Raw genomic sequence first — 72,089 nt, 5'->3', positions numbered from 1 at the left:
GGTAGTTTAACATTTATAATTTAGTGATTCATCACTTACATATAATATTTAGTGTTTATCACAAGAAGTGACATCCTTAATATCCATCACCCACTTAGCCCAACTCCCCCACACTCCAGCAGCCTGCAGTTTCTTCATTGCAGTTAAGAGTCTCTTACAGTTTGCCTTTTTCTCTGTTTTTATCTTATTTTAATTTTACTACTATTCCCTGATATTCTTTTTTTCTTTTTTTTGCCAAATTCCACATATGAGTAAAGTCATACGGTATTTGTCTTTCTCTGACTTATTTCACTTAGCATAATATATTCTGGTTCCATCCATGTTGTCACAAAAGGCAAGATTTCATTCTTCTGGATGGCTGAGTAATATTTCATTGTATATCAATACCACATGTTCTTCATGAATTTATCAGTCGATGGGCATTTGGGCTTATTCTATAATTTCACTAGTGTTGATAGTGAAGCTATAAACATCGGGTGCATGTGCCTCTTTGAATAATTTTTTTATCCCTTGACTAAATGCCTAGTAGTGCAATTGCTGGGTAATTGGGTAGTTTATTTATAACTTTTTGAGAAAACTTCATAGTGTTAAGAATGGCTGCACCAGTTTGCATTCTCACCAACAGTGTAAGAAAGTTCCCTTTCTCCACATCTTCACCAAAATCTGTTGTTTCATGAGTTGTCAATTTTAGCCAGTTTTAGAGGTGTAAGGTTGTATCTCATTGTGGTTTTGATTTGTATTTCCATGATGATGAGTAATGTTGAGTATATTTTCATGTTTCTGTTAGCCATTTGTATGTCCTCTTTGGAGAAATGTCTGTTTATATCTTAATCCTCTTACTTAACTGGATTATTTACTTTTGGGTGTTGAGTTTGATATGTTGTTTATAATTTTGGATACTAGTCCTTTATCTGACATTGTCATTTGCAAATATCTGCTCGCATTCTGTAGGTTGTCTTTTAATTTTGTTGATTGTTTCCTTCACTTTGCAGAATCTTTTTAACTTGCTAATGTCCCAATAGTTAATTTTTGGTTTTGTTTCCCTTGACTTTGGAGACATGTCTAGTAAGAAGTTGCTGCAGCTGAAATCAAAGAGGCAGCTGCCTGTGTTCTCCTCAAGGATTTTGATAGTTTCTTGCTCACATTTAGGTCATTCATCCATTTTGAATTCATTTTTGTAAATGGTGTAAGAAAGTGGCCCAGTTTCATTCTTCTGCATGTTTCAGTCCATTTTCTGCAACACTATTTGTTGAATAGACTGTATTTTTTCCCATTGAGTATTCTTTCCTCCTTTGTTGAATATTAGTTGACCACATAGTTGTGAGTCCACTTCTGAGTTTTCTATTTTGTTCTCCTGATTTACGTGTCTGTTTTTGTGCTAGTAAAATACTGTTGATAATTATAGCTTTGTAATACACACTGGAGTCAGGAACTATGATGCCTCCTGCATTGATTTTATTTTTATTTTATTTTATTTTTTTAATGTTTATTTTTGAGAGAAAGGGAGAGACAGAGCGTGAGCGGGGGAGGAGCAGAGAAAGAAGGAGACACAGAATCTGAAGTAGGCTCCAGGTTCTGAGCTGTCAGCACAGTGCCTGACATGGGGCTTGAAATCACAGACTGTGAGATCATGACCTGAGCTGAAGTCAGACTCTTAACCAACTGAGCCACTCAGGTGCCCCGTTGCTCATCTTTTTAAATATTATTTTTCAGGATCTTTTCTGGTTCCTTACAAATTTTAGGATGGCTTGCTATACTTCTGCAGAAAATGTTGATGTTATTTTGGTAGGAATTGCTTTGGGTAATTGAGATATTTTAACAATATTTGCTCTTCTAATTTGCTCTTCTAATTTGGTTAGGTTTAATCCAAATGATCTTATGGTTTCTGGTGCAATTGTAAATGGAAATGATTCCTTGATTTCTCTTTCCTTTTCTTCATTATATGTGTGTAGAAATGCAATTGTTTTCTGTACGTTGATTTTATATACTGTCGCTTTACTGCATTCATGTATCAATTCTAGCAATATTTTGTGGAGTCTTTTGGTTTTCTACATGGAGCATCATGTCATCTACAAATAACAGAAGTTTGAGTTCTTCCTTGTTTATCTGGATGTCTTTTAGTTCTTTTTGTTGTCTGATTGTTGAGGCTAAATCTTTCAGAACTATTTTAGGTAGTAATGGTGAGCATGGGCCTTCTTGTTTTGGTCCTGACCATAGGGGAAAGGCTCAGTTTTCCCCCGTTGAAGATGCTATTACATGTGGGTCTTTCATATATGGCCTTTATGATGGAGGCATGTTCCCTTTATCCCTGCTTTGTTGCGAGTTTGTATCAAGAATGGATGCTGTATTTTGTCAAATGCTTTTTCTGCATCTATTGACAGGATCACATGGTACTTATCCTTTTTTTAAATGAATGTGGTGTATCACATTGATTGTTGGCAGGTATTGAACCACCCCAACCCAGGAGTAAATACTACTTGATTGTGAATGAATAATAATTTTAGTGTACTGTTGAATTCGGTTTGCAAATCCTATTGAGAATTTTTGCATCCAGGTTCATAATTGCTATTGGTTTATAATTCTCCTTTTTAGTGGGGTCTGTGTCACAGTTTTGATTCAAGGAAAGTCTGGCCTCATAGAAGAGTTTGGAAGTTTTCCATCCATGTCTATTTTTTGTAACAGTTTGGAAATAGGCATTAGATCTTCTTTAAATATCTGGTAGAAATTTGTCCATTTCTTCCAGATTGTCCAGTTTGTTGGCATATAATTGTTCATAGTAGTCTCTTATAATTGTTTATATTTCTGTGGTGTTCATTGTGGTCTCTCCTCTTTTATTCATTATTTTATCTATTTGGGTCTTATTTATTTATTTATTTATTTATTTATTATTTATTTATTTATGAAGTCTGGCTAGGGGTTTATCAATATTGTCTATTGTTTCAAACAAAAAACTCTTAGTTTCTTTTTTTTAATTTTTTTAACGTTTATTTATTTTTGAGACAGAGAGAGACAGAGCATGAACGGGGGAGGGTCAGAGAGAGGGAGACACAGAATCTGAAACAGGCTCCAGGCTCTGAGCCGTCAACACAGAGCCTGATGCGGGGCTCGAACTCACGGACTGCGAGATCATGACCTGAACCAAAGTCGGCCGCTCAACCGGCTGAGCCACCCAGGCACCCCAAAAAACTCTTAGTTTCATTGATCTGTTTTTTTTTTTTATTCTATATTGTTTATTTTTGCTCAAGTCTTTATCATTTCCCTTCTTATGCTGGCTTTGGGCTTTATTTGCTGCACCTTTTCTAGCTCTTTTAGGTGTATAGTTAGGCTGTGTATTTGGGAACTTTCTTACTTCTTGAGATAGGCCTGAATTAAAATGCATTTTCTTTTTTTTTTTTTTTAACATTTATTTATTTTTGAGACAGAGAGAGAGAGCATGAATGGGGGAGGGTCAGAGAGAGAGGGAGACACAGAATCCGAAACAGGCTCCAGGCTCTGAGCGGTCAGCACAGAGCCTGACGCGGGGCTCGAACTCACAGACCGCGAGATCATGACCTGAGCCGAAGTCGGCCGCTTAACCGACTGAGCCACCCAGGCGCCCCTGCATTTTCTTTTTATGACTCCCTTTGCTGCATCCCAATGAAATTGGACTGCAACGTTTTAATTTTCATTTGTTTCAATTTGTTTATTTATTTTTAAATTTCTTCTTTAATTTCCTGGTTAGCCAAGCCTATGGATTTTCTTTATCTTCAATGTATTTGAGGACTTTCCATTTTTTTCTTGTGGCTCATTTCAAATTTCACAGCATTGTGATCTGAAAATATGCATGATATGATATCAATCAGCACTTATTAAGTGCTGATTTATGAACCAATATGCGATCTATTCTGGAGAACATTTTATGTGCACTTGAGAAGATGTGTATTCTGCTACTTTAGGATGATATGTTCTGAATGTATCTGCTAAGTCCATCTGGTCCAGTGTGACATTTAGAGCCCTTGTTTCCTTGTTGATTATCTGCTTAGATGATCTGTCCATTGTTATACATGGAGAATTAAAGTCTTCTACAATATTATTATCAATTAGTTTGTTCATATTTGTGATTAATTGATTTATATATTTGGGTGGTCTCACATTGAGGTCATAAATATTTACAATTGTTATCCCTTTTTGATTGATAGACCCCTTATATTATGATATAATTTCATTCAGAGTTGTTTCAATGTTCATGAGCTGCATTAATTTCTGCTAGTCTTAGGAAATCTTTATCACTCCTTCTGTTCTGAATGACAGCCTTTCTGGATAAAGTATTCTTTGCTGCATATTTGTCTCATTTAGCAAGTTGAATATATGATGCCACTCCCTTCTTCCCTGACACATGTCTGTAGACAAGTCTGCTGCCAAACTTAAACATCTGTCCTTGAAGGTTAAGGAGATTTTGCCCCTAGCTGTTTTCAGAATTCTCTCTCTCTCTTTCTTTCTTACAAGTTTCACTATGATATGTCTTTGTGTTGACCTGTTTCTGTGAGTATCCTGTTTCAGGGAGTTCTCTGTCCTAGTGGACTTGAAAACCTCTTTTCCCCCATGATTAGGGAGGTTTTCAGCTATAATTTGTTCAGGTAAACATTCCTATTCTTTTTCCTGCTCTTCTATTTCTGGTACTCATGAAATGGACATTATTGGGCTTTATGGAATTACTGAGTTCCCTAAATTTATATTAGTGAATTAATAGTCTTATTTTCTTTTCTTACAACTTCTTTGTTTTCCATAATTTTATCTTCTATATCACTTATTCATTCCTGTCCTTTTTCCATCCTCATTGTGAATACATTCAATTAGTTTTGCTTCTCAGTTATAGTAATTTTTATTTTGGCCTGACTAGTATTTCAGTCTTTCATGTTTGCAGCAAGGGTTTCTCTGTTGTCTTCTATGGTTCTTTCAATCTCAGCTAGTATTCTTAGGACTATTGTCCTAAATTATTTTTCAGATATATTGGTGATATATATTTGAATAATTCATTGGCTGTGATTTTTTTCTTGATCTTTATTTTGGGGGAAAATTCCTCTGTCTTGTCATTTTTTCTAGGTTTTGTCTTTTGCATGTTATGAAAGCTTATGTTTCCTGATGGTAAGTGTAATGCCATATTGATAAGGGGTCATAAACTATCAAGGGCCTGGCACTTATGGAAGTGTTTATGGTGTATGCTGTGTGAACTCTGCTGTTGTGTTTTGGCTGCTCTTCCCAGAGGTCATGGATTTATGGAGTTAATCCTTGCTTTAAGTCTGGAGTGGGAGGACCTTTAACAAGGTGTGCTTTGATTTTTTTTTTTTTTGTAATAAGCTTAATTAAGAAAAAACTAAAACTTTTATCAGAAAGAAAGAAAGAAAGAAAGAAAGAGAGAGAGAAAAGTAAAGGAACAGGAGCAAAAAAACAAAAACAAACAAACAAATAAAAAAAAAACCCTCAACCAACCAAATAAAAAAACTATATATAAGTCTCATTACAAAGATAAAGAGGAAAAAAAAGGAATTTGTAAAAAAGAAGGTTGAGGTCAGATTACTTGGAACATCCCAGAAATAATCTGTGGAGTGGCAGAAGACTCTCCACAGTTGGAGGAAGACAGCTTTGCAAGTGCAAGGTGCATGGGTGTAAATTGGGGAGAGAAAAACAGTGGCACTAGGGAAGGGAGGGAACACTTTCCATGGAGAGAAAAAAGGGAGAGAAACACAAAGGTGTTGAGATAAGGCAGCACTAAATTAGCACAAGAAGAAAGCCTATCTGGACCACGGACGGGAGCAAGCCTTACTGAGTATCTCAGTTATTTTCTTTTTCAAACAGCTTTTGGAAATCAAACTCTGAGGTCTTGGCAGCATACGACTTTCTCTAGAGTTGAGCTGTTGTGCGTGCTCTTGGGGAGGGAGGTCCTGTCCTTGGCATGCATAACATGGTGTAGAGATCTCTGAGAATAGTACTCCCTTCCTGGAGTACTTTTGCAGGAGACTATATTGTCTCGCTAAAGACAAAAAAAAAAAAAAAAAATCTGCAGTTGCCACCCAAAGTCCTTTCATCAACTGGGGAGATGCTTTACTCTGGACAAAGGGAGTGAGTGTACGCTGTGGTGAGTCTTTTAAGACTTTGGATTCTAAGGGTTGCCTGTGTGGCTCAGTCAGTTAAGCATCTGACTTTGGTTCATGTCATGATCTCTCAATTTGTGAGTTCAAGCCCCACGTTGGGCTGTGTGCTGACAGCTCAGAATCTGGAGCCTACTTTGCATTCTGTGTCTCCCTCTCTCTCTACCCCTCTCCTTCTCATATTCTGTCTCTCCCTGTCTCTCAAAAATTAAAAGTTAAAAAAGAATAAGACTTTGTATTTTGAATCCTGGCCATGCACCAAAGAATAAATGCAGGAGAATTTTGGTGCAGAGTGAGCTGACTGCCCTTGCTATTCTGAGGGCTGCCTGGACAGCAGGAGTTAAGCTTCCCAACTTGGGGATGGGAGATTGGGTTTGTGCCATTTTGCCTTCAACACTAAAAGGGTAGGATTTCAGAGAGCTGCACAGCGGCCCCCAGTGGAGGCAAGACCTCCTTACACCAAACCCTGCTTGACAACTGCTTAATACTGGGGTGTTAGACAGAATGGGGTGATGAGGCTTCTTCCCCTCCAAACCAACACAACAACCATCCCCCAGTCACCAACAGAGATTTTTTTTTTCTTTTTTACTACTCCTTTTATTTTTTTGGAATTAGGCTCATGGTTTCTTACCTGTTTTTATTTGTTTGTTTTTCCTTTCTCCCTCTGCCTCTTTTGGAATCAGGATTTTTTATTTCTTTCTTTTTCCTTCTTTTCTATTTTCTTCTACTTTCTTCCCTATTTCTTCCTTTATTTTTCTTTGGAGGAGTTTTTTGATTCTCAGTTCTTTGTTTATTTTTTTCCCTTTCCTTTTCAATTATTTTAGGATCAGAGTCCCCTTCCTTTTTTTCTGAAGGGTTACTTCAACAAACAAATCAAAGCACACATATTTAAAGATCCAAACACCCACTACTGCAAGCAAAGAGAAGCTCTGCAGAGGTCTGACCACTGGAAAACAGCAGCCAAACACACAGCAGTGTGCACACAACAACACCAGAAGCACTTCCTAAGGTGGTAGACACTGGGTAGTGTATGACCCATTTTTAATATTGTATTACACTCAGGTGCAGGACACATAATACACCTTTAAAACATGAAAAAGAGAAAAAAAAATAGACAAATGACAAGATGAAGGATTTCTCCCCAAAAATTTCAAGAAGAAATCACAACCAGGACTTGCTCAAAGCAGATATAAGCAGTATATCTGAACAATAAATTCGAACAAGTATCATAATTCTAATAGCTGGGCCTGACACCAGCTGAAAGGACACCAGAAACCCTTGCTGTAGAATCAGAGACCTAAAATTTAGTCATGATTAATTTAAAAATGCTATAGCTGAGATGCAAAGTAAACTAGATAGTGACAGTGAAGACCATAGAAGCAGAGGAGAGAATAGGTTATATAGAAGATAAAATTATAAAAAATAATGAAGCTGAACAAAAAAGAGGGAAAGGAAATTACTAGGTCATAAGGGTACAATTAGACAGCTAAGTGATTCCATGAAACAAAACAATATCCATATAATCAGAGTTTTGGAAGAAGAAGAGTGGGGGAAAAAAGCAGAAGGTTTATTTGAATATATAGCTGAGAACTTCCCTAATCTGAGGAAGGAAAACAGGCATCCAAGTGCAAGAAACACAAAGAACTCCCCTCACAATTAGCAGAAACATGTCAACAACATGGTATATCATAGTGAAACTTACAATTTACAAAGAAAAAGAGAGTACTGAAAGCAGCTAGGGACATAAGGTCCTTAACATATAAGGGTAGACACATAAGTTTAGCAGCAGACCTTTCCACTGAAACTTGACAGGCCAAAAGGGAGTGGCAGGAATTATTCAATATGTTGAATAGAAATATGAAGCCAAGAATCCTTTAATCAGTAAGTCTGTCGTTTAAAATAAGAGAGATAAAGACTTTCCCAGAAAACAAAAACTAAAGGAGTTTGTGACAACTAAACCAGCCCGGCAAGAAAATTGAAGGGGTATGTTCTGAGAAAAATGAAAGAAAGAAAAAAAGAAAAGAAAAGAAAAGAAAAGAAAAGAAAAGAAAAGAAGAAAGACTGAAGCAACGAATACTACAAATGACCAGAGAACATCACCAGAATCACCAACTCTATAGGTAACATAATGATACTAAACTTGTATCTTTCATTCTTTTGTTCTTCCTTTCTTTCATTTTTAATCAAAGGCTTTTATTTATTTTTGAGACAGAGAGAGATAGAACATGAGTGGGGGAGGGACACAGAGAGAGGGAGACATAGAATCTGAAGAAGGCTCCAAGCTCTGAGCTGTCAGCACAGAGCCTAATGTGGGGCTTGAACCCATGAACTGTGAGATCATGATCTGAGCCAAAGTCAGACACTTAACCAACTGAGCAACCCAGGTGCTCCTAAACTCATATCTTTCAATAATCACTTTAAATATAAAGGGAATACGTGTCCCAATAAAAAGACATAGAATATCAGAATGGATAAAAAATCCAAGATCTATCTATATCCCACTTATAAGAGACTAATTTTAGACCTAAAGACACCTTCAGTTTGAAAGTGAGGAGATGGAGAACCATCTGTCATGATAATTGAGGTCAAAAGAAAGCCAGAGTTGTTTTAGTTCTACCAGAAAAATATTTATTTTATTTTATTTTATTTTATTTTAATTTTTTTTATTTTATTTTATTCATTTATTTAAAAATAATGTTTATTACTGAGAGAGAAAGGAAGAGAGAGAGAGAGAGAGAGAGAGAGACAAAGTACATGAGCAGGGGAGGGGCAGAGAGAGAGGGAGACAGAATCCCAAGCAGACTCCATACTATCAGCATGGAGTCTGATGCAGGCTCGAACTCACAAACCATGATATCATGACCTGAGCTGAAACCAGGAATCAGAAGCTTAACCGACTGAGCTACCCAGGCACCCCAAACTAGATTTTAAAACAAAGATTGTAACAAGAGCTAAAGAAGGGCATTATATTAAAATTAAGGGTGTTGGGGCACCTGGGTGGCTTAGTGGGTTAAAGGATCAACTTACCCTCTTTCTCCCTCTCTCTCAAATATAAATAAATATTTTTTAAAATGTTAAAATAATTAAGGGGTCTGTAGATCAAGAATCTCTAACAATCATAAATATTTATTTTTCTAACTAGAAAGAACCCAAATTCATCATAAACATAAACAAACTCATTGAACATATCATTACTGTAGGATACTTTCTTTAATTTTTTTTTATGTTTATTTATTTTTGAGACAGAGACAGAGCATGAACGGGGGAGGGTCAGAGAGAGAGGGAGACACCGAATCTGAAGCAGGCTCCAGGCTCTGAGCTGTCAGCACAGAGCCCGACGCAGGGCTCAAACCCACGGACCAGGAGATCATGACCTGAGCCGAAGTCAGATGCTCAACAGACTGAGCCACCCAGGAACCCCAACTGTAGGATACTTTAATACTGCAATTATAATGGACAGAACACCTCAGCATAAAATCAACAAGGAATCGATGGTTTTAAATGACACACTGGACCAAATGGATTTAAAAGATATTTTCATAACATTTCAGCTTAAAGCAGCATAATATACATTCGTTTTAAAAGCACATGGACCATTCTCCAGAATAGATCACATGCTTTACATAAATAGCCCTCAACAGGTACCAAAATATCAAGAACATACCATGCATATTTTCAAATCAAAATTCTATGAAACTTGAAATCAACCACAAGAAAAAAAATTGAATGCCTTCAAATAAATGGAGGTAAGGAGCATTCTACTGAAGGATAAATAGGTTAACCAGGAAATTTAAAAAGAAATATTAAAATACATGTAAACTATAGAAAATTTATAAAATAAATCGAAGAATACAGAAAAAAAATGTAAAAAACATTCCATGCTCATGAACTGGAACAGGAACTGGAATAACAGATGTTGCTAAATGTCAATACTACCTAAAGCAATCTGTACATTCAATGCAATCCATATCAAAATAGCAGCAGCATTCTTCAAAGAGCTGGGACACACAATTCTAAAATTTGTATGAAACCACAAAACACTCGAATAGCTAATGTTGAAAAACAAAGCCAAAGTTTGAGTCATCACAATTCTGGCTTCAAGTTATAGTATAAAGTTGTAATTATCAAGACAGTATGATACTGGCACAGAAACAGACACATAATTCAGTGGAGCTGAATAGAGAACCCACAAGTGGACTCACAAATATATGGCCAAATAATATTTGACAATGCAGGGAAGAATATCAAATGGAAAAAAAGACAGTATCTTTAGCAAATGCTGCTGGGATAACTGGACAGGGACATGCAGATGAATGAAGTTGGACCACTTTCCTACACCGTAGAAAAAAATAAAAATGGAAGAAAAACCTTAATGTAAAGCATGAGACGTTTAATCCTAGAGGAGAAAATAGGCAACAACCTCTCTGACTTCAGCCATAAGACCTTACTAGACATGTCTCTGGAGGCTAGGGAAACAAAAGAAAACATTAAAAATTAGGACCCCATCAATTAAAAAAAAAAACAAAAAACCTTCTACATGGTAAAGGAAACAATCAACAAAACCAAAAGGCAAATGACAGAATGGTAGAAGATATTTGCAAATGGCATATCAGATAAAGGGTTAGTATCCAAAATCTATCTGGACCTTATCAAATTCAACACCCAAACAAACAAACTACAAACAAAAATCTAGGGAAGAAATTAGCAAAAGACATAAACAGGCACTTTTCCAAAGAAGACATCCAGATGGCTAACAGACACATGAAAAATGCTCATCATCACATATCATCAGAGAAATACAAATCAAAATAACAATAAGATAGCACATGACACTGGTCAGAGTGCCTAAAATTAACAACTCAAGAATTAGTTTTTAGTGAGGATGCAGAGAAAGGGGAACACTTCTTTCACTGCTGGTGGGAATGCAAGCTAGTACAGTACTTTTGGAAAATAATATGGAGGTTGCTCAAAAAAAATTAAAAAATACCCTATGATCAGCAATTGCCCTACTAGGTGTTTATCCAAAGGATACAAAAATGCTGATTTGAAACTGTACTTAAATGCTGATATTTATAGAATCACTAGCAACAATAGCCAAATTATTTATTTTATTTTTAAAAATAATTTTTAATGTTGATTTTATTTATTTTTGAGAGAGAAAAGAGAGGGAGAGAGAGAGAGAGTGAACAAAGAAGGGACAGAATCTGAAGTAGGTTCCAGGTTCTGAACTATAAGCATAGACCCTGATGTGTGTCTCAAAATCATTAATTGTGAGATCATGCCCTGAGCTGAAGTCAAACGTTTAACCAATTGCACCACCTGGGTGCCCCAACATTAGCCAAAGTATTCAAAAAACCCCAATGTCCATCAACTGATGAATGGATAAGGATGTGGTATCTCCCCCAAACAATACAATGGAATGTTACTTGGTGATAAAAAATAATAAAATCTTGCCAGTACAAAAAATGTGGATGGAACTACAGTATATTTTACTAAATGAAGTAAGTCAGTGGAAGGAAGTAACTATCATTTGATTTCAGTCGTATGTGAAATTTAAGAAACAAAACAGATGAAGATAGAGGAAGGGAATTAAAAATAAAAACAGAAGGAGGAAAACAATAAGAAACTCTTCCATACAAAAAAGAAACTGAAGGTTTCTGGAGGGGTGTCAGGTGGGGGGAATGGGATAAATGGGTGATGGACATTAAAGAAGACACTTGTTGGTATGAGTAGTGCATGTTTAATGGGAGTGATAAATCACTAAATTCTACTCTAGAAACCATTGTTACACTATATGTTAACTTACTTGGAATTAAATAAAAGAACTAAAAATACATGGAATCCATGGAAATGAAAACACAACAGTCCAAACCCTTTGGGATGCACCAAAGACAACCCTAAGAGTAAAGTACATTGCAATTCAGGCCTATCTCAAGAAGCGAGAAAGATCCCAAATATGTAATCTAACCTTACACCTAAAGAGGCTAGAAAATGAACAACAAATAAAGGCCAAAGCCAGCAGAAGAAAGGAAATAAGGAAGATTAGATCAGAAATAAATGGTGTAGAAACAAAAAATACAGTAGAATAGATCAATGAAATAAAAAAAAAACTGTTTTTTTAAAGAATAAACAAAATTGATAAAACCCTAGTCAGTTTTATCAAAAAGAAAAGGACCCAAATAGATAAAATAATGAATAAAAGAGGAGAGATCACAACCAACACCACAGAAATACAATTATAAGCGAATACTATGAAAAATTATATGCCTACAAACAAAACAATATGGAAGAATGCACAATTTCCTAGACACTTAGACACTACCAAAACTCAAACAGGAACAAGTAGAAAATTTGAACAAACCTATAACCAGTGAAAAAATGGAACCATTTATCAAAAATGTCCCCCCAAGTAAGAGTCCTAAGCCAGATGGCTTCCCAGGGGAATTCTATCATTTTTATGAAGCCACTGTTACCTTGATTCCAAAACCAGACAAAGACCCCACTAAAAAGGTGAATTACAGATCAATATCCCTAATGATCCTAGATGCAAAAATTCTCAACTAGATACTAGCAAGCCGAATTCAACAGTACATTAAAAGAATTATTCACTGTGATCAAGTGGGGTTTATTTCTGGGCTGTAGGGCTTGTTCAATATTCCCAAATCAATCATTGCAATACACCATAAAAGAAAGGGCAAGAATCATATGACCCTTTCAATGGATGCATAAAAAGGATTTGACAAAATACAGCATCGTTCCACCAAAAAAAGAAAAAAAAAACTTAAGAAAGTAGGGATAGAAGGAACATACCTCAACATCATAAAAGCCATATATGAAAGGCCCACACCTAATATCCTCAATGGTGGAAAAACTTAAATTTTTCCCCTTAAGATAAGGAACACAGCAGGGATGTCCAGTCTCTTTACTGTTGTTCAACATAGTACTGGAAGTCTTAGACTCAGCAATCACCAACAAAAAGAAAGAAAAGGCATTCAAATTAGCAAGAAAGAAGTCAAACTTTCACTTTTCACAGATGTTATGATACCCTACATGGAAAACCTGAAAGATTCCACGAAGAGAATCCTAGAATTGATACATGAATTCACTAAAGTTTCAGGAAATAAAATCAATGTACAGACATTGGTTGAATTTCTATATGCCAATAATTAAGCAGCAGAAAGGGAAATCAAGGAATTGTCATTTATGATGGCACAAAAACTATAAGATACCCAGGAATAACCTAACTTAAGAGATAAAAGATAGGTACACTGAAAACTATAGAAAGGTTATGAAAGAAATAGAAGAAGACACAAAGAAATGGAAAAAAAAATTCCATGTTCATAGATTAGAAGAAAATATATAATGAAAATATCTACATTTCCCAAAGCAATCTACACATTCAATGCAATACCTGTCAAAATAACACAAGCATTCTTCACAGAGCAAGAACAAACAATAATAAAATTTCTGTGGAAGCAGAAAAGACCCTGAACAGCCAAAGTAACATTGAAAAAGAAAACCGAAGCTGGAGGTATCACAATTCTGGAGTGTAAGCTGTTTCACCAAGGTGTAATCATCAAGACAATATGGTACTGCCATAAAAGCAGACACACAGAACAATGGAACAGAATAGAGAACCCAGAAATGTACCCTCAGATGCATGTCCAACCAATCTTTGACAAAGCAGGAGACAATGGAAAAAAGACAGTCTTTTCATCAAATGGTCCTGGGAAAAGTGGACAGCAACATGCAGATGAACAGAGCTAGACCACTTTCTTACACCATACACAAAAAAATAAATTAAAAATGGATGAAAGACCTAAATGTGAGACAAGAAACCATTAAAATCCTACAGAAGAAAACAGGTAGCAATCTCTTTGACCTTGGCCACAGGAAATTCTTACTAGACATATCACCAGAGGCAAAGGAAACAAGCAAAAATGAGCTATTGGGACCTCATCAAGATAAAAAGTGTAATCACAGCAAAGAAAATAATCAATAAAACTAAAAGGCAACTGATAGAATGGGAGAAGGTATTTGCAAAAAACAGATTGAATAAGGGGTTAGTATCCAAAATATATAAAGAACTTACCAAACTCAACAGCCAGACAATAAATGATCCAGTGAAGAAATGCACAGAAGACAGAAATAGACATTTTTTTCCCAGAAAAGACATCCAGATGGGTAACAGACACATGAAAACATGCTCAACATCACCTATCATCATAGAAATACAAATCAAAATGGCAATAAGATACCACCTCACACGTGTCAGAATGGTTAAAATGAAACAACAGATGTTGGCCAGGCTGTGGCAAAAGAGTAACCCTTTTGCACTAGTGGTGGGAATGCAAACTGGTGCAGTCACTCTGGAAAACAGTATGGAGATTCCTCAAAAAATTACAAATAGAGCCACTCTATGACCCAAGAATTGTCCTACTATGTACTTATCCAAAGGTTCCAAAAATGCTGATTCGAAGGGGTACATGCACCCCAATGTTTATAGCAGTACTATGAAAAATAGCCAAATTATGGAAAAAGCCCAAATGTCCATCAACTGATGAGTGGATAAGAAGATGTGGTGCACACAGTGGGATACTACTCAGTGTTGAAAAAAAATGAAATCTTGCATTTGCAGCAATGTGGATGGAACTAGAGGGTATTATGCTAAGTTAAATAAGTCATTAAGAGAAAGACAGATATCATATGATGTCACTTGTATGTGGAATTTCAGAAACTCAACAAATGAATACAGAGGAAGGTAAGAAAAAATAGAGTAAAAACAGAGAGGGAAGCAAGCCATAAGAGTCTCTTAAATACAGAGAATAAACTGAGGGCTGCTAGAAGGGAGGTGGGTTGGGGGTTGGGTTAACTGGGTGATGGGTGTTAAGGAGGGCACTTTTGGGGATGAGCACTGGTTTCATATGTAAAAGAAGAAAAGAAGAATCACTGGATTCTACTCCTGAAGCCAAGACCACACTGTATGTTAAATAACTTGAAAATAAATAAAAAAACAAAATTAATAAATTGCAAGATGAAAAGAAGATGTTATATATATATATATATATATATATATATATATATATATATGAAATGGAGTATTGGTATATATATATATATATATGCAATGGAGTATATATATATGCAATGGAGTATATATATATATATATATATGCGCAATGGAGTATTACTCGGCAATCAAAAAGAATGAAATCTTGCCATTTGCAACTACACGGATGGAACTGGAGGGTAGTATGCTAAGTGAAATTAGTCAGTCAGAGAAAGACAAAAATCATATTATTTCACTCATATGAGGACTTTAAGAGACAAAACAGATGAACATAAGGGAAAGGAAACAAAAATAATATAAAAACAGGGAGGGGGACAAAATAGACGAGACTCATAAGTATGGAGAACAAGCTGAGGGTTGCTGGAGGGGTTGTGGGAGGGGGTATGGGCTAAATGGGTAAGGGGCATTAAGATATCTACTCCTGAAATCATTGTTTCACTATATGCTAACTAATGTTTTGTTTTGTTTTTCATCGGTTGAGGGGGATCATAGAATTTTTATCCTTTCTTTTGTTGATGTGAAGGATCACATTGATTTGTGAATGTTGAATCATGCCTGCATGCCTGGTATTAATCCCACCTGATTGTTGTGAATATTCTTTTGAAATGTATTCTTGATTGTATTTTGCTACTATTTTGTTGATAACTTTTGCCTCTATGTTCATCATAAGTATATTCAGTAGTTTCCTTCCTCCCCCCCATTTTTTTGTAATGTCTTTCCTTTTTGTTTGTATCAGACAATATCTGTCCTTACAGAATAAATTTGGAATTTTCCTTCTGATTTTGTTTTTTGAAATTGTGTAAAAAAGTAGATATTTACTATATATTCAATGTTTGGTAGAATTCACCAAGAAGCCATCTGGTCTTCAACTTTGGCTTATTGGGATTACTTAATTGGTTCATTCAAATATTCTATATTTTCCTGGTTTAGATTTGGAAGATTGTATGTTCTCAGACATTTATACATTTCAGCTGGGTTGTGTAATTTCTCGATACACACTTTTCCTTTTTTCTTTTTTAAAGTTTTGTCTTTTATTTTTTAAATTTTAATTCCAGTATAATTAACATGCAGTGTTGTATTAGTTTCAAGTGTACAATGTAGTGATTCAACTATTCTATCCATCACTCAGTGTTCATGATTATAAGTATACTCTTAATCCCCTTCACCTATCTCACCCATCCTGGCATAAATTTTTTCTTAATATTGTCCTTTAACCCTTTATGTTTCTGTGGTGTTTGTTATTTCTCCTCTTTCATTTCTGGTTTTATTTAAGTGCTGTTATTTTTCCTAATGAGTCTGGCTAAATGTTTATTACTTTTGTTGATCTTTTCAAGTGCAGCTTTTAGTTCCATTGTCTTTCTATTTTTTTTCTTTCAGTTTCTATTTTATTTATTTCTGCTGTAATAATATTTTTTTTTCCTTCTATTAGCTGAGGTTTGGTTGTTATTCTTTTTTTCTAGCTCTTTTAAATATAGTTAGGTTGTATATTTGATAACTTGCTTGTTTCTTGAGGTAAACCTGTAGCACTATAAACTTCCTTCTTGGGGCGCCTGGGTGGCGCAGTCTGTTAAGCGTCCGACTTCAGCCAGGTCACGATCTCGCGGTCTGTGAGTTCGAGCCCCGCGTCAGGCTCTGGGCTGATGGCTCGGAGCCTGGAGCGTGTTTCTGATTCTGTGTCTCCCTCTCTCTCTGCCCCTCCCCCGTTCATGCTCTGTCTCTCTCTGTCCCAAAAATAAATAAAAAACGTTGAAAAAAAAAATTAAAACAAAACAAAAAAAAACTTCCTTCTTAGACCTGCTTTTGCAGCATCCCAAAGATTTTGGATTCTTTTTTTTTTTTCTTTTTTTTTTGTCTCCATGTATTTTTTAAAATGTCTCTTTGATTTGTTAGTTGATCCATTCTTGATTTGGTAGCATATTGTTTTGTTTTTTGTTTGTGTGTTTTTTTCAGATTTATTTTGTTATTGATTTCTAGTTTCTTCCTGTTTTAGTTGGAAAAGATGCTTGATGATGTTTTAAATTCTCTTATATGTTGAGATTTCTATTGTGACCTTACATGTTATCTATCCTGGAGAATGTTCCATGTGTTATTGAAAAGAATGTGTAAATGCTGGTTTGGGATGGAATTTCTGCATATATCTGTTGAGTTAATTTGGTCTAATATGTCATTCAAGGCTAGTGTTCCTTGCTGATTTTCTATTTGATGTATATATTAATGTAAATGAGGTACTAGTGTCCCTTTCTCCTATTGTATTAATGTTAATTTCTCCTTTTATGTTTGTTAATATTTGCTATATGCTTATATTCAGTGCACAGATATTTACAATTTTTATATCCTCTTGTTGAATTGATCTCCTTATATTATGTAATGTCATTCTTTGTATCTTGACAGCATCTGTTTTAAAGTATATTTGTCCAATTAATGCTACCCCCAGCTTCTTTTCAGTTGGATGGTATGTTTTTCCACTTTTTCACTTTTAGTCTGTTTGCCAGACAGCATATAAATGGGTCCTTTAAATTTTTATTTAGTCAGTCACCCTATGTCTTTTGATTGGAACTTTTAGTGTTTTACATGTAAGGTAATTCTTTTTTTTTTCAATTTTTTTTAACTTTTTTTTTTTTTTTTTTTTTTGAGACAGAGAGAGACAAAGCATGAACGGGGGAGGGTCAGAGAGAGGGAGACACAGAATATGAAACAGGCTTCAGGCTCTGAGCTGTCAGCACAGAGCCCGACGCGGGGCTCGAACTCACGGACCGCGAGATCATGACCTGAGCCGAAGTCGGCCGCTTAACCGACTGAGCCACCCAGGCGCCCCAGATGTAAGGTAATTCTTGACAGGTATGTCAATAATCTTCATTTTGTCCATATATATATATATATATATATTCCCATATATATATATATATTCCCATATATATATATATATTCCCATATATATATATATAGAGAGAGAGAGAGAGAGAGAGGTTTTGAATTCGTGGTTACCATTGGATTCATATAGAACATGTTATATGTACAGCAGTCTATGTGAAGTTGATGGTCTGTTAATTTTGAAAATATATATATCATATTTCACAAATTTTAATTTTGTGTATCATTTGACTATTTTTGGTACATATAATTGATTTTACTATGTTTCTTTTCTAACCTTTATAAATGATTAATTCCCAACTTTTACTATATGTTTGCCTTTTCCTGTGTAAGATTTCTTTTCATAATTATCCTACTTATCATTGTGGAATTTTATTTCCACCCAAAATATTGCATTGTATTGTATTGTATTTTACTTTATTTTATTTTGGGGGGAAAAACTGCTCATTTTGTGTATTTTATGCATATATATATATATATATATATATACATAATGACAGATCATTTTTTCATCAGATTTAATCAAATTTTGTTTTATTAAGTCTTTTTTTTTCATGTAACATCTGTTTTAAGTTTTTATTTAAATTCTGTTTAGTTACCATACAGTGTAATACTAGTTTCTGGTGTACAATAGAGTGAACCAAACTCCCATATAGCATCCAGTGGTCATGACAAGTGCACTCCTTAATACTCATCACCTTTTTAATGCAACCCCCCCCAACCAGCTCCATTGTGGTAACCATCAACTTGTTCTCTATACTCTGTTTCTATGTTTGTCTCTCCCTACCCCCTCCTTTGTTCATGTGTTTTATTTCCTGAATTTAACATATGAGTGAGATCATATGATATTTGTGTTTCTCTGACTTATTTTGCTTAACAGAAAACACTCTAGCTCCATCCATATCATCACAAACGACAAGAATTCATTCTTTTTCAAAGCTGAGTAACATTCCATTATGTAATTATATAATATATATATATTATATTTATACAATTATATATTATATTACGTAATTATATATAATATATAATATATAATATATTACATTACATTATATATATATATATATACTATATAATTATAAATAGTATATATAATTATAATAATTTCTTCTTGGCCCATTCATCAGTTGATGAATATTTGGGCTTTTTCCATAAACTGGCTAGTTGTAGAAAATATTATAGACATTGAGGTGAAAGTATCTCATTGAATTAGCATTTTTGTATTCTTTGGGTAAATACCTAGTAGTTAAATTGCTGGATCACCGGGTAGCTCTATTTTTAACTTTTTGAGAAATATTCATACTATTTTTTCAGAGTGGCTGCACCAGTTTGCATTGCCACCAAAAATGTAAGAGGGTTCCCTTTTCTCCACATCTTCACCAGCACCTGCTATTTTTTGTGTCATTGATTTTAGCAATTCTAACAGGTGTAGGTGATATCTCTGTAGTTTGGATGGATTTGAATTTCCCTGATGATGAGTGATTTTGACCATATTCATACAACTATTGGCCATCTGGTTGTCTCTTTGGGGAAATATATATCCATGTATTTTGCCCATTTGTTTTTCATTGGATCATTTGCGTGAGTTTTTTTTTTTTTAATTTTTATTTATTTTATTATTGGTGTTGAGTTTTATACTTTTAAAAAAAATTTTTAATTTTAATTTTTGTGAGAAAGAGAGATAGAGATAGAGAGAGAGAGAGAGAAAGAGAGAAAGGGTAGAGAGAAGGAGAAGGATACACAGAATCCAAAACAGGATCCAGGCTCTGAGCTCTCAACACAGACCCTGACACAGAGCTCGAACTCACAGACTGTGAGATCTTGACCTGAGCTGAAGTCGGACACTTAACCAACTGCGCCACCCAGGCACCCCAAGTTTTATATGTTTTTTTATATATTTTGGATACAAGCCTTTTATCTGAGAAGTCATTTGCAACTATCTCCTGACTGTGTCCTTCACTGTGCAGAAGTTTTTAATTTTGATGTAGTCCCAATAATGTATATTTGTTTTTGTGTCCCTTGCTTCTGGAATATCTTGAAAGAAGTTTCTCTGAAGGGGTCACACAGGTTATTACCTGTGTTTTTCTTCAGGATTTTAATGGTTTCTTTTCTCACATTTGGACCTGTAACCCATTTTGAACTTATTTTTGTGTATGGTGTAAAAAAAAAAAAGTGGTCTTGTTTTATTCATTTGGATGTGGCTGTCCAGTTGTCCCAACACAATTTGTTGAAGAGACTGTCTTTTTCCCACTGGATATTCTTTCCTATTTTGTTGAAGATTAATAGACCTTAGAGTTGTGGGTTCACTTCCGGGTTTTCTCTTTTGTTCCATGATCTATGTTTCTAATTTTTGCAGTATGCAGTAACATAATTTTGTGCTCACCACCCTTTGTAATACACCTTGAATTCTGAAATTGTGATGCCACCACTTTGCTTAACCCTCCCCAGGTTATTTTGGCTATTTGGAGTCTTTTGGGGTTTGAACAAATTTTAGGATACTTATAACTCTGCAAAAAATGCTGTTGGTGTTTTGATAAGGATTGCTTTGAATGTGTGGACTGATTTGGGTATTATAGACATTTTAATAATATTTATTCCTCCCGTATGTTAGCATGGAATATCAGTCCTGACAAAAAGATCTACTTGGGTGGCTCTGGCTTCTGGGTCTATGGAAGGGGTGGTGTGTGTAGCCTGAATCTTCTGGGGTTGATAAGTACTCATATCCACTGGAATCAGGCTTGTGTCTTGTTTCATGGGGATAAACTTGGAATGCAGATCTGTGGGGAGCAGCCACTGTGCTGATTCAGACCATATACAATCTTCTGGACCACCTTCTCTAGTCCTTCAAGTTACTGCCACATAGTCGACACTAATTGAGTCATCAAAAGACCATTCCACTGTTTTATCAAGCAAGCTGCCTCATGGTGGTGAGGAATATGGTAAGACCAGTGAATTCTATGGTCATGGGCCCAACACTATTCTTCTCTTGCTGTGAAGTGTGTTCCTGGATCAGAAGCAATGCTATTTGGAATACCGTGAAGATGGATAAAGCATTCTGTAAGTCCATAGACAATACTTTTGGCAGTGGCATTGCATGCAGGGAAGGCAAATCTGTATTCAGCGTATATATTTCATTAAGAATAAAATGTCGCCCTTTCCATGATAGAAGTGGCCCAATGTAATTAATCTTTGGCTAAGTGGCTGGATGATTATCCAAGGTAATGAGTCATTTTGGGAACTCAGACTTGGTCTTTGATTCTGATAGATTGGACACTCAATATTGGCTGTAACAAGGGTGTCCTTGGTAAGTGGGAGTCAATATTTCTGAGGTCATGCACAACCTGTCCTTACCACCATGGCAACTTTGTTCATGAGCCCATTGGGTGACGATAAGGGTAGCTTATGAGTACTCATAAGATCATAAGGGTATGGAGTAATTGAAAAACATGATCCATCACCTTGGCTTAAAGGAAATAGACTGACTGGTACCCACAGAAAGGGTTTTACTATCTAATATATTGTTAAAATCTACTGAGGTTACACTTTGGTGGTCATTCATGAGAGACACATTTTTATATTCCTTACCCTTTCAGAGAGCTTTATCTTCATACTTCTTTCCAAAATTTCATTGTCACCAATTTTCCAATCATGTTCTTTGAGTCCTTGACCAACCAGCCAAACCATTGGCCACAGCCCATGAGTTGGTATATAATCACACATCTTGCCATTTTTCCCTTCTATCAAAGTGAACAACCAGATTTACTGCCCAAATTGCTACTTGATGGGAGGATTTTCCTTTGCCATTGTTTTTCAAGGATGTCTCTAATGGGGACTGTAGTACCATAGCCATTTACTTTTGATTGATACCTGCATATAGTGCAGATCCATCTGTAAACTAGGCCTGAATCTTTTTTCTCTGTCAACTGATTGGAAGAAATGTCCATGAGAACAGAAGGTAATGTAGCAGGAATGGAGATCATGGGCATTTGGACCATTTCTACATGTAAATTTACTTGTGATTTCAGAGTTTATCTGAATCAATTGCATGAAACCACTTTTATTTGGTAATAGAGTATTGGCATACATGCCCAACTTAATGGCTTGATAGATAGATAGAACACCGAGTTCATCACAGGCAACTCAGATTGTACAGTAACTTGGTATCTCATGGTCAAATATTCAATTTGTATTGAAGTCCAATAGCATACCAAGAGCTGTTTCTCAAAAAGCAGTAGTTATTCATAGATGAGGAGAGAGAATTGATTCAAACTCCTAAAGGTCTGCACTATGACTCACTTAAAGAGACCTATTAAAGGCTCCAAACAACATCAGTGTTTTCCACCAACACTTTAATGACCATTGCATCTGCTGGGTCATATAGCCCAAATAGTAGAGCAACTTTTACAACAGCCCGGGTCTGATGCAAACCATTCTTTTGGGCTCCATTCAAATCTAGAAGCTTTACAGATCACTTGATAAATGGGCCAGAGTCACACACCCCAACGTGGTATTCCATGTTCTCTCCAAAATCCAAAGAGACACATTCAATATCCCACTCTAAATATTGGAAGAACAACCAGTTACAATGTAAGTGAAAAAAAAAGGACAAAGCACAATAAAATGACCAAATCTGACATACATATACAGAACATTCTACCCAATAAAAACAATATACACATTCTTCTCAAATGCATATGGGACATTCTGCAGAACTGAGCTTATGTTACCCTTCACCAGAGAGTCTGGCCCCTAATTTTTTGCAAATGCCTACTGCTAGGGTCCACTGGCAGACAAGCCTGGTGCTTGGGCCCATTGGAGCATGCTTAGAACCTGGGTCCATGAGAGTAGGCCTACAGTATTGATCCACTAAGGCAGGCCTCATTATAAAATGAGTCTGAGGCTTGGGTCCTCATGGAGGTCATGGAGCCTTGGTCTGTGTGATCTTATTTGGTATTGGGTACAACATGTAGAGGCCTAGAGCCTGGGTTCACAGAGGTCTGTCTGGAACCTGAGTCCATAGGCATTTACCTGGATGCTAGAGTCCATTGAGGCCTACTGGCACTAAAGTCCACTGAAGTGTGCATTGAGCCTAGGTCCATGAAAGCCTGGATCTTGGATCTTTACGGGTGGTCCTGACAAAAATATCTACTTGGGTGGCTCTGGCTTCTGGCTCCATGGAAGGGGTGGTGTGTGTAGCCTGATTCTGCTGGGGCTGGGGTTGATAAGTACTCATGTCCACTGGAATCAGGCTTGTGTATTGTTTCATGGGGATAAACTTGGAATGCAGATCTGTGGGGACCAGCGTAAAATTTTGTTTCATTAGGGATGGCTTGGTACTGGGTCATACATGGATCCTAAGTCCTCTGAGGCCTTCCTGTCATGGGTATCCATTGAGGGGTTTGAATCCTGAGATCTTAGGGGTATCCCATGGCATAATTCTGTTGAACTAGCTTTGCACCCTATCTGCTATGCTGGGCCTAGCATCTGGGTCTTCATGTTCAAGTTGGAGCCTGAGTTTGTGGGACAGGCTGGGACCTGGCTCTGTAAGAGCCTGTGTCCTTAAGGATTAGTCTGGCACTGAAGTTTAGTGAGGTGGACCTGATCCTGGGGTCTACAGTAAAATTGGAAGTTTAATTCATTTTTTTTTACTCCACCCCTTTCTTCTCCTCTCTTCCTCTGTCTTCCTCAGCAGGAGCTTTGGGATGTGTTGCATGAGCATTGGGGTGTGGTAATGTGGGTACAGTGAAACTGTTTTTCCTATCCTTTCACTGAATACTTTCTCATTTCTGTACTCCACCCAGAGCATTGCAATCTCCCACCTGTATTCTGGAACTGTCAAAAACAGATCTTTGTGCATGTGTGGCTATCAAATTTGTGTTTCCATGAGAGGATGAGGGCGGAGACATCTTATTCCTCCATCTGGATATCATTTTCCAGTAATGTGTTGTTATTATTTTGCATCATGCCCTCATTTTCCCTTTGAAAATTCTAAGTAGATTAATCTTAATATTTTCTTTAGACTCTTCCATAAAATTAATCCTGACATAGGGAGTTTGAAGATAGCAGAATGAGAGAATCCTGAGATCACCTCTTCCTACCTACACACTAAAGCAGCAACTATATCTCAATGACTAATTTTGAAAACCACCTGAACAATGGCAGAACAGGTCTTCCACAGCTAGTCATAGATGAGTCTACATCAAAAATGGTAGGACAGGTGGAAACATGGTTGAGAACCAAATACTCAGCAAAATGAATTATAATTGGGAAGGACATCACAAGCCTTAAGAAGCCAGATTATCAGACCCCATCCCAGGAACCCATGGCACTGGAGATCTGCACTGGGAAGATGTGTCCCTATAACATCTGGCTTTGAAAACAAGCAGAGTTAAATTGCAGGCACTTTAAAGGTCAGTGGGTCTAACTACAAGAGAGCTAGAAGGCAAGAGGAAACAGAGTCTACATCCTTTAAAAGACAGCATACTGGGGGCGCCTGGGTGGCTCAGTCAGTTGAGCGTCCAACTTCAGCTCAGGTCATGATCCCACAGTTCATGAGTTCAAGCCCTGGGTAGGGCTCTGTGCTGACAGCTCAGAGCCTGGAGCCTGCTTCAGATTTTGTGTCTCCCTCTCTCTCTGCCCCAACTCCACTCATGCTTTGTCTCTCTGTCTTAAAAATAAATAAAAAAAAAAAATTTTTAAAAAAGACAGCATACTGAGTAACTCAGCTGAGACACAGCACAAAATCAGCCATTCAAAAAATGCTTGGGGTACACATATTTATTGACTAATAACTAAATGTGGCAGAAGGGCTGGGATCTGCAAGAAACTTATCCAGAAACACAAGTTCTGGTGGATGTTCTTTATCTTCCCCTCCTTCAGTCTAGATAACTGGACATTTGTGGGGGTCGGCATTAACCCTCTCCATCAACCTTGCTAATAGCATATGCCCCATCCCTCTATTTCCTGGTGGACCCCCCACTTCCATCCAATATAACCAAGGCAGACATTATTTCAAAACAGATCCTGCTCCATCACATTCTGAAGATATTCCCAACCAGATCTCCACCTCTCCAAAGTGACTTTTGCAACTGGTGTGTGTGGGGAGCTGAAATAACTACATTAATGAGCAGTTCTGGCAGCGTGGTCTCTTAGCTGGCTGTTCAAGGAGCATGCTTTGTGCGTTGATGTGTCTGGAGATATTATAGAGATGCTAAGTGCAGAAAATTAAGCTTACTGCCAGTCCCCCGCAACTGGCCTGCAGTAGCCTTAGAAATACATCACAAAGCAAAAAGAACAAACTCGGCAAAATGCACCAACAGCAGGCAAAGTGGATCCTTGCAGTTGGCTGGGCTGAAGGCAGTCATTGCTTAGCTACCTTAGAAGGGTGCACACAGCCCACACAGAAGACATCCATGGAGCACCTGGTTTTGGTGACTGGGGATATTGTGCTATAGGGCTCCACAGGACCTCTTCTACAAAAGTCTATTAATTGCAAGACCAGGAGATGTAGTTGACATACATAATACATAGAAGCAAACACAGTGAGCTATATGAAATAAGGAAAGAGACAAATATGTCCTAAAGGAAAGAACAAGACCAAATGATAGTAAAAGAGCTAAATAAAATGGAAAAAAAACAATATGTCTGATAAAGAATTCAAAATAATGATCATACATCCATTTATGTATCAGTTAGGAAAGACCTTGGGATTGAGGCTGATGTAGAGGAGATTAATTATTCTGACTTCCAATGCTTTAATGAAACTTCAGATGTGAAGCCTTCTGTCCAAGCATCTATGGTTTCATATTGTTGGGCATTCATTAGATTCATGGGGATTGCAGCTTTCTGTAAGTTTGCTGTGGCCAACCAAGAAAGAAGGCATATGCAGATTCCTACAGAAATTATGATTCTAAGAAACATTTTTGAGGAGATAATAAGGCTAATATCTCTTAGAGTATAAAGTGATTTTGTAATGTTAAGAATTACTTTGGGTTGAGTTTCATGGAAGTTTGTCACTGACTGTGCTCTTGAAAGATGAAACAATAATATTGGGTTATGGAATAGTTTCTCTTGCTAAATAAACAATTAAAAATTGCAATAGTCATACAGATACTCACTGGAATTGAAGAAAGAGTGGACAAACTCAGTAACAACTTCAACAAAGAGATAGAAAATACAAAAAAAATGTCCATTGAAAGCTGAAAATTTCAATAACTGAAAAAAATGTTTTAATGTTTATTCATTTTTGAGAGACAGAATGTGAGCAGGCAGAGGCAGAAGGAAAGGGAAACACAGAAGCTCAAACAGACTCTAGGCTCTGAGCTGAAGCAGACTCCAGGCTCCAGCTCAGAGGCTGGTGTGGGGTTCGAACCCACAATCCATGAGATCATGACCTGAGTCAAAGTCAGATGCTTAGCCCACTGAACCACCGTGGTGCCCCAAATAAGAGAAATGTAAAAGTGCATAGAGGGAATAAAAAAAAAAAACAGAAGATGAACAAATGTGTAATATTTGAGGACAAGATATGTAAAACAAACAACTCAAACATCAAAAAGAACAAAAAAGAATAATAAAAAATGAGAATAGGTTAAGGGAAGTCAGTGTCATCATTAAGAATAATAACAGCCATATTATAAGGATCCCAGAGGGAGAATAGAGGAGACAGAAAGCCTATTTGAAATAATAGCTGAAAACTTCCTTAATATGAGGAAGAGAACAGGTACCCAAGCCCAGAAGAACACAGAATCCCTAACAAGTTAAAGCCAAAAAGGTCCACAACAAGACACATAATAATTAAAATGGTAAATATTACAATAATTAGATAATTTTTAAATTAACAAGAGAAAAAAAGGTTACATACAATGGAACCTCATAAGGTTATCAACCGAACTTTTTTTTTTTCAAAAGAAACTTTACAGTCAAGAAGATATTGGCACGATACATTCAAAGTGCTGAAAGAAAAATACTACAACCAAAAATACTCTACCTGGCAAGGTTATTATTCACAATAGAAAGAGAGATAAATAGTTGCTATACAAACTAAAGTTAAAGGAGTTTATCAACAGTATCCCAGTCTTACAAAAAAATGTTAAAGTGATCTTTTTAGTGGAAAGAAAAGACCATAATTAGAAATAAGAAAATCATAAAAATAAAAAAAAAGTCATAGAAAAAATCAAACATAGTCAAGGTAGGAAATTAACATTTATAAAGTCAGTATAGAGGTAAAAACACAAATGTAGTAAAATGAATTATATCTAGAAAAAAATTAGTCATGGCATTGACAAAATAAAAATGGGTAAAATAAGACATCATATGCATAAAATGGGGACAGGCAGCAAAAAATTTTGTGCTTTTAGAATGTCTTTGAACTTAAGCAACCAACTTAATATAGGCTGCTATACACATAAAAATTTTTATATGAACCCAAATGCAACCACCAAAAAAACAAACCCACCCTATAATAGACACACAAAGAAAAAAAACACAATCCAAGTATAACACTATAGAAAGCCATGAAACCACAAGAAAGAGAGCAAGAATAAAAATATAATGTTGTTAAAGAGGCCAACATGGTAGAGAAGTAGTAGGTTCTCTACTTCCCATGTCTCTCAAACAAAGAAGTGCTAAAGCCAAAGGACTTTGAACCCCAAGAGTCTGGGAGTAAAAGAGACTGAGTCAAAAAGGGATAAACTGCTACATCCTTGATGGCTATAGGTGGGTGATTGTGAAATGAGGGAGATAAAACAGGCCATGTAGGTATGGAGGGGAGAGATCCCCTTTTGCAGAGAGACAAAGGGAAGAGAAAGAGCAGCCAGGGAAATGTAAGACTGTATCTGGACAAGAGATAAATCTTGAACTGGGACTGAGAGGGATCCCATCTCTAACTGGGGCTTTCTTCTGATTGGTACCAGCTGCCCCATTCTTGCACCCGGGGAAGAGAGGAGACAGCCCTGGGTTCAGTGGTAGGTCAGGGACACAGTCCACAGTAGGACAAAGCAGTCCCCTCCCTGGAATGCTGTGGGACAGGACAAAGCCTGTCTGCCCCTGCCACCCCCAGTCTCCTCTAGATGGTGAGGTTAGCAGCACAGTCTGAAGCAGGAAAAGGCCGTCCTCCCTGAAGTGCTATGGCACAGACAAAACCAGCAGGGAGCACATATCAGACTGCACAGAGAGGTGTTCCCCCAGTGCCAGAGCACATGGAGGGATGTTGAATCCTAGCCAAGTGGAGGATCAGGGGAGTCAGTGGAGTGAGAAGTATCACCTGTCTGTGCCCGGGGCACAGTGAGGACATCTTGAGCAGAGTGCACCAGGACCATGGAGAAGAGACTAGGGGATGGCCAATTTCCTGCCTCCCCCCCCCCATACTACCAAGGGGGGATCCTCAGCGATGGGTCCCCAGGGGCTCATAGTGGATGTAGGACCAGCCTTCACCATTCCACGCCCCTACACTCTGGGTAATTGCATATCTGCTGGAGCAGGATAGATGCTGTGGAAACAGATGGGTCCATCATCCAGACCAGTGCTGCTGCATAACCTAGATTAATTCTAGGACAATTCTTGTTATTTAGATATATTCTCCCTTCCTTACTCTTCCCTCCTCTAGGCTGATTTATTCTGGTTGTTGGTTTGTTTAAGCAGACATATTTAACCCATTCTCTTGGTACATGTTCTACTCCTCCTTCTGTACTTTCATTTCTCTCTCTCTCTCTGGAATAATCAAGCCATATAGTTTCTCCGTGTGGGTATCTATTTCTTCGTGTTATTTTATTTTATTTTTTATTTTTTTTCTACCTCCTTTATTTTCCTTTCTCTCTCTCTAGATTAAGCCATTTAGTCTCTCTACCTGGTCAATGTTTATTTTTTCTTTGTCCCCGACCATCATTTCTCTCTTTGTATGTGCTCTTCCATCAGCACTGCCTCCACCCTGTTTTTTACTTGTAGATGGTGTTTCTGGTTTTGTGCTTTTGGATTGTTTTTGTTTGTGCGTGTGTGTGTGTGTGTGTTATTTGTCTGTGTGCTTGCATGTCTTTCTTTCCTGTTTGTTTGTCTGTTTGTTTTCCTTTCCAGGGCTACTTAAGGGAAAAATCAAAGCACACCTCGGGAGGGTCCAAAACATCATTACAAGTAGAGAAATAAAATAACCAAAATCACAACAACAGAGAGCCAGTAACACTCTCCAAAAAACGCCTCCAGGTGGGCCAGGCCCTGGACAGTGTATGACTCCCATTAATATAGCAGTGCACACAGATGCAGAGAACATAACAAGTTTTTAAAACTCATAAGGGATAGAAAACTAGCCAAAATGACACAGAAGAATTCCCCTCAAAAGAAATTCCAGGAAGAAGTTACAGCTAAAGTATTGATCAAAAAAGATATAAGCAATATAACTGAACAAGAATTTAGAATAAGAGTCATAAGATTAATCACTGGGCTTGAAAATGAAATAGAAAAACAGCAGAGAATCTATTACTGCAGAGATCGAGGAACTAAAAAATAGTCATGATGAAATAAAAAATGTTGCAAATGAGGTGTAAAATACAATGGAGGTGGCCACAGCATGGATTGAAAAGGCAGAGGGGAGATTAGGTGAATCAGAAGATAAAATTATGGAAAAAGAAGAAGTTGAGAAAAAGAGAGAGAACAAAACCAGGATCAAGAGGGGAGAATTAGAGAACTAAGTGATGCAATCAAAAGGAACAATATCCATATCATAAGAATACCAGAAGAAGGAGAGAAAGGGGCCAAAAGTGTACTTGAACAGATCATAGCTGAGAACTTCCCCGATCTGGGGAATGAAACAGATATTGAAATCCAAGACACACAGAGAACTTCCTTTAGACATAACTTGAATCGATCTTCTGCATGACATATTATAGTGAAACTGGCAAAATACAAGGATAAACAGAGAATTCTGAAAGCAGCTAGGGATAAACGGGCCTTAACATACAAAGGTAGAAGCATGAGAGTAGTAGCAGACCTATTTAATGAAACTTGGTAGGATGAAAGGAATGGCAGGGAATCTTCAACATGATGAACAGGAAAAATATGCAGCCAAAAATCCTTTATCCACAGGTGGTCATTCAGAATATAATGAGAGATAAAATTTTCCCATAAAAAACAAAAACTGAAGGAATTCACTACCACTAAACCAGCCCTCCAGAAGATCCTAAGGGGGAGTCTGTGAGTGAAATGTGGCAAGGACCACAAAGTACCAGAGACATAACTACAAGCATGAAACCTACAGATAACAAAATGACTCTAAACCCATATATTTCAATAATAATGCTGAACTTAAATTGATTAAATGCTCCAATCAAAAGACATAGGGTATCAGAATGGAAAAAAAAAAAAGACCCATCTGTTTGTTGTATGTTAGAGACCTATTTCAGACATGAGGACACCTTCAGGTTGAAAGTGAGGGAATGGAGAACTACCTATCATGCTACTGGAAGTCAAAAGAAAGCTGGAGTTGCCATACTTATATGAGACAAACTAGACTTTAAATTAAAGGCTGTAACAAGAGGTGAAGAAGGGTATTCAATAATAATTACAGCATCTGTCCATCAGGAAGAGCTAACAATTTTAAATGTCTATGCACCAGATTCAGGAGCACCCAAATTAAAAATAAAAATAATAATAATAATAATAATAATCACAAACATAAGCAATCTTATTGGTAAGAATGTGGTGTTTGCTGGAGACTTTAATATTTCACTTACAATAACGGACAGATCATCTAGACACAAAATCAGTAAAGAAGAAATGGCCCTGAATGATACATTGGACCAAATGGACTTGACAGATATATTTTAACCCCAAATCCCAAAGCAGCAGAATATACATTCTTCTCGAGTACACATGGAACATTCTCCAAGATAGATCAAATACTGGGTCACAAAAGAACACTCAATAATATAAAAGAATTGAGATCATACCATGCGCACTTTCAGATCACAATGATAATGAAACTTGAAATCAACCACAGATAAAAGTCAGGAAAACCTCCAAAAGCATGGAGGTTAAAGTATATCCTATTAAAGAATGAATGGTTCAATCAGGGAGACAGAGAAGAAATTAAAATATATACTGAAACAAATGAAAATGAAAAAACAACAGCCCAAACACTTTGGGATGCAGCAAAGGCTGTCCTAAGAGGAAAATAAATTGCAATCCAGACCTATCTCAAGTTACAAGAAAAATCTCAAATACAAAATCTAACAGCACACCTAGATAACTAGAAGCAGAATAGCAAAGACACCCCAAACCCAGCAGAAGAATAGAAACAATAAATATCAGAGCAGAAATAAACAATACAGAATCCACAAAAACAGTAGAACAGATCAATGAAACCAAGAGGTTTTTTTTTTTCTTGAAAAACTAAACAAAATTGATAAAACTCTAGCCAGGTTTCTCAAAAAGAGAGAGGACCCAAGTTGATAAAATTATGAATGAAAATGGATTTATTACAACCAATCCCTCAGAAATACAAACAATTATCAAGGAATACTGTAAAAAATATATATACCAACAAACTGGACAACTTGGAAGAAAGGGACAAATTCCTAAAAACCCATACACTACCAAAACTCAAATGGGAAGAAATAGAAAATTTGAATAGACCCATAACTAGTAAAGAGATTGAATCAGTCATCAAAAACTTCCCAAAACATGAGTCCTGGACCAGATGGCTTCACTGGGGAATTATACCAGACATTTAAAGCCAACTTAATACCTATACTTTTCAAGCTATTGCAAAAATTGAAATGGAAGGAAAACTTCCAGATCATTCTCTGAAGCCAGCATTACTTTGATTCCCAAACCAGACAGAGACCCAGCGAAAAAAAGAGAACTACAAGCAATTATCCCTGATGAATATGTATGCAAAAATTCTCAAGATACTATGGAATCAAATTCACCAGCATATGAAAATAACTATTCACCATGATCAAGTGGGATTCATTCTTGGGAGGCAGGGCTGGTTCAATGTTCGTAAATCAAGCAATGTGATACATACCATTAATACAAATAAAGATAAGAACCATATAGTCCTGTGATAGATAGAGAAAAAGCATTTGACAAAATACAGTATCCTTTCTTGATGAAAACCCTCAAGAAAGTCTGGATAGAAGGAACATACCTAAACATCATGGAAGCCATTTATGAAAAACCCACAGCTAATATCATCCTAAATAGGGAAAAACTGAGAGCTTTCCCCCTGATGTCAGGAACACAACAGGGATGTCCACTCTAACCACTATTGTATAACATAGTTTTGTAAGTTCTAGCATCAGCAATCAGATAAGAGGAAATCAAGGGCATCAAAATTGGCACTGATGAGTCAAGCTTTCACTTTTTGCAGATGACAGGATATTATACATGAAAAACCCAATTGCCTTCACCAAAAGTCTGCTAGAACTTATACATGAATTCAGCAAAGTTGCAGGATACAAAATTAATATACGGAAATCAGTCGCATTCTTATACACTAATAATGAAGCAACAGAGAGACAAATAAAGAAACTGATCCCATTCACAATGGCACCAAGAACCATAAAATACCTAGGAATAAACCTAACCAAATATATCAAAGATCTGTCTGCTGAAAACTATAGAAAGCTTATGTAGGAAATTTAAGAAGATATAAAGAAATGGAAAACATCCCATGCTCATGGATTGGAAAAATAAATATCATTAAAAAGTCAATACTACCCAAAGCTACCTACACATTCAATGCAATCCCAATCAACCTTGCACCAGCATTCTTCTCAAAGTAGAACAAACAAGCCTAAAATTTATATGGAACCACAAAAGACCCCAAAGAGCCAAAGTAATATTGAAGAAGAAGACCAAAGCAGGAGGCATCACAACCCCAGACTTTAGCCTCTATTTCAAAGCTGTAATCATCAAGACAGCATGGTATTGGCACAAAAACAGACACTTAGACCAATGGAATAGCATAGAGACTCCAGAATGGAATAGCATAGAGACTCCAGAATGGAATAGAATAGAGACTCCAGAATTGGACCCACAAAAGTATGGCCAACTAATCTTTCACAAAGCAAGAAAGCGTATCCAATGGAAAAAAAAAAAGGCAGTCTCTTTAAAAATTGGGTCCTGGGAGAACTGGACAGAAACATGCAGAAGAATGAAACTAGACCACTTTTCTTACACCATTTACAAAAAGAAACTCAAAATGGATGAAGAACCTGAATGTGAGACAGGAAACCATGAAAACCCTAGAGGGAAAAGCAGGAAAAAACTTATTTGACCTCAGCCTCAGCAATTTCTTAATTCACACGTCTCCAAAGGCAAGGAAATCAAAAGCAGAAATGAACAATTGGGGCCTCATGAAGATAAAAATCTTCTGCACTGCAAATGAAGCAATCAACAGAACTAAAAGACCATCTACGGAATGGGAAAAGATATTTGAAAAAGACATATCAGGTAAAGGGCTAGTGTTCAAAATCTATGAAGAACTCACCAAACTCCCACCTGAAAAACAGATAATCCAGTGAAGAAATGGGAAGAAGACATGAATAGACACTTTTCCAAAGAAGACATCCAGATGGCCAACAGGCACATGAAAAGATTCTCAACATCACTCATCAGTAGGGAAATACAAATCAAAACCACACTCAGATATCACCTCACACTGGTCAGAGTGACTAAAATGAACTAATCAGGAGACTATAGATGCTGGAGAGGATGTGGAAAAACGGGAACCCTCTTGCACTGTTGGTGGGAATGAAAACTGCTGAATCCGTTCTGGATAGCAGTTTGGAGGTTCCTCAAAAAATTAAAAAGAGGTCTACCCTATGACCCAGCAATAGCACTGCTAGGAATCTACCCAAAAGGTACAGGAATCCTGATGCATAGGGGCACATATACCACAACGTTTATAGCAGCACTTTCAACAATAGAAAAATTATGGAAAGAGCCTAAATGTCCATCAGCTGATGAATAGATAAAGAATATGTGGCTTAAATATATAATTGAATACTACTTGTCAATGAGAAAGAATAAAATCTTGCCACTTGCAGCAACGTGGATGGAACTGGAGGGTATTATGCTAAGTGAAATAATTCAGGAAAGAAAGACAGATATCATATCTTTTCACTCATACGTGGATCTTGAGAAATTTAAAAGACTATGGGGGAGGATAAGGGGAAAAATAACAGAGAGGGAGGGAGGCAAATGATAAGAGACTCTTAAGGACTGAGAACAAACTGAGGGTTGATGGGGGGTGTGGGAGAAGGCAAAGTGGGTGATGGGCATGCAGGAGGTAACTTGTTGGGATGAGAATTGGGTGTTGTATAGAAACCAATCTGACAAATTATATTTAAAAAAAATATAGTGTTCAGAAATAGGACAGTGTGTGGGAAACAGCAGAAAGAGTAAAGCAGGCAGCTGCTACTAGTGGTAACACTACTTCCCTTTATTTTAAGGGCAGGGAGTGGTGTAAAGGGAACCAAGAACGCTGCCCAAATGGGTTATGGCCTTTTGTGAAGGAATGCAATCAACTCCTCAAACACAGCCTGGTGAAGGTGGGGCCACCAATACTCTGAACTCTTCCCTCTGATCTGCCAGTGCCTCTCATAGATCAAATTTAACAGGATGTCAGAATACAAGAGAATTGGGGTGATAAAGCCTGAGTAGGGGTCCATACCGGTCAAGAGAGGGCAGGGTCAAATATGGACTACCTAGCACAGACCCCATGACAGTGACCCATAGCATATGGGTGCTTCCTGTCCCAAGGCCACCAAAGGAGATTTGTCAATAACCTGTGAGGCTGAAGTAATATGTCTCCCTTTTGGGTCCAGAGATTTAAAACTGCATTCTTTCAGTATGCATACCTTTGAGGTATGGTCAGAATTGGATTACATCTTCTTACTGATATTCTTCCACCTCTGTTCAAACTTCTACTATCTCTCACTTTAAATATTGCAATACTTTTCCAATTGGCCATAGATAATGTGCTCCTGATGCTGTCTTACTGTGTCTCCTATCACTTTTTCAATGAGTCTGGTGTCGCCTCATCAGTGTCCCTTGAACATGCTATGCCCACTTCTACACCCAAAGTCGTTTTTAAATTGTTCTTTTGTTTGAACAATATTTTCCTAAATGTACTGTCCCTCCTTTACTCATTACAGTCTCTGTTCAAATGCCCCCTAATCAAAGATGCTTTACCAGGTCATACTGTATATAAAGGCATCCCATCTCTATCTTTCCTCCCTGCTTCTCTTTTCTTCATGTCACTTATCAGCATGTTACGTATTGAGTATTTATTATTTCTCATATTCCACAACTAGAATTAAGTTCCATAAGAGTAGTGCTCTTCTTTTTTCCACTGCTTTAGCTCCAGTGCCTAAAATAACTCCTGCCATATAGTAGGTTCTCAAAAAATATTTCTCGGGGCGCCTGGGTGGCTCAGTCGGTTAAGCAGCCGACTTCAGCTCAGGTCACTATCTCGCGGTCCGTGAGTTCGAGCCCTGCGTCGGGCTCTGTGCCGACTGCTCAGAGCCTGGAGCCTGTTTCACATTCTGTGTCTCCCTCTCTCTGACCCTCCCCCATTCATGCTCTGTCTCTCTCTGTCTCAAAAATAAATAAACATTAAAAAAAATTAAAAAAAAATATTTCTCAAACAAAATGACCATAGTCTCTGATGTCATATTGACCTGAAATTTTATGAAGAAACCCTGATGTTTGTTTGTATGTCAACAAAAAGTTATTTGTCACCACAAAACTGCTCTCTTCCTTGATAATTTTCTCTTTCAAAGTTAGAGTTAGTGAGGCATGCTCAAAAACAATTGAAAAAAAAAAAAAAACAAGACTTTGACCAATCACTCATGTTCTATAGTGATTTTAGTTTTCGAGATATTTCATATGTAATTTTGTATCCCTTTGACTTTTTATGTGCAAGTTGTAGAATTGGTGATTACAATCTACATATCTAATTTGTCAAGAAAGCCTCAGCTAATTTCTTGTGGTGATATGACTGATACTGCTATTTTTAATTGTCTCAAGTCAGAGAACCATTTGAAAAGTGTTTATCTTCAAATACATCCTGCCCCCTCCCCGATACAATTTAATGATTATTTTCCATTTGTAGTATCTCAGAGTCTCTGTGCACCTGAGATTGTGGTCATCTTGTCCTTTTCATAAAAGTTTCATTTTCCTACATCTTAAACCCACGGAGTTCAGTTTCCATATTAAAGCAATTTATTCAGTTACAAAATTTTATTTTCATGTATATTTAGTAATGTGGTTGATTTTTAAATATTTTATTTATTTACAGAAGATATTTGAGTTGTTCCACAACAGATATACACATATAGGATATCTGTTAAAATGGAAGAAGAAAATTAAAATCATGAATATGAGAATGGGAAGAAACAAAAGAACCATGATTTAATTAGAATTGAATCATAATTCCTCTGAATAATCATGTACTTAACTACTTTATTTATTTTCCCCTAAAGCATTAAGTCCTCTTGTGTAAAGGTGCTCCTCCAACAATAGTGTGTTAGAACCACATAGTTTAAAGTCCAAGATGAGTGCTTTCCAGACATCCATCTGGAAAACTATTTGCTGTGAACTTCACATGGTTAAAATGTTCATTTATGAGTTACATATAAAAATAGAACTCTTTGTAAAAACTGTCAAACATAAATAACATGCTTTATGAACATATATGATTCAGCAGAAACTCTTCAGCTAGCACTATTTCATCATTTAAGTACTTCTCCCTTCCTTCCTAGCATCATCTTCTAAATTCAATCTTATCTGTGGATTCCCCTTAGAGTACCAGAATATTATAGCACGAACAACTGGGTAGTGACAGACCATTGTAGTACCTATTAAATGACCCACTCCTCCAATTTGAGATGAGTTAGAGATAGTTTTTATTTTATTTTATTTTTTAGAGAAGTGGTATTTTGAGTCAGTTTCAAGTGAAATTCTCAGGGTCCTTTCTTGAACCATATTCTCTCAGCCATTCCTCTAGTAATTCTGGAGGGGCCTTTTTTAATATTGTTGGCACAGTTGAAATTTAACACAAATAATTTAAGTTTTTCCAAACTCAGCTTTGTAATACAATCTCTGAAATACAATGTCTAGTTGATGGCTTCTGAGATATTTAAGAGAAAAATAATTAGGCTGTTAGTTCTCCTTCTGAGTGTTTCCTATTCACTAAAAAACTGTTTTCCTGTAATTTCTCTCAGTCACTTCTAAAATAAAAAGTCAAGGGTGCCTGGGTGGCTTAGTCAGCTAAGTGTCTGACTCCTGATTTCAGCTCAGGCCATGGTCTCATGGTTTGTCGGATTAAGCCCCCCATTCAGCTCCACACTGTCAGCATGGAGCCTGTTTGGGGTTCTTTCTCTCTCCCCCCCCCCCCGTGTCCCTCCCCTGAGTGCACTGTCTCTCTCTCAAAATAAATAAAAATAAATTAATTAATTAAATTTTAAAAAGAAACACATGTAATAAATTCCTAGTGTTCTACCTATGTAGTATATTTTTGACATATATCAATATTTTAGAAACACTATGATGCATCCTACTTAAAATTTCATTCTGTTATAAATATTTTCAATCATTCATATTTTATATAACAAATATGAGTCTTGTTTACTTTCTCAACTACTGTGTGCTCAAAATATTTAAATTCTGAAGTATTCCAAACATAAAGTTCATTCTCTACTATCTTAAGAAATAACATTAGTTTTTGCCAGCCACCTTAAAGATTATTTTGCAAGATTATTTTGCAAGGCTGGTCTAGAAAAGGGGGTCAATAATTATATCAGTGACTCACAAACTTTGGTAAACATGAAAATCACTAAAAGGTTTGCTAGTCAGATTCTTAAGCCCAATTTAACAGATTCTAATGATGTTCATCTGAGATGGGTGCAAAATTAGCATATTTTGTGAAGTCAGCAAATGATTCTAATGCAAAAGGTCAGAAAACCACTCTTTGGAAGCACTGACATAGATTGAAGATTGTATTTTTCCAGGATTAAGAAGAATTAAAATTATGTTAGGGAGAAAAAAGAAATACTGGTAACTTTATTTGATTCCTGATGATTTATCATGGGACTCATTAATTAACTTTACCAGGGAATTATCCTGAAGCACAACCTAAGTTCTAGGTGATTATTTTGCATTTTAGATATGCAGACACTGGCCTTTCTTTCATGGAATCAATATGATGCTTTGGAAATAATAAAATTCACATTACCATCAATTGTAAATCATGAAGAGAATTGATGTATACAGTCCCTTGTTCTTTATCATCACATCATCTAGAACAATTGGACAGAAATTTTTAGATACAGGGAGGAAAAGATAAACATTTTTTTTCCTTCAGATAAACTCAGTAAGATTAGTTGACTTTACCAGGGTTTGAAGGGATTATTATTTAACAGACAAAATGTCCCTTTGTTGGTACATCTTTATATTGCCTACGGCTGATATTGGGATTTCTGCCATTTACCTGGAGGATTGACACCGCCCCATTAACTTTTTCAGTGCACTTAGAACTTCCTTGTTCCTGAGACTGTAGGCAAGAGGGTTTAGGAGAGGGGTGAGGACAGTTCCAAACAGAAAAAGACCCTGATTTAACTTTGGAGTCTTGGCAGAACCAGGTCTCATGTATATGCACAAACCTGGACCAAAATAGAGACCCACCACACAGAGATGAGAGGAGCAGGTGGCCAGAGCCTTGTTCCTACCTTCTGGGGAGTTCACTCGGAGTACAGCAAGGAAGATGAGAACATAAGAAGACAAGATGAGAGATAAGGGCAGGAGCAGAACAAGGATGCTTGTTATCACCACTGCCTTCTCATAGGCTGAGATATCCTCACAGACGATCCTAAGCACAGCCATAACTTCACAGAAGAAGTGGGGAATTTCTCTGGGGCTGCAGATATTAAAATGCAAGGTAAAAGCCGTGTGGCCCAAGGAAGTAAGTGCCCCTCCAACCCAAGACATAGCAATCATCTGTAAGCATACCCTAAGATTTATAATGGCTGGGTACCGAAGAGGATCGCATATGGCTACATAACGATCAAAACACATGAGCGTTATAAGGATGCATTCCGCAATGGCCACAGTCAGGGAGAAGAAAATTTGAGTCCCACAAGCCAAGAATGATATGCTCCGCCATCCGGAGAAGAAGTTGGCTGCCATCTTGGGGATGATGCTAGAGGTCAAAGTTAAGTCCATTAAGGAGAGCTGACTGAGCAGGAAGTACATGGGTGTGTGGAGATGGGAGTACAACCAAATGAGGAGGATCAGAAGAGTGTTGCCAGTGAAGGTTGCCATGTAGATCAGGAGAATGATGGAGACCATGGCTGAAATGTATTTAAATTCAGGGAAGAAGCCCAGGAGGATGAAATCTGTGGGTTTTGTCTCATTCCCGCTCCTCAAGGCTGTCTGTAATGCTAACAGGAAGAGAGGAGATTTAAAAAAGGAAGAGAAGAGATTTTTTTTAAATATCGTAGAAATGAAGCATTTTCTTATTAAAGTTTAAGAATAATATTGTAATAACAATGGCAAATATGAAAATAATCATCCATGATCACTTGAATCAGTTCTTAATATTTCTTTCTACATTACTTATCCATGCCCTAATGTACTTCTAGAAACCAGAGTGTATGTATTATAATGCATTCCATTAATTTTATTTTATGAGATTTATTTTCATATATTAAAAGAAACTTTGGATAAATGTAGTTGTTTTTTTTTACAATTGTAAAATATGATGATGTGTTGATAAGTCACAATTTCCAACTGCCCATTTTCCAGTTTTTCATAACTTTAGAAAATTATGCTATTTCCATTCTCATCTTCTCAGTGATTTCCTTAATATAAATTATATTTATATATAATATAAAAATATAAATATATATTATATAAATACATACAAAATATTACATATATATATATATATATATATATATATATATAAGTATATTTTTGAGAGAGAGAGTGAGCACAAAGAGAGGGAAGGATGGAGACAGAGACTGGGACACAGGATGTAATGTAGGCTCTGTGTTGACAGCAGAGAGCCAGATGTGGGACTTGAACTCACCAACGGTGAGATCATGACCTGAGCCAAAGTCCCACACTTAACTGACTGAGCCACCCACATGTCCCAATAATATTTTTGAGGAAAAATTATAGATTTTGTTTTCCCATAAAAAAAAAATCACTGTTAATTTAATTTATAGAAGGATTTTTCAAAATTTTAAAATACTTCTACTTTAGTCAAGCCTTTTGGCTCTGGGCACTTAGGGGACATTATAATTTAGGAGAAAATTGATCATTAGGCCTGTGCTTCGTGTTACACACATTTATGGTTATTTAAGTTTTTAATCTAATTGGTCTGATTTTCTATCCAGGGAAACTACTCATTGTATTTACATGGTTTATAGTAAATTCAGATTATGTATTAATGAGGGAGAAAGTTTTATTTCTATATGAGCTTATAGGATTCTTGCTCTTATAGAATTTGTACTGTCTTTAACCTCTAGCTACAGCTGTTATGCCACTGATGGGCTCAGAGAAAAACTATAGGCCTCCTTTCCTTCAAGTTTACTAACTTTATCCTTTTTAGATTATCTTAGCTCTATTTAATCCTCTTTCTAGATATCTATAAAACACTCTAAATATCTATACAACTCTTGCTGAGTCTATAACAGTCTTTGTATGGGACTCCTATAACCTTATTACAAAAACCTGGCGATGATAGTACAAGAAAGAGAAATTGTATTCTTGCAAAAAGTTTCCAAATTATTTTTAAAAAGAGTAAATTGACCCTAATTGTGTATTAAAAAAACATAATTACCTGAATTTAATGTAAGGCAAGATTAATTTCAGAGTATTTCTAAAGTTAGTTCACCAATTAGAACAGATTAAATTTTAAAAAATAATATGCCTTTTGCATTAGTTACAAAAGCTTGATAGAATTTACTAAATCATGATTTAAAAACCTACCTAAGAAACGTGTAGTAAAATAAGAGACTCCAATATCCTATTCTATTATCTCCTTGGAAAACTGTGACATTCATTCATGACATTCTTGAAAATATCATTTCTAAATTGTTAGGATACTCCCCTCTTCTGAAAGCTGTGTATGTATGTATGTATGTATGCCAACTGTAAGAGGGAGATCCAAGTTTCCTTTGTTATTTACAAAAAGGACTAAAAGAATCTGTTGCCCGCATCCACCCAGTACCCTCTCCTTAGAAACAGTGTGTTCAAATATTAGGTCATTGATTACTTTTCTAATACTTGTGCAATTTGATTTCAATTCACTGCTTCTTTCCAGATACTTCATTTTGATTTGCTCACCAAAAATAGTAATGACTTTTGGATACAGAAATTATGACAACAAAAATATTCAAGTCTGTTCTCCCTTTGCTCACACTAAGAGCCTCAAACTTCTTGTGAAGAATGAGAAAGCCTCTGTGGGTTGGTACTGCCAGAAATAGGCATCTGTTTTCATATATCCATACTTTATTACAGCATTCTGTGTTGATCGCCTTCAAATCAATTGATCACATGCGAATCAGACCTGCCTTCTGTCACCAGGTGTTTGATATACTTGATGAGTTAGCCTGCTTTTAGATATGGAGATAGTTTAAGATAAAAATAATAATAGTAATAATAATAATAATGACAAAACTTGCCATCATGAATCTTACTTTCTCCTGCCTTGGAGTGAGTCTTGGTGTAACCAGTGGGTTGTCTGTGCTTGATATAGAGTCATCAGATGGCAAGGAACTGAATTTTCAGAATGGCTAGATGTTTCAAAGTTGTCTAACTTCTCAGAAAAGCAAAGCAGGGTTCTGTGACTTCAGTGCCATGTTACATAGTTTCTGATTCCTAGCTCAAGTGCTGTTTCCTGAAGCTTTTGGGTATCCATAAGCTTGGCTAAATTCTATTATAAAATTTCCTTACAAATTCTATTCATTATAGCCTGGGCTGAAACCTAAATTTCATCATTGTTTATGATTATATATTTTAACGTATGCCTTGTCCCTTAAACCATGAGATATATGATGCAAGGAACTGTCTTTGCCACATTCCACCTTTTCTCTTTAGATCCATCATGTTGCATTCAGTGAAAATGAGTTAAATACATCATCAGCTTAGGGATGGAATACTAGATTTTGTGCATGGACCAAGTAAATGTTTTTAGCACAAACATTTTTCTACCAGAAATTATTGCTTTATTTTGACTTATGATCCCTTATAGGCTTTAAAGCACTTTCCAGCATTTTATTTTGTTGAAATATATAGAAGGGGGCTCGACATTATTATGTCCACTTGAGAAATGATATAAATAAAGTACCAGGTCACAGTCAAATAACACTGTTCTATTTCTGAGCAAATTATCCATTTCCCAAGTTGAGCCTTGCAAACACTATTGATAAATATGCGTTAGCATAAACCTATTTTCACAATCCAGAAAAATTGAGTTACTTCCTCTATCAAGGTGCTTACCTTGTAATTTTTGTTCAGTCATTAAAATTTCTTAGAAAATATAAAATGTTCAAAATTCCTATTGCCAATTAATATTGAATGTATTGTTAAAGAAGAAAACATAAACTATTTTAGTAGGAAAAAAACAAGTAACTCTGTAGGCCTTGATAAGCTGTCTCTCCTCAGCCTGTTGCTTTGTGAGCAGAGCTGGGATCTGCCTAATTCCTCAGTGCCCTGGGGTTTAGTGTGGAATGTCTTCTCAGACCAAACACCGCAGCTTCATGACAGCCCTTCCAGTTTCTCATTAAGAGCTGTGGTATTCAAATGTAGCAATCTTCTCCCCATGATATAGAGTTTTTCAAAACTATCTATTAGAACATGCTTAGATTCTTTTTTGTTTTTTTTTGTCATCACTTCTATTATTTTCCCAGAGGTCCAATTTATAATTCTCTTTGTCTTTTAGTCATTAATCCCATACAACCATTAAACAAGTTATTGATTTTTTTTTCCTTTCTAACATCTCTTATTTTCTCCTTACTTTGTATTCCCAGAACTATCACTCTAAAACTATTTCCCCTTTCTAGAATCATCTCCTTTACCGTATCTTCATAGCTACATTTTCCATTTTCTTCAAGGTCAGATTTAAGTCTGACCTCTCTAGGAAAGTCTCCTTTTATGCCCACAGTGGATAACAACATATTTTTCTTAGTTAATTACGATATATATGTTTGGGCTTATTACCTACATTGTATTGTTACTGGTCTCTTAACATGCTCTTACAGTTAATAGCAACATTTTAAACTCTGGAAAGCCTAGGATTTTGCCTCAGTTTTCCTTTCGTTTCCTATTCCTGGTAGGTTTATTCTTACATTTCATTAACTCAATGAATGCTATACTATATGCTTTAAATTAAAAGTGGGAAAAAAATGAATTCACTCAAGCTTGTTAAAATGAAAGAATCTAGGGGTACCTTGGTGGCTCAGTCAGTTAAGTCGCCCACTTTGACTCAGGTCGTGATCTCATGGTGGCTCCTGAGTTTGAGCCCTACATCAGGCTCTGTGCTGACAGATCAGCCTGGAGCCTGCTTCAGATTCTGTGTCTCCCTCTCACTCTGCCCCTCCCCTGCTCATGCTTTGTCTCTCAAAAATAAATAAACATTAAAAATTTTTAAAAAGGAATATGAGGAAATTGTTTGGAGAGAATTTATTTCTTTCCACACACTCATTCTCTCTTTACTAACCCTACAGTCACCTTTGTTACTGCTAATACGGCCACATTTGAGCTTCAATCAAGTACTTTTGGCCACCCAATCCTATCACGCTACTTTTTAATATATTTTCCTCTTACAAATGGATCCAAATAGATCCCTGATTCAAAAGAAAATCTAATGATTCATCAAACTAGATACTTTTAAAACGTTAATAATATTTTAAAATAAACTTTTTATTTTTTGAACAGTTCCAGATATATAGAGCAGTTGACAAATAGTACAGAATTTCCATACATCCTTCATTCAGTTTTCTATATTGTTAACATCATACATTACTATGGAACCAACATTGGTTCTTTAGTAAAACTAAGAACCAATATTTGTACATTAATATTAACTAAAATCTATACTTTATTCAGATTTCACCCATTTTCCATAATGTACTTATCTTTTTTCAGATTTGTTTTAAGGAGATCACATTATATTTAGTCAGCATGTCTCCTTAGGCTCCTCTAGGCTGTGAGAGTGATTCAGTCCTTGTTTTTAAAACCTTGACCATTTTGAGGAGTACTGACAGGAGTTTTTAGCACATCCCTCAATTATTTTTTGCCTGATGTTTTTCTCCTCATTAGACTAACATTATAGGTTTTGGGAAAGAAGATTGCAGATGTAAAGTGCTCTTGTCATGTCATGCTAGGGGTACATGATGTCTACATGACTTATCACTAATGATGTTAATCTTGGTCACTTGGCTGATAGTGCTTGTAAGATTTCTCCACTGTAAAGTTACTCCCCCCTTCCCTGTTATATGTCCTACTTTTTGAAAACAAGGCACTAAGTGCAGTTCACATTCAAGGTGGGAGGCAGGCTAATGTTCACCTTTTTTGAGGGGTGGGCTATCTACATTAATTATTTGGAATTATCCTATACAGGAGCTTGGTTTTCCTTCCTTCCTCCCTCCATCTCTTTCTTCCTCCCTTCCTTCTTCCCTTCTTTCTTCCTTACTCCCTCTATCCTTTCCATTCTTCCTTCCTTCCTTCCTCACTCCCTCCTTCCCTTTGCCTGCCTTCCTTCCTTCCTTCCTTCCTCACTCCCTCCTTCCCTCCCTTCCTCCTTCCTTTGTTCTTTCCTTTCTTCTCTCCTTTTCTTTCTTCTTTTTTTCCTTCCTTCTCATAGTGATTCATTTATGTCACTATGAAGTCACAGGCTTCATACTGTGGAAAAATCATATTTTTTTATTTTCCATTCTTGAAAAAATAACAAGTGTTATGTATAGCCCTTAACTATGTTTTTTAACATTAAATTTTAAGATATGTATTTACATGCAGTTATGAAAAATAACACAGATGATCCCATTTATGCTTCACACACTTTCCCCCAATTACAGTCAGGAATTGATGTGATCCACTGACTTTATTCACATTTCACCAGTTTTATATCCATTCATTTCTATGTTTGTACACTATATGCACTTTTCCCCATGTATAAATTTGTGTGACCACCAACATAGGCAAGATACAAAATAATTCCAGAACAGGAATCCCTCATGCTACTTTTTTTTAAATAGTAACAGCTACCTCATTCTCTCCTCTTCTGTAGCCCCTGACCCACTAATCTGTTTTCCATCTCTGTAGTTTTGTTATTTCATTAACGTTGTATGCATTGGGTAATATATTGTGTAACTCTATGATATTTGCTTTTTTTCCCCATCTAGTATTATTCCTTTGAGATCTATTCAAGTTGTACATTATATAAGTCACTAATTTACTTTAATTGCTAAGTAGTAATCCATGCTATGGATGTATCACAGTTTAACTATTCACCTGTTGAAGAAAATTTAGGTTAGTTTTGGCCATTAGAATTAAAGCTGCTGTGAGTACTTATGGGTTTTCTTGTGTAAACATAAGTCTTTATTGTCTAAGATACATACTCAAAAGTGCAATTGAAGGATGATAATTCCAGAATGGCTATGCCATTATATATTCCTCAAACAAATGTGTGAGATATCTGAATTTTCTACCATTTTTCCATCATTTGTTGTCACTACTAATTCTTTTAGTTCTTCTTGTAGGTGTGAAGTATATATTGTGGTTTTAATTTACATTTGTATAATGGCTAATGGTGTTGCACATTTTTTCATGTGTTTTTTTGCATCTATGAATCTTCTTTAGTAAAATGCCTGTTCATGTCTTTTGTTTGGTTTCTAATTAGATTATTACTGTTGAATTAAAAATCTGTTATATATTGGTCTCTTGGGTAGCTCAGTCAGTTAAGGGTTTGACTTTTGATTTCAGCTCAGGTCATGATTTCATGGTCATGAGATAAAGCCTGACATGGGGCTCCCCACTGGGCATGGAGCCTGCTTAAGATTCATTCTCTCCCTCTCCCTCTGCCCCTTCCCTAATAGCACCTTCTTTCTCTCTTTAAGAAAAGAAAAGTCTGTTATATCTTTTGCTATAGTCCTTTGTCAGATGTGTAGTTTACACATATTTCCTCCAAGTCCATAACTGTCTTTTCACCCTCATAAAAGGGTCTCTTTCATTGTAATAAGAACACATAAGATTTACACTGTCAACAAATTTCTAAGTGCAAAATACAACATTGTTAACTTCAGGCATACTGTTGTACAGCAAAGGTCTAGTTCATCTTGTATAATTAAAACTTTATATCTGTTGAAGAGCCATCATGTTCCCTTCCTCCAGCCACTGACAACCACAATTCTGCTATCTGTTATATGGGTTAGACAATTTTAGATACTGCATATAATTGGAATTATACAGTATTTGTTCTTTTGTCAATGAATTATTTCACTTTGCATATGTTCTCCAGGTTCATACATATTGTCATATATGAAAGAATTTCCTTATTTTCTTTTTCCATTTGTCTGTTGATATACATTTAGGTTGTTTTTACTTCTTAGCGACCATGAATAATGCCACCTTCCACAATTATGAAAGTGCATGTTTTTCTACAAGATCATGATGTCAAGTTGCTTTGGATAAATACACAGAAGTAGGATTGGTAATCATATGGGAGTTTTATTTTTAATGTTTTGAGAAATTTCCATAGTGTTTTACATGGAAGCTGTGTCATTTTGTATTCCAATCAACAGTATACAGTGGTTTCAATTTATCCAAATTCTCACCAAGATTTGTTATTTTCTGTTGTTGTTGTTGTTGTTATTGTTGTTGTTGTTATTTTGGAAACTGGCCACCATAACAGGGATGAGGTAATATTTCTTGGTTTTTATTTGCATTTCCCTTATGATGAGCATCAGGGAAGGACATTGAATACCTCTTCATATAAATGTTGCTATGTCCTCATAGAGAAATGTTTATTAAATTCCTTGCCCACTTTTGGGGCACGTGGGTGGCTAGTGGTTAAGTGTCTGACTTCAGCTCAAGTCATGATCTCCTGGTTCATGAGTTTGAGACCCACATCAGGCTCTGTGCTGACAGCTCAGAGACTGAAGCCTGCTTTGGATCCTGTGTCTCCCTCTCTCTCTTGCCCCTCCCCTGCTCATGCTCTGTCTCTCTCAAAAAATAAATAAACATTAAAAACATAATTAAAAACTCCCTTGCCCATTATTGAGTATTTTATGTTTTATTTTCTCTTTCTTTCTTTCTTTTTCTTTCTTTCTCTTTGTTTTTTTTGAAGGAGTGTTTTTTTTTTAATATATATTTGTAATTTGTTTCATCAGACATATTGAAAGAATATTTTCTCCCATTCTGTAGCTTGCCCTGTACTTTGCTGATTATTTTCTTTTGGTGCAGACATTCTTATTTGATGTGATCTTACTCATCTTTTTTTTTTCTTTCTTTCTTTTGTTGTCATATACAAGGAATAATTCCCAAGATAAGTGTTATGAAGATTCCTCTTATGTTTTCTTCCAGGGGTTTGATAGTTTTAGGTCTCACAATTTTTCTCCTTTTTATTAAATTTAAACTTTAATTAACTTATGGTGAAATACTGGTTTCAGGCATAGAATTCAGTGATTTACCTGTTACATTCAACACCCAGTTCTCATCCCAAGTGTCCTCCTTGTACCCATAACTCATCTAGCCCATGCCCTCCTTACCTCCCTCCATCAACCCTCATTATGGTCTCTATCATTAACAGCCTCTTGTAGTTTGTTTCCCTCTCTTCTCTCCCCCCCCTTACCATACATTTATTTGTTTTGTTTCTTAAAGTCCGCATATGAGTAAAATCATATGGTATTTTTTTAATCTGATCAACTTAGTTCACTTAGTATAATACATTTTAGCTCCATCTATGTCATTGTAAATGGCAAATTTTCATTTTTTGATGGTAGGGTAATATTCCATTACATTTAAATGTATATATTTACACACACACACACACACACATATATATATATATATATATATATATATATATATATATATAATTTGTTTCTTGATTGCTTTTACTGTCTAGATGATCTGCCCATTGCTGTATTATATCATAATTATGGGGTATATCCATAAAGAAGAGCTAACAATTATAAATGTTTATGCACCTAATTTGGGAGAACCCAAATATATAAAACAATTAATCACAAAAATAAGCAATCTTATTGGTAAGAATGTGGTAATTGCAGGGGACTTTAAAACTCCACTTACAGCAATAGACAGATCATCTAGACAGAAAAGCAATCAAGAAACAATGACCCTGAATGATACACTGAACCAAATAGACCTGACATATATATTAACTTTTCATCTTAAAGCAGAAGAATACACATTATTCTTTAGTGCACATGGAGCATTCTCCAAGATAGATCACATACTGGGTCACAAAACAGCCCACAATAAATATAAAAGAATTGAGATCATACCATGCACATTTTCAGATCCCCATGCTACGAAATTTGAAAACACCACAGAAAATTTTACAAAACTCCAAATGTATAGAGGTTAAAGGACATCCAACTAAAGAATGAATGGGTCAACCAGGCAATTAAAGAAGAATTTAAAAAATATATGGAAACAAATGAAAACAAAAGCACAACAGTCCAAACCCTTTCGGAGGTAGCAAAGGCAGTGATAAGAGAAAAGTACATTGCAATCCAGGTGTATCTCAAGAAAAATCTCAAATAGAAAAGCTAACAGCACCCTTAAAGGAACTAAAAGCAGATTAATAAAGAAACCCCAAGGCCAACAGAAGAAGAGAAATAATAACAATCACAGCAGAAATAATATAGAATCCAAATAAAAAGAACAGATCAATGAGATGAAGAGCTGTTTTTTTTTGTTGCAAAAATAAACAAAATTGATAAACCCCTAGCCAGACTTCTAAAAAAGAAAGAGAGGTCCCATAGATAAAATCACTAATGAAAATGCATTTATCACAATCTATCCTACGGATAACACAATGACTCTAAACTCATATCTTTCAATAATAGCACTGAATGTAAATGGACTGTATGCTTCAATCAAAATACATAGGGTAACAGAATGAATAATAAAAGAAATAAGACCCATGTATTTGCTGTCTACAAGGGACCCATTTTAGACATGAGGACACCTTCAGATTGAAAGTGAGGGGATGGAGAACCATATATCATGCTATTGAAAGTCAAAAGAAAGCTTGAGTAGCCATATTTGTATAAGACAAACTAGATTTTAAAGGTTGTAACAGGAGATGAAGAAGAGAACTATATCATAATTACGGGGTCTATCCATTAAGAAAAGCTAACAATTATAAATGTTTGTGGACCTAATTTGGGAGAACCCAAATATATAAAACGATTCATCACAAAAATAAGCAATCTTATTGATACAAATGTGGTAATTACAGGGGACTTTAATGATATATTATTTGTATCTGTTTTGATCAATTCTTTAGCTGTCATTTCTTCCTGGAATTTCTCTTTAGGAAAATTCTTCCTTTTAATAATTTTGGCTAGTCGTCTGTCCCTTATGTGTTTTAAAAGCTTGTTATGTGCTTTGCACCTGCAAGCACTACTATATTAAAGAGGGTCCATACACTGTCCAGGGACTGGCCCTACAGGAGGTGATTTTGGAGACTGTTACTTGATCTCTGTTATTTTGACTTTGATTACTTTATCTCCCTACTCATAGTGATGTTTTGGTCCCTCCACCAGATGTGCTTTGATTTGTTCATTGAAGTAGCCCTGGATAGGAAAACAAACAAACAAAAAACAGAAAATAAAAAAGCATACACAAACACACACACACACAGAAACAAACATTAAAAAAAAAAAAAAACAGAAACACTAGCTATAAGCAAACAACATTGATGATGCAGTGCTGATGGAAGAGGCCTTATCCTATACAAAGAGAGAAATGACAGGGGCAGGGGAAAATAAAATAAAATAAAAATTGACCAGACCGAGAAACTATATGGCTTATTCCAGAGAAAGAGAAAGGAGAATAAAGAAGGAGGTGTAGAACATGTATCAAGAGAATGGATTAAATATGTCTGTTTAAACAAACCAACAGAGGAGAGAGGGAAGATGACGGAATAGGAGGACGCTGGGCTCACCGCGCGTCCTGCTGATCACTTAGATTCCACCTACACCTGCCTAAATAACCCAGAAAACCGCCAGAGGATTAGCAGAACAGAGTCTCCGGAGCCAAGCGCAGACTAGAGGCCCACGGAAGAGGGTAGGAAGGGAGGTGAGTCGGTGCGCGCTCCACGGACTGGCAGGAAGGAGCCGGGGTGGAGGGGTGGCTCGCCGGCCAAGCAGAGCCCCCGAGTCTGGCTGGCTAAAGCTGAGGGGCCTGACGGACTGTGTTCCCACAGCAAGTGCGACTTAGCGTCTGGGAGGTCATAAGTTAACAGCTCTGCTCAGAAAGTGGGAAGGCTGGAGGACAAAGGGAGGGAGAGCTGCTGCGCCCCTGGAAGACAGAGCTCAGTTTGGTGGGGAACAAAGGCGCTTGCAAGAGCCATCTCCCCCGCCCATCCCCCAGCCAAAATCCCAAAGAGAACCAGTTCCTGCCAGGAAACTTGCTCACTCCTCGAAAACACCCAAATCTGTGCTCCTGCGGAGCCAAACCTCCGGCAGCGGATCTGACTCCCTCGCTGCCACAGGGCCCCTCCTGAAGTGGATCACCTTGCTGCCACAGGGCCCCTCCTGAAGTGGATCACCTAAGGAGAAGCGAGCTAAGCCTGCCCCTCCGGCCCCCATGCACCTTGCCTACCCACCCCAGCTAATACCTCAGATCCCCAGCACCACAAGCCTGGCAGTGTGCAAGTAGCCCAGATGGGCCACACCAACCCACAGGGAATCCCGCCCCTAGGAGAGGGGAAGAGAAGGCACACACCAGTCTGACTGTGGCCCCAGTGGTGGGCTGGGGGCAGACATCAAGTCTGACTGCGGCCCCGCCCACCAACTCCAGTTATACAACACAGCACAGGGGAAGTGCCCTGCAGGTCCTCACCACTCCAGGGACTATCCAAAATGACCAAACGGAAGAATTCCCCTCAGAAGATTCTCCAGGAAATAACAACAGCTAATGAACTGATCAAAAAGGATTTAAATAATATAACAGAAAGTGAATTTAGAATAATAGTCATAAAATTAATCACTGGGCTTGAAAACAGTATAGAGGACAGCATAGAATCTCTTGCTACAGAGATCAAGGGACTAAGGAACAGTCACGAGGAGCTGAAAAGCGCTTTAAACGAAATGCAAAACAAAATGGAAACGACGACAGCTCGGATTGAAGAGGCAGAGGAGAGAATAGGTGAACTAGAAGGTAAAGTTATGGAAAAAGAGGAAGCTGAGAGAAAGAGAGATAAAAAAATCCAGGAGTATGAGGGGAAAATTAGAGAACTAAGTGATACACTAAAAAGAAATAATATACGCATAATTGGTATCCCAGAGGAGGAAGAGAGAGGAAAAGGTGCTGAAGGGGTACTTAAAGAAATTATAGCTGATAACTTCCCTGAGCTGGGGAAGGAAAAGGCATTGAAATCCAAGAGGCACAGAGAACTCCCTTCAGATGTAACTTGAATCGATCTTCTGCACGACATATCATAGTGAAACTGACAAAATACAAGGATAAAGAGAAAACTCTGAAAGCAGCAAGGGATAAATGTGCCCTCACATATAAAGGGAGACCTATAAGACTCGTGACTGATCTCTCTTTTGAAACTTGGCAGGCCAGAAAGGCTTGGCACGATATCTTCAGTGTGCTAAAGAGAAAAAATATGCAGCCGAGAATCCTTTATCCAGCAAGTCTGTCATTAAGAATAGAAGGAGAGATAAAGGTCTTCCCAAACAAACAAAAACTGAAGGAATTTGTCACCAATAAACCAGCCCTACAAGAGATCCTAAGGGGGACCCTGTGAGACAAAGTACCAGAGACATCACTACAAGCATAAAACATACAGACATCACAATGACTCTAAACCCGTATCTTTCTATAATAACACTGAATGTAAATGGATTAAATGTGCCAACCAAAAGACATAGGGTATCAGAATGGATAAAAAAACTAGACCCGTCTATTTGCTGTCTACAAGAGACTCATTTTAGATCTGAGGACACCTTTAGATTGAGAGTGAGGGGATGGAGAACTATTGATCATGCTACTGGAAGCCAAAAGAAATCTGGAGTAGCCATACTTATATCAGACAAACTATACTTTAAATTAAAGGCTGCAACAAGAGATGAGGAAGGACATTATATAATAATTATAGGGTCTATCCATCAGGAAGAGTTAACAATTATAAATGTCTATGCACCGAATACAGGAGCCCCCAAATATATAAAACAATTACTCATAAACATAAGCAACCTTATTGATAAGAATGTGGTAATTGCAGGGGACTTTAACACCCCACTTACAGAAATGGATAGGTCATCTAGACACACAATCAATAAATAAACAAGGGCCCTGAATGATACCTTGGATCAGATGGACTTGACAAATATATTTAGAACTCTGCATCCCAAAGCAACAGAATATACTTTCTTCTCGAGTGCACATGGAACATTCTCCAAGATAGATCATATACTGGGTCACAAAACAGCCCTTCATAGGTTTACAAGAATTGAAATTATACCATGCAGACTTTCAGACCACAATGCTATGAAGCTTGAAATCAACCACAGGAAAAAGTCTGGAAAACCTCCAAAAGCATGGAGGTTAAAGAACACCCTACTAACGAATGAGTGGATCAACCAGGCAATTAGAGAAGAAATTAAAAAATATATGGAAACAAACGAAAATGAAAATACAACTATCCAAAAGCTTTGGGACGCAGCGAAGGCAGTCCTGAGAGGAAAATACATTGCAATCCAGGCCTATCTCAAGAAACAAGAAACATCCCAAATACAAAATCTAACAGCACACCTAAAGGAAATAGAAGCAGAACAGCAAAGGCAGCCTAAACCCAGCAGAAGAAGAGAAATAATAAAGATCAGAGCAGAAATAAACAATATAGAATCTAAAAAAACGGTAGAGCAGATCAACGAAACCAAGAGTTGGTTTTTTGAAAAAATAAACAAAATTGACAAACCTCTAGCCAGGCTTCTCAAAAAGGAAAGGGAGATGACCCAAATAGATAAAATCATGAATGAAAATGGAATTATTACAACTAATCCCTCAGAGATACAAACAATTATCAGGGAATACTATGAAAAATTATATGCCAACAAATTGGACAACTTGGAAGAAATGGACAAATTCCTAAACACCCACACTCTTCCAAAACTCCATCAGGAGGAAATAGAAAGCTTGAACAGACCCATAACCAGTGAAGAAATTGAATCGGTTATCAAAAATCTCCCAACAAATAAGAGTCCAGGACCAGATGGCTTTTCAGGGGAGTTTTACCAGACATTTAAAGCAGAGATAATACCTATCCTTCTCAAGCTATTCCAAGAAATAGAAAGGGAAGGAAAACTTCCAGACTCATTCTATGAAGCCAGTATTACTTGGATTCCTAAACCAGACAGAGACCCAGTAAAAAAAGAGAACTACAGGCCAATATCCCTGATGAATATGGATGCAAAAATTCTCAATAAGATACTAGCAAATCGAATTCAACGGCATATAAAAAGAATTATTCATCATGATCAAGTGGGATTCATTCCTGGGATGCGGGGCTGTTTCAACATTCGCAAATCGATCAATGTGATACATCACATTAACAAAAAAAAAAAAAAGAGAGGAACCATATGATCCTGTCAATCGATGCAGAAAAGGCCTTTGACAAAATCCAGCACCCTTTCTTAATAAAAACCCTTGAGAAAGTCGGGATAGAAGGAACACACTTAAAGATCATAAAAGCCATTTATGAAAAGCCCACAGCTAACATCATCCTCAACGGGAAAAACTGAGCTTTTTCCTTGAGATCAGGAACACGACAGGGATGCCCACTCTCACCGCTGTTGTTTAACATAGTGCTGGAAGTTCTAGCATCAGCAATCAGACAACAAAAGGAAATCAAAGGCATCAAAATTGGCAAAGATGAAGTCAAGCTTTCGCTTTTTGCAGATGTCATGATATTATACATGGAAAATCCGATAGACTCCACCAAAAGTCTGCTAGAACTGATACATGAATTCAGCAAGGTTGCAGGATACAAAATCAATGTACAGAAATCAGTTGCATTCTTATACACTAACAATGAAGCAACAGAAAGACAAATAAAGAAACTGATCCCATTCACAATTGCACCAAGAAGCATAAAATACCTAGGAATGAATCTAACCAAAGATGTAAAAGATCTGTATGCTGAAACTATAGAAAGCTTATGAAGGTAATTGAAGAAGATTTAAAGAAATGGAAAGACATTCCCTGCTCATGGATTGGAAGAATAAATATTGTCAAAATGTCAATACTGCCCAAAGCTATCTACACATTCAATGCAATCCCAATCACAATTGCACCAGCATTCTTCTCGAAACTAGAACAAGCCATCCTAAAATTCATATGGAACCACAAAAGGCCCCGAATAGCCAAAGTAATTTTGAAGAAGAAGACCAAAGCAGGAGGCATCACAATCCCAGACTTTAGCCTCTACTACAAAGCTGTCATCATCAAGACAGCATGGTATTGGCACAAAAACAGACACATAGACCAATGGAATAGAATAGAAACCCCAGAACTAGACCCACAAATGTATGGCCAACTCATCTTTGACAAAGCAGGAAAGAACATCCAATGGAAAAAAGACAGTCTCTTTAACAAATGGTGCTGGGAGAACTGGACAGCCACATGCAGAAAGTTGAAACTAGACCATTTTCTCACACCATTCACAAAAATAAACTCAAAATGGATAAAGGACCTGAATGTGAGACAGGAAACCATCAAAACCCTAGAGGAGAAAGCAGGAAAAGACCTCTCTGACCTCAGCTGTAGCAATCTCTTACTCGACACATCCCCAAAGGCAAGGGAATTAAAAGCAAAAGTGAATTGCTGGGACCTTATGAAGATAAAAAGCTTCTGCACAGCAAAGGAAACAACCAACAAAACTAAAAGGCAACCAACGGAATGGGAAAAGATATTTGCAAATGACATATCGGACAAAGGGCTAGTATCCAACATCTATAAAGAGCTCACCAAACTCTACACCCGAAAAACAAATAACCCAGTGAAGAAATGGGCAGAAACATGAATAGACGCTTCTCTAAAGAAGACATCCAGATGGCCAACAGGCACATGAAAAGATGTTCAACGTCGCTCCATATCAGGGAAATACAAATCAAAACCACACTCAGATATCACCTCACGCCAGTCAAAGTGGCCAAAATGAACAAATCAGGAGACTATAGATGCTGGAGAGGATGTGGAGAAATGGGAACCCTCTTGCACTGTTGGTGGGAATGCAAATTGGTGCAGCCGCTCTGGAAAGCAATGTGGAAAGCAATATTCCTCAGAAATTGCTCAGAAATTGGTGCAGCCGCTCTGGAGAGCAGTCTGGAAAGCAATTTTCCTCAGAAAATTAAAGATAGACCTACCCTATGACCCAGCAATAGCACTGCTAGGAATTTATCCAAGGGATACAGGAGTACTGATGCATAGGGGCACTTGTACCCCAATGTTTATAGCAGCACTCTCAACAATAGCCAAATTATGGAAAGAGCCTAAATGTCCATCAACTGATGAATGGATAAAGAAATTGTGGTTTATATACACAATGGAATACTATGTGGCAATGAGAAAGAATGAAATATGGCCTTTTGTAGCAACGTGGATGGAACTGGAGAGTGTGATGCTAAGTGAAATAAGGCATACAGAGAAAGACAGATACCATATGGTTTCACTCTTATGTGGATCCTGAGAAACGTAACAGAAACCCATGGGGGAGGGGAAGGAAAAAAAAAAAAGAGGTTAGAGTGGGAGAGAGCCAAAGCCTAAGAGACTGTTAAAAACTGAGAACAAACTGAGGGTTGATGGGGGGGTGGGAGGGAGGGGAGGGTGGGTGATGGGTATTGAGGAGGGCACCTTTTGGGATGAGCACTGGGTGTTGTATGGAAACCAATTTGACAGTAAATTTCATATATTAAAAAAATAAATAAATAAATAAAAATTAAAAAACAACAACAACAACAACAACAATCCGAGTAACCAGACAAGAGGAGGGAAGAGATAAGGAGAAAAGTAAGGAAGAATGTATCTATACAATAAGAATTGTCCAAGAATTAAGTCAGGCTATGTAACAGCGCTGGTCTGGAGAAGGGGCTGTCTAATTTCTCAGTGTCAATCCTGCTCTTGAAGATATGCAGTTACCAAGTGTGGAGGGGCATGGTTTGGTGTAGGTGGGTACTGCCTCCACTGTGGGTCCTTTGTCCATTCCCTGACACCCCACCTTGTTGGTGATGGGGAGAAAAATGGTGACAACCCTGTCTCTCCTCCGTAGACCAGGTGTCCTAAACCACTCTGTTCAAGCTGTCCTCACTGTGCCATGGGTGTAAACGAGGCAATTTGCCCCCCTCTTCTGACTCCCATGCCTCCCTGGTGCTTGGCTTGGATTTAAACCCTGATGTCTTAGAGATTCCCACTCCGTGCATCCTGGTTCTGAGTAAGAGATGCCCCACAGCCTCACAGTACAGAGAATGTGTGGCTTATCCCACTCTGCTGACTCCCATGTGTCGCTGGCGCTCCGCTGGGACTTCAACTCTGATGTCTTTAAGGTTACCACTCTGTCTGCCCCGGTTCAGGAAGTTTCACTCCTTTGAGCTGATATATACCTTCTTCCCACAACACTCCAGGGAGGGGATCGCTTTCTCCTACTGTGGACTGCACCTCTGAGCTAGTTACTGAGACTGGGGCTGGCTCCCCACCTCTCCAGGTATGTGAACAGGGCAGCCAGGCTGAGTCCAGAGAAAGCACTGCAGTTAGAGATTCGATCTTTCTCCTTATTGGTCATTGGTTTTTCTCTTGTCCAGATACAGTCCTATATTCCCCAGCCTCTCTTTCTCTTCCCTTTGTCTCTCTGTAGAAGGAGTCCCTCCCCTCCATTTGTTTGATCTCTCTCAGTTCACAATCACCCACCCATAGGTGGCCTGTCAGGTTGTCCCAGTGGGTCCTTGGAAGTGACTCTGTCACTTTGCTTTTTGGACTCTTACAGTTCAAACTCCTTTGGTCTCAACACTACTTTGAGAGATGAGGGAACGTCGGATTCTCCTACTTCTCCATCATGTTGGCCCCTCCTCCTTAATTTCCTTTTTGTATAACTTGTTAGTTTTAGAAACAGAGTTTTAAGTTTTGATATTTCAATCTGAAAATTTGCTTATTTTTTTACTCTATTTCATTTTTAATGTTTTTTAAAGCTTTGCACATATAATATATTGTCAGTTACAACCAGAAATAACTTCTCTTCTGATTCGAATGAGTATTATTCTGTTTCTTTTTTTTAACGTTTATTTATTTTTGAGACAGAGACAGAGCATGAACAGGGGAGGGGCAGAGAGAGAGGGAGACACAGAATCTGAAACAGGCTCCAGCCTCTGAGCTGTCAGCACAGAGCCTGATGCGGGGCTCGAACTCACAGACCGTGAGATCATGACCTGAGCCAAAGTCGGATGCTTAACCGGCCAAGCCACCCAGGCGCCCCTATTATTTATTCCATTTCTTGACTAACTGCCTGGTCTAAAACTTGCAGACCTATATTGAATAGAGGTAGTGAGAGTGAGCATTTTCTTTTCCTAGTTCCTGATCTTATTTTATTTATTTTATTTTTATTTATTCATTCATTCATTCATTTTGAGAGAGACAGAGACAGGGTGTGAGTTGGGGACGGGCAGAGAGAGTGGGAGAAAGAGAATCAAGCAGGTTCTATGCCCAGCACAAAGTACCATTCAGGGTTCAAGGTCACGACTGTGAGATCATGACCTGAGCCAAAATCAAAAGTCAGAAGCTTAACCAACTGAGCCACCCAGGTGCCCCTTTTTAAAAAATTATTATTATTATTTGACAGGGAGAGTAGTTCCTGATATTAAAGGAAAAGTTTTTCACCATTAAGTATGATGTTCACTGTGGACTTTTTACATATCACCTATATTTTGGTGAGATATTTTTTTTTTCTATTCCTAAATTGATGAGTTTTTATCATGAAAGGGTATTGAATTTTGTCAAATAATTTTTCTGCATTTATTGAGATGATGTAATTATTTTTATTCTTTATTCGTTTAACATATGTTAATTGGTTGATTTGGGTTCTTAACTGATGGAATTAATTGACTTGGATATGTTGAACCATTCATGCACTGCAGTAGTAAATATCCCAAGTGAGCTGTTCATGGTGTATGTTCCTTTTAACGTACTGTTACATTGAGTTTGCTAGTGTTTTGTTGAGGATTCTTATGTCTATATTAATCAAGAATATTGATCTGTAGTTTTCTTTTGTTGTAGTGTCTTTGTTTGGCTTTTATATGTGATTAATGATGAACTTTTAATCTAAATTTGGAAGTGTCCCCTTTATTCTATTTCTTAGAAAACTTTGAGATGGACTGCTATTAATTCTTCTTTAAATACTTGGGAAAAGTGACCAGTGAAGCCATCTGGTTCTGGGCTTTGTTTTGTTGGGAGATTTTAAATTATTGGGCCAATCTTCTCACTCGTTATTAGCCTGTGAAAATTTTCCACTTTCTCTTGATTCTTGGTAGATTTCTTGTTTCCAGAAATGTATCCATTTCTTTTAAATTACCCTATATGTTGGCTTGTAATCATTTATAGTAATCTCTTAAAATTCTTTGTATCACTGTGGCATCAGTTGTAGTGTCTTTCATTTATAATTTTAATAATTGGAGTCATCTTTTTCATACCTAGTTTAACTAAGGGCTTTCCAATTTTGTTTATCTTTTCAAAAAGCCAACTTTTAGTTTCATTAATGTTTTTCTATTGTATTTCAGTTTTCATTTTGTTCTTTTCTGCTTTAATCATATTGTCCCCTTCTTTCTATAGCTTTGGCCTTATTTTTTTCTACTTTTCTAAACCTTTCAGCTGTAAGTTTAGCTTATTTGAAATATTTTTTTAATGTAAGATTAATAAAATTCCATCTTTGTACTGCTATTGTTGCATCATGTAACTTTTGGTGTCTCATGTTTTCCTTGTTTTTGTTTTTTTTTGTTGTTGTCATTTACTAACTTCAATTTTGATTTCTTCTTTGACTCACTTGTTCAGAAGTGTGTTATTTTATTTGTATATATATATATTTTTTGTTTCCTGTCTGTTATTGATCTAGCTACATCACCGTGTTTGGAAAATATACTTGGTATGATTTCAATATTCTCATAGTTTTAAAGAATGTTGTTTTTCTTGTCACTTAAAACATGATATATCCTTTAAAGTGTTCCATAAACACTTATGAGAAATGTATGTTCTACTGCTTTTGGGAATAATTACTTGTATACATCTACTAGGCTTATTTTTTTTTCCTATAGTATGTTAAAATCTTCTGTTTCCTTACTAATTTTTCTCTTGGTTCTTCTATCCATTATTAAAAATGAGATACTTAATTTTCCTATTACTTGTTTTGTTATTTATTTCTCCTTCAAGTCAATGTTTACTTATACATTAGATGCTCCTATTTTAGGTGCAAACATATTTATAATGTTTATATCTTCCTCATGAACTTATTATTATTACATAATGACCTTTTTTTCATTTCATGTCAGTTTCTTCAAATAAAGTTTATTATGTCTAGTATAAATACACATCATTGCTCTCCTTTGGTTATCATTTGTACAAATATCTTTTGCCATCACTTAATTTCAGCCTATGTGTGTCTTGTAGACAGCATATCCTATTTTATTTTTTATTTTAATACTTTGAGTCATTCTGCCTTTTCATTGGAGAGTTTAATCTATTTGGTTTAAAATAATCATTAATATCTATGAAATTGTTATTGTCATTTTTTAAGTGTTTTTCATCTGTCTTTTAGATAATTTGTCTCTCTTTTTCTCTCTTGCTGCCTTCTTTTATAATTTGTTGATTCTGGGAAATGATGCACTGATTTGTTTTCTTGTTATATTGTGTATGTTCTAGAGATACTTTCTTCATGGTTATCATAAAACTTAAGTAAAACTTTATATAGTTATAACTATCTGTTTTAAGTTGATAGCAACTTACTTTAATTGCAAATTAAAACTATAATTTGACTCATTTCTACACTTTATATTATTGATGTCACAATTTACATATTTTTATATTGTGTATCCAATAACATGCTTTCAGTTATTCTTCTTATTATTACTTTTTTTAATTAAATTTTATAGTAAATTTAAAAATGAATTTCACACCACTGTTATAGTATTACAGTAGTCTATACTTGTCTATAGATTTATCTTAACCAGTGAATATTAAATTAACATGCATTACTATGGTTTTTAAGCTTGTTTCTATTTCAAGTTTAAACATTCCTAGAGAGATTTGATGGAAGATGACAGATTAGGAGAAACCCACAGACATAATGAGGCAACAAATGCACCTATCCAATGAACTCTGAAAACAATCTGAAGACTATCAAAATAGATCATCCACAGTTAATTAAATAGAGAAGGCCAGATGGGATTGCCTGGGTGGCTTGGTCAGTTAAATGCCCTACTCTTGTTTTTTGGCTCCTGTCATGAACTCACAGTTCATGAGTTTGAGCCCCTCAACAGGCTATGTGCTGACAATGTGGAACCTGCTTGGGATTATGTCTCCTCCTTTTTTCTCTGCCACTCTCCCAAATGCTTTCTTTGTCTGTCAAAATAAATAAAACATAAACTTAAAAAAGAGAGAGAGAGAAGGCCAATTGAAGAGTGTAAAAGAGGAAGAGATGTGGTTGTAAATTAAACTCAAGCCCAACTAACCAAAAACAAAAGTGACATCACAAGCATAGAGATGTGAAAGAATAAGACCCACACCTGAAGCCCCTGGAAACTGGGACCTTCACAGGTAAAATTCATTCCCATGATGTCTGGTTTTGAAAATCAACAAAGCTTAACTCCAAAAGCTTTAAAATTTGGTGGGTTCTAACTCCAGGAGTTATAAAATTCAGTGATATTGGGGAAACTAAGTAGTGTAGCAGGAAGACCCTAGCCTTGTCTTGTCCCTTGAACACAACTAGATAATTATCAAATCATTCTGAATATCCAAGAAATAAACCTTCGGACTGACAGAACAAACCCCACAGCTAGGGGGAGAGAAGAGACCACATTGATGAAGGTAGGAAGTGCAAAAAAAGTTTGGGGGAGATATGAATCATAGTGCTACAGAAGGGGGGGGGGGCTTGATCTAAAGAAAGATGAGAGAGACATGATCATACAGAACACATAATGAGAACACTTCCCAGTCATTGGCTGAAAAAATTAGAGAAGTTAACTTTTGCAAGTTTTTGCAACCAATGGGGCTTAATGACTGGAGTTTTAAGGTTCAGCAGCCTTGACTGAGATAAAGCCATGAGGGTATGGCCCTGCTTCTGGAGAGAAGGCAGACAACCTGGAAGCAGTTGTGATCTGAAGAAAGCCTGAGACACACACGTGGACATTATTGGATCTTCTTGGAACACATCTGTGAAAGGTAACATTCACAGAGACTCCTCTCGAGGGACAACAAAGCTTTCCAGTGCCATTTTTCTCCCCCATCCCTCAGCATAAATGTAAAACCACCTTATAGGGGCAGTGCAACTCCCACTCTGGCTGCCTAGACTGCTTAGTCCGAGTCCCATGTCCCTGAATTCTGGTGAGACTTCCCTTCTTGGTCAAGGTTCAGTGTAGTCTCAGGTCGGTGAGAGCCTCCCCAGGAGGTCTGCACAGGCCCCTCCACACACCAAATCCCTAGATCCTGGAGTTTTGAAGTCAGTTGGCTTTGCTGGGATAAAGCATGGGGAGTGTTGCAGTACTCCTGGAGAAAAGGCAGGACAACAGCCTGGAGGAAGACAGCATGAAGGGAGTGATTTGGGGGTGCCTTGGACACACAGGATGTTTGCTTTCCGTGGGGTGCTTTCCTGAGAGTGATAAGCATGAAGAACCCACTCTGGGAACAAAGCAGATGACTGGAAACATTTCTCTCACCCACATCTCAAGATAACCTTGGTACCACAACTCTGACACACACTGCATAATCAGCTTACACCAGATCCCATACCTCTGTACTCTGCCAATAGTGCCTTTCATGTTCAAATTTCCTCAGAAGGACAGGTGGGCCACTTCTGCAGAAGACCATTAGAAACCACACCCACACAAAGTCTCCCAACCAGAGAATTCTGCAAGGCTTCAATTTTATTGGAAGTAACATTATATCTCATTTAACAAGCAGACCAGAGAACACCTAGTTAAAACTCAACACACTCTAGCCAAAGAGAAAACACTGTGCACTGTAGGCAAGGAGGGCCTCTGTAGATTGCTGGACTGAAAGACAGAGCAGCCAAAACACACCAGCATAGTACACCCAGCACACATCAGAGACACTCCCTGAAGTGCCAAGCCTGGGACACTATATGACCTCTTCTTCATAAACCCATTATTTTCATGAGAACAAAATATAACAGGCTTTCCTAACACACATAAGAACATAAAGACCTAGACAAAATGCCAAGACAGTGAAATTTATCTCTTAAGAAAGAACAAGAACATTTCACATCCATGGATATAATAGAAAGAGATATAAGCAATGTGCCTAGTGGAAAATTTAAAGCAACAATACTAAGGATGCTAGCTGGGCTTGAGAAAAGAATGGAAGATTTCAAGGAGGCCCTTACTGCAGAGTTAAAAAAAAAATCAGTGAGAAACAAAAACTGCAATAAATGAGATTCAAACCTGACTGGATTCAATGAACACAGGATGGGAAAAGCAGATGAAAAAATAAAGGATATAGATTATAAAATAATGGAAAATAATGAAGCTGAACAAAAGAGAGAAAGAAGAAGAATGGAACACAAGAACAGACTTAGTGAACTAAGTGACTACATCAAATGTAACATTTGTATTTTAAGAGACATAGAAGAAAAAGAGAAAGAAAAGGGGGAAAAAAGTTATTTGAGGAAGTCATAAGTAAAAACTTCCCTAATCCAAGGAAGGAAACAGACATTCAAATCCAGGAGGCACAGAGACTCCCATCAAAATCAATAAAAGAAGCAAAACACCAAGCCATATTGTAATCACGTTTGCAAAATATACTGATAAAGAAGAATTCTTAAAAGTACTAAGAGAAAATAAGCCATTAATTTACAAATGAAGACCAAAAAGGCTAACTGGAGATTTCTAAACAGAAACTTGGCAAGCTAGAAGGGAGTGGCATGATATATCAATGGGCAAATGGGAAAAAATCTGTAACCAAGAATACTCTGTCCAGAAAGGCTATTATACAGAATGGAAAGAAAAAGAGTTTCCCAGTCAAAAACAAAACAAACAACCAACAAAGAAACAAAAATTAAAAGAGTTTGTGACCTTTAAACCAGACCTACATGAAATATTAAAGGGGTGCTTTGAGTGGAAAGGAAAGACCAAAAAAAAAAAAAAAAAGACAAAAACAAGACAGGAACATAGAAAATCTCCAAGACAGTAACAAATTAAGTAATGAGATAATAAATATGTATCTATGAAAATTGTCCTGAATGTATATAAACTAAATGCTCCAATCCAAAGATATGGGATGTCAAAATGGAGAGAGTGTGTGTGTGACAGAGAGAGAGAGAGAGAGAGAGAGAGAGATCTATAAGCTTCCTATAAGAAACTCATTTTAGACCAAAAGATACCTGAGGATTGAAAGTGAGAGGATGGGAAGATGGTGGCCTAGAAGGACGCTGGGCTCACCTCGTCCTGCTGATTGCTTAGATTCCACCCACATCTGCCTAAATAACCCAGAAAACTGCCAGAAGACTAACAGAATGGACTCTCCCAGGGAAGCATAGAAAAGAGGTCCATGGAAGAGGGTAGGAAGGGTGGAGAGGCGGTGTGTGCTACACGGACTGGCGGGAGGGAGCCAGGGAGGTGCAGGGGCAGCCGACTGGGCAAGGCAGAGCCCCTGAACTCTGGCTTGCAAAAGCAGAGGGGTGAAACTCTGTGAGTTCTGACAGCTAGTGGGACTTAACATCTGGAATGTTAAAAGTCAACAGCTCTGCTCTCGAGAGTGGGAAGGGTGAAAGGATGCTGGGAGGGAGACGGGTTGAGTCCCTGAAGGACAGAGCTCAGCAGGGGAACAAAGGCACTGGCAAACACCATTACTCTCTCCCATTACCCAGAAATGCCAAAGGGAACCAGTTCCCATCACAAAACTTGCTCGCACCTCACAAAGGTCCAACACTGTGCTTCTGTGGATCCATCTCACCGATGGGTCTGCTTCCCTCCCAGTGCTGCAGGGCCCCTCCCTCAGGAGACCACACATGGCAAAGCTAGTTAAGCCTACCCCTCCCACCCCTGTGCACCTTGTGGATACACCCTGGCTAATATGCCTTTGGCAGATCCCATAGAAGCAGCATCACAAGCCTGGTAGTGTTCAAGCAGCCCAGATAGGGTCCACACCACTCCACAGTGAGTCCTGCCCATAGGAGAGGAGAAGATAAGGTACAAACTAGTTTGACTGTGGCCCCAGCTGTGGGCTGGGGGAAGACATCGGGTCTCACTGTGGCCCTGCCCACCAACACAAGTTTCTCCAGACAGCACAGGGGAAGTGCCCTTCAATTTGGAAATACCACAGGGATTACCCAAAATGACAAAATGGAAGAATTCTCAAAAGAAACTCCAAGAAGTAGTGACAGCTAACGAATTGATCAAAACCAATTTAAGCAATATAACAGAATAAGAATTTAGAATAATAGTCATAAAATTAATCACTGGGCTTCAAAAAAGCATAGAGGACAACAGAGAATCTATTGCTACAGAGATCAAGGGACTAAGAAATAGTCATGAGGAACTTAAAAATGCTATAAATGAGGTGCAAAATAAAATGGAGGTGCCCATAGCACAGATTTAAGAGGCAGAGTTGATGATAGATGAATTAGAAGATAAAATTATGGAAAAAGAGGAAGCTGAGAAAAAGAGAGCTAAAAAAATCCAGGAGTATGAGGGGAGAATTAGAGAACTAAGTGATACACTCAAACAGAACAATATCCCTATCATAGGAATTCCAGACAAAAAAGAGAGAGAGAAAGGGGCTGAAGGTATACTTGAACAAAACATACCTGAGAACTTCCCTGATCTGGGGAAGGAAACAGGCATTGGAATCCAAAAGGCAGACAGAACTCCCTTCAGACATGAATTGATCTTCTGCACAAGATAACATAGTGAAACTGGCAAAATACAAGGATAAATAGAGAATTCTGAAAACAGCTAGGGATAAACGGGCCCTAACTTACAAAGGTAGCACATAAGGGTGGTAGCTGCCCTATCTACTGAAACTTGGCAGGCCAGAAAGGAATGGCCGGAAATCTTCAATGTGATGAACAGAAAAAATATGCAGATAAGAACCCTTTATCCAGCAAGTTTGTCATTCATAATAGAAGGGAAGATAAAGGTTTTCCCAAACAAACAAAGACTGAAGGAATTCATAACCACTAAACCAGCCCTACAAGAGATCCTAAGGGTACTTTGTGAGTGAAATGTGGCAAGGACCACAAAATAGCAGAGACATCATTACAAGTATGAAACCTACAGATATCACAATGACTCTAAACCCATATCTTTCTATAATAACACTGAATGTAAATGGACTAAATGCTCCAACCAAAAGACATAGGGTATTGGAATGGATTTTAAAAAAAAAAAGACTGATATAGTTGTTATCTACAAGAGACTCATTTTAGACCTGAAGACACCTTCAGATTGAACGTGACGGGATGGAGAACCATCTATCATGCTACTGGAAGTCAAAAGAAAGATGGAGTGGCCACACATATATCAGACAAACTAGACTTTACACTAAAGGCTATAACAAGAGATGAAGAAGGGCATTATATAATAATTACAGGTCTATCCATGAGGAAGAGCTAACAATTATAAATGTCTATGTGCCAAATACGGGAGCCACCAAATATACAAAACATTTAATCACAAACATAAGCAATCTTATTGATAAGAATGTGTTACTTGCAGGGAAATTTAATAACCCACTTACATCAATGGATAGGCCATCTATACACAGGATCAATAAAGAAACAAGGGCCCTGAATGATACATTGGATCAGATGGACTTGACAGATATATTTAGAACTCTGCATCCCAAAGCAACAGAAGATACTTTCCTCTTGAATGCACATGGAATATTCTCCAAGATAGATCACATACTGGGTCACAAAACAGCCCTTAATAAGTATAAAATAATTGAAATCATACCTTGCACACTTTCAGACCACAATGAAACTTGAAATCAACCAAAGGAAAAAGTCAGGAAAAACTCCAAAAGCATGGTTGTTAAAGACCATCCTACTAAAAAATGAAGTGGTCAACCAGGAAATTAGAGAAGAAATTAAAAATATATAGATATATATATGGAAACAAATGAAAATGGAAATACAACAATACAAATACTTTGGGATGCAGCGAAGGCAGTCTTGAGAGGAAAATACATTGCAATCCAGGCCTATCTTAAGAAACAGGAAAAATCCCAAATATAAAATTTAACAGCACACATAAAGGAAAGAGAAGGACAGCAAAGACACTGCAAACCCAGCAGAAGAAGAGAAATTATAAAGATCGGAGCAGAAATAAACAATATAGAATCTAAAAAAACTGTAGAACAGATCAATGAAAGTAAGAACTGTGTTTTTTTTAAATAAAGGAAATTGATAAACCTCTAGCGAGGCTTCTCAAAAAGAAAAGGGAGAGGACCGAAATAGATAAAACCATGAATGAAATAGAATTATCACAACCAATCCCTCAGAAATACAAGCAATTAGCAGGGAATACTATGAAAATCTATATGCCAACAAACTGGACAACCTGGAAGAAATGGACAAATTCCTAAGCACCACACACTATTAAAACTCAAACAGGAAGAAACAGAAAACTTGAACAAACCCATAACCAGTGAATTAATTGAATAAATTATCAAAAATCTCCCAACAAATAAGAGTCTAGGACCACTTGGCTTCCCTGGGGAATTCTACCAGACATTTAAAGCAGAGATAATACCTATCCTTCTCAAGCTGTTCCAAAAATTAGAAAGGGAAGAAAAACTGCCAGACTAATTACATGAAGCCAGCATTACTTTGATTCCCAAACCAGACAGAGGCCCAGCAAAAAAGAGAACTACAGGCCAATATCCCTGATGAATATGGATGCAAAAATTCTCAACAAGATACAAGCAAATCGAATTCAACAGCATATAAAAAGAATTATTCACCATGATCAAGTGGGATTTATTCCTTGGCTTCAGGGCTGATTCAACGTTCACAAATCAATCAATGTGATACATCACATTAATAAAAGAAAAGATAAGAACCATATGATCCTGTCTATCAATGCAGAAAAAAAAATTGACAAAATTCAGCATCCTTTCTCAATAAAAAATCCACGAGAAAGTCAGGATAGAAGGAACATACTTAAACATCATAAAAGCAATTTATGAAAAGCCCACAGCTAATATCATCTTAATGGGGAAAAACAGAGCTTTCCCCTGAGATCAGGAACACGACAGGCATGTCCACTCTCACCACTCTTATTTAACATAATTTGGAAGTTCTAGCATCAGCAGACAACAAAAGGAAATCGAAAGTATCAAAATTGGCAAAGATGAAGTCTAGCTTTCACTTTTTTCAGATGACATATTATACACGGACAACACGATAGACTCCACTAAAATTCAGCTAGAACAGAAACATGAATTAAACAAAGTTGCAGGGTACAAAACTAATGTAAAGTAATCCTTTGCATTTCCAGATAAAGAAGCAACAGAAATACAAATAAAGAAATTGATCCCATTCATTTTTTTAAATTTTTTTTCAACGTTCATTTACTTTTGAGACAGAGAGAGACAGAGCATGAACAGGGGAGGGGCAGAGACAGAGGGAGACACACAGAATCTGAAACAGGCTGCAGGCTCTGAGCAGTCAGCACAGAGCCCAATGTGGGGCTCAAACTCACGGGCCATGAGATCATGACCTGAGCTGAAGTCGGACGCTTAACCGACCAAGCCACCCAGGCACCCCAAAACTGATCCCATTCATAATGGCATCAAGAATCATAAAATACCTAGGAACAAACTGAACCAAGGATTTTAATTATCTGTATGCTAAAAACTATAGAAAGCTTATGAAGGAAATTGAAGAAGATACAAAGAAATGGAAAAACATCCCATGCTCATGGATTGGAAAAATAAATATTGTTAAAAAGTCAATACTACCCAAAGCTATCTACACATTCAATGCAATCCCAATCAACCTTGAACCAGCATTCTTCTCAAAGTAGAACAAGCAAACCTAAAATTTATATGAAACCACAAAAGACCCCGAAGAGCCAAAGTAATATTGAAGAAGACCAAAGCAGGAGGCATCACAATCCCAGACTTTAGCCTCTATTACAAAGCTGTAATCATCAAGACAGCATGGTATCATCAAGACACAAAAAACAGACACATAGACCAATGGAATAGAATAGAGATTCCAAAATTGGACCCACAAAGGTATGGCCAACTAATCTTTGACAAAGCAGCAAAGAATATCCAATGGAGAAAAAACAGTCTCTGTAAGAAATGGTGCTGGGAGGGGTGCATGGGTGGCTTAATTGGTTAGGCGTCCAACTTTGGCTCAGGTCATGATCTCATGGTCCATGAGTTCAAGCTCCGTGTCGGGCTCTGTGCTGTCAGTTCTCAGCCTGAAGCCTGTTTTGGATTCTGTGTCTCCCTCTCTCCCTGCCCCTCTGCCACTCACACTCTGCCTCTCTATATTAAAAAAATGAACAAATGTTAAATAAAATAAAAAATAAACGGTGCTGGGAGAACTGGACAGCAACAGAAGTAAACTGGACCAATTCTTACACCATTCACAAAAATAAACTCACAATGGATGAAGGACCTGAATGTGAGACAGGAAACCATCAAAACCCTAGAGGAGAAAGTAGGAAAAAACTGACTTCAGCTGCAGCAATTTCTTACTTGACACATCCCCAAAGGCAAGAGAATTAAAAGCAAAAATGAAGTATTGGGACCTCATCAAGATAAAATGCTTCTGCACTGCAAAGGAAACAATCAACAAAACTAAAGGGCAATCGACAGAATGGGAAAAGATATTTGCAAATGACATATTAGACAAAGGGCTAGTGTCCAAAATGTATAAAGAACTCACCAAACTCCACACCCGAAAAACAAATAACCCAGTGAAGAAATGGGCAGAAAACATGAATAGACACTTACTTCTCTAAAGAAGACATCCAGATGGCCGACAGGAACATGAAAAGATGCTCAACGTCGCTCCTCATCAGGGAAATACAAATCAAAAACACCCTCAGATACCACCTCACGCCAGTCAGAGTGGCTAAAATGAACAAATCAAAAGACTACAGATGTTGGCGAGGATGTAGAGAAACGGGAACCCTCTTACACTGTTGGTGGGAATGCAAACTGGTGCAGCTGCTCTGGAAAACAGTGTGGATGTTCCTCAAAACATTAAAAATCAATCTACCCTATGACCCAGAGATAGCACTGCTAGGAATTTACCCAGGGGATACAGGAGTGCTGATGCATAGGGACACTTGTACTCCAATGTTTATAGCAGCACTTTCAACAATAGCCAAATTATGGAAAAAGCCTAAATTTCCATCAACTGATGAATGGATAAAGAAGTTGTGGTTTATATATACAATGTAATACTACTTGGCAATGAGAAAGAATGAAATATGGCCCTTTGTAGCAACGTGGATGGAACTGGAGAGTGTTATGCTATGTAATAAATCATACTGAGAAAAACAGATACCATATGTTTTCACTCTTATGTGTATCCTGAGAAAGTTAACAGAAGACCATGGATGAGGGGAAGGGGAAAAAAAGTTACTTTTTTTTCATAAGAGTCTCTTAAAAACTGAGAATTAACTGAGGTTTGATGGAGGTTGGGAAGGAGGGGAAAGTGGCTGATGGGCATTAAAGAGGGCACCTGTTTGGATGACCACTCGGTGTTTTATTGACACCAATTTGAGAATAAATTTCATTAAAAAAAATAAAGTGAGAGGATGGAGAAACATGTATCTTGCAAATGACCACCAAAAGAACGCCAGAGTAGCAATAATGATAGCAGAGAAATTAGATTTTAAACAAAATCTGTAACAAGAGGTGACGAAGGGCAATAAACTAGCTGATAATAATACAATAATAAGGACATTAACTCCCCAAAAACATCAATGGGGAGATCATCTATACAAAATATCAACAATAAAATATTGACTTCAAAAGCACACTGGACTAGATGGACTTAACAAACATTTTCAGAAAAAAAAAAAAGAAACATTCTTTTCAAGTATACATTGGGCGTTCTCCAGAATAGATCACATGTTAAGTCAGCAATCAGGCCTCAGCATGTAAAAAAACATTGAGGTCAAAACATGAGTATTTTCTCAACACAAGGCTATGGAACTTGAAATCAACCACAATAAAAAAAAATAGAAAGACCAAAAATACATGAAGATTAAACAACATGCTAATAAACAATTAATGGGTCAACCAGGAAATCAAAGTTGAAGTGAAAAAATACATGGGAACAAATTAAAATGGAAATACTGTGGTCCAATACCTACCTGTGAGATGCAGCAAAAGCAGGCAAAAGAGGGAAGTAAATAGCAATACAGTCCAAAGTCAAGAAGCAAGAAAATTCTCAAATACAACATTACACTTATTGGAGCAAGTAAAAGAACAAACAAAGCTTAAAGCCAGTATAAGGGAAATAATAAATATTAGAACAGAAATAAATGATATAAAAACTAAAGCAAAAATATAAAGAAAAACAAAAAACAAAAACAAAATAAAAGAAAAAACAAAAAGAAACAATAGGAGACATCAATGAAACCAGCAGTTGTTTATTTTGAAAATGTTAATAAAATTGATAAATACCTATCCAGACCTATAGAAAAAGAAAAAAAAAGATGCAAGTGAATAATATTGCTAATAAGATAGTATAAATAACCAATGCCACAGAAATGCAAAGAATTATAAGAGAATATTATGAACAACTATATGCCAAAAAATGGACCACATCCACAAAATGGATAAATTCCTAGAAAAAAATATAAACTACCAAAACAGGAATAAATAGGAAACTGGAACAGGCTGACAACCAAAGAAATTGAATCAGTAATCAAAAAAGGCAAACAAAAGGCCAGGACCAGATGGCTTTACATCAGAACTGTACCAAACAATTAAAGAATTAATACTGTTATTCTCAATCTACTCCAAAAAATACAAAGGAAGGAAAACTTCCAAATTCATTCTATGAGGCTATCTTTACTCTGATACCACAACCAGTAAAGACTTCCCAAAAAAGGGAACTACAGGTCAATATCCCTGATGAACATAGATGCAACATTTTTCACTAAAATGCTAGAAAATCAAGGGGTACATGAGATGCTCAATAAATTAAGCATCCAACTCTCGATTTTGGCTCCAGTTATGATCTCATGATTTTTAAGTTTAATCAGGCTCTGTGCTAAGAGTGAAGAGCCTGCTTGGGATTCTCTCTTTCTCCTTCTCTATCTGTCCCTCCTTTCCCCCTCTTTCTTTCTCTCTCTCTCTCTCTCTGTCAAGATAAATAAATAAATAAATAAATAAATAAATAAATAAATAACTTTTAAAAAAATCTACTAACAAATTGAAGCCAACAGTGTATTAAAGGAATCATTCATAAGTATCAAGTGGGATTTATTCCTGAATTGCAAAGGTGGTTTATTTTTTCAAATCTATCAATGTGATACATTAAATTAATTAAAAAAGGAATAAGGGTC

At 37.0% G+C, this 72,089-nt stretch overlaps 1 protein-coding gene across 1 annotated transcript; it reads right to left on the bottom strand.

Moving 5' to 3' along the window:
* Positions 1 to 38,553: 38,553 nt before the first annotated feature.
* Positions 38,554 to 56,536, bottom strand: LOC109257127 (olfactory receptor 2M5-like). The gene is made up of 2 exons (XM_053901464.1): positions 56,473 to 56,536; positions 38,554 to 39,506 (listed from the first exon to the last, which is right to left on the bottom strand). The coding sequence occupies exons 1-2, from the start codon at positions 56,534 to 56,536 to the stop codon at positions 38,554 to 38,556; spliced, it is 1,017 nt and encodes a 338-aa protein (XP_053757439.1).
* Between the last annotated feature and the right edge of the window lie 15,553 nt (positions 56,537 to 72,089).

This window comes from Panthera pardus, unplaced genomic scaffold, assembly GCF_024362965.1.
Source record: "Panthera pardus isolate Hobbes unplaced genomic scaffold, ASM2436296v1 HiC_scaffold_1, whole genome shotgun sequence".
NCBI lineage: Eukaryota > Metazoa > Chordata > Mammalia > Carnivora > Felidae > Panthera > Panthera pardus.
The sequence above is the reverse complement of the archived record's forward strand: the minus strand, read 5'-3'. Positions and strand labels throughout refer to the sequence as shown.

Coding starts and splice junctions, on each gene's coding strand:
- LOC109257127 (XM_053901464.1), bottom strand. CDS start 56,536: ATGGACAAAGGACCCACAGTGGAGGCAGTACCCACCTACACCAAACCA. Junction 39,507..56,472: donor ACCATGCCCCTCCACACTTG/GTAACTGCATAT, acceptor TCTTCCTGTTAG/CATTACAGACAGCCTTGAGG.